At 34.1% G+C, this 64,464-nt stretch overlaps 2 protein-coding genes and 1 long non-coding RNA gene across 3 annotated transcripts; 2 read left to right on the top strand and 1 right to left on the bottom strand.

Annotated features, from left to right (window-relative positions):
• The first annotated feature begins 7,432 nt into the window (after nt 1–7,432).
• On the top strand, nt 7,433–9,287 carry LOC116002044. Its single transcript, XR_004094360.1, has 2 exons — nt 7,433–9,020; nt 9,139–9,287. It is a non-coding gene; the product is annotated as an uncharacterized LOC116002044 (long non-coding RNA).
• A 28,756-nt stretch (nt 9,288–38,043) lies between these two features.
• Nucleotides 38,044–41,982, top strand: LOC116002030 (hydroxymethylglutaryl-CoA synthase-like). Its single transcript, XM_031242037.1, has 12 exons — nt 38,044–38,416; nt 38,925–39,031; nt 39,229–39,361; nt 39,751–39,894; nt 40,005–40,163; nt 40,297–40,370; nt 40,462–40,537; nt 40,659–40,714; nt 40,807–40,894; nt 41,003–41,143; nt 41,241–41,390; nt 41,555–41,982. Exons 1-12 carry the CDS (start codon nt 38,345–38,347, stop codon nt 41,750–41,752), a joined length of 1,398 nt encoding a protein of 465 aa, XP_031097897.1. The 5' UTR covers nt 38,044–38,344; the 3' UTR covers nt 41,753–41,982.
• A 5,855-nt stretch (nt 41,983–47,837) lies between these two features.
• On the bottom strand, nt 47,838–53,377 carry LOC116002026 (phospholipase D beta 1-like). The gene is made up of 11 exons (XM_031242031.1): nt 53,050–53,377; nt 51,767–52,749; nt 51,484–51,600; nt 51,145–51,339; nt 50,749–50,997; nt 50,601–50,669; nt 50,349–50,496; nt 49,910–50,058; nt 49,649–49,822; nt 49,351–49,548; nt 47,838–48,501 (listed from the first exon to the last, which is right to left on the bottom strand). Exons 2-11 carry the CDS (start codon nt 52,715–52,717, stop codon nt 48,208–48,210), a joined length of 2,544 nt encoding a protein of 847 aa, XP_031097891.1. The 5' UTR covers nt 52,718–52,749; nt 53,050–53,377; the 3' UTR covers nt 47,838–48,207.
• Between the last annotated feature and the right edge of the window lie 11,087 nt (nt 53,378–64,464).

The following is a 64,464-nucleotide window of genomic DNA, read 5'->3' as shown; positions in this document are numbered from 1 at the left end:
TTAAAAAAAAAAAAAAAAAAAAAAACTAGCTAGGCAGAAGATGATATGAATGGTTAATTAGAATAAAATCATTGGTATAATATTGGTATGTATTTTTTTTCACCCATCAAAAGTCAAAATCCACAGAAGATATTTAATATGAATGGTGGTGGCTCTCCTCCAACTCTCCAAGTCGAGTTGATCTTATTAATTGTGAAACTAGTAAAAGAAGGTGACACTTTGTACGTTATTCTACAGCCCTCCAACCCCCCCCCCCCCCCCCTCCCCCTCATACCCTATCCCCAAAGAAAGTAAATTCAATACACTTATACACAAAAATTAGTGTTTTGCATCTCTGTATTTATAGAAAATAACAATTTCAGTCTATCAGTTATTGATATAATCATTTACAATTTTTTTTATAAAATGGTTATGGACTTATAGTTCCTCTGTTCACAAGGTGTGAATTTTGATCGTTCTGGTTCTTTTACCTATTAATAGACACTTTAATTATTTAGAATTATAAATTACAGGTTTGTCTTTATATTAACTAATAGGTTCCGCACATATAATGTAAATGTGACAAACTTTTGTAGTCTTTGTCTATAAGGGACTAAAAGCGCTATCTAATAAAAAAAATTGGAGGATCAATAATGTTGATGTCAACAATTAAGAAATTGAAATCATTTATAAAAACATAATGTGTCAATTCAGGTTATGTCAATGATTTTTGTCTATTTTATTTGTTAATAAATGTATACATTTTACTTTAAATGTATCCTTACACTGTTATAACTTCGTTATTACATCACTATTACCATACACGCACATACCTCTATCATATCTTTTTCCTATTTTTTAACTATCATTTAATTTTATTAAATTTATCATATAAAAATTAATTTAATTGTAGATATATTTTAATTAAATATCTATGAATGTTAAATCATATGTGTATATAATACATATATTATTTGTGTATATATACCAATATAATGTCTTTATTATATGTAATAACGTGTACATTATATTTTTTTTATTTACTTACAAATTCTTTTCAATGTATTTGATTATTTATATTGTCCTTACCTCCTTGTAATTTTATTATTATTTTCGTATTAAGTATTTATTTAATTGTGAAATACGCAATTTGATTGATATATTTCTTATATGAATTGAAGGATCGTTACGTTTTGTCTTATATTGGGCATATTAGTAAACCTTTTTTTTTTTTGAGTACTATTGACTCTGTTACAATGTAGTATTACCTACTATTACCTACTAAAGCACAAAGAGTCAACAATTGACTCCACTGAGGCTCAAACCCACTCCCATCATCCATGTGGGAGTGTAAACTGGGACACCGGGTGCCACTAGACCACAAGGTCTTTGGCATTAGTAAACCTTATTATTTGTCTTTTTAGTACTACTGACTCTATTTCAATGCAGTATCTGTTCATAACTACTTTCTCGGCCTATTGAAGCACACAGAGTCAATACCGCCTCCACTGAAACTCAAACTCACCCCTTTTATATAGAGTGCAACCGGGTGTCACTAGACCACAAGATCTTGGCACCTTATTATTTGGTTTAAATTCAAAGTTATTATATTGTCGGTAAAATAACATAACTTATCACCAAACTACATATCAAGTTTGATGGCATCCATGTCTATAAATAATATTGATACATTCACTAATATTATAGCTATTGCTCATGCTCTTGTTAGTGCTCTGCTCTTTCTACGGCTACTACTATGTAGTCTCTATGTAGTCTATATTTCTATGTTTATTGAGTTGTACATTGCGCTTCAAATATTATACTATTGGACAAAATTATCTTACAACCGTTAAGCTTCTATAATATTACCCTAATTATATTTAATCATTTACCATATCTAAAATTTTTACTTTAACAATTATTAGGCATATCACAATTATTACCCAAACTATCAACTATATTTTTAATATAATATGAATTCTACATGTATGAATATTTTTTTAAATGTACTATTATTTTAAAAAATATTTCAATATCATTAAGATTTTAGCATTTAGTATTAATATTGTACATTTATTTTTGTGCATCACGCATAATATGGATACATTCACATACATACATAAACACATACAATGATACATTGTTTTTTATGTTCAATAATGAAGGCTGCTCACAGCAGCCATAAGCGCCCATCACCTAGCAAAGATATTTCTAAATTTATATTCTGATATTGCAATGCAGCCATATTTAATTCCCAAACAAAAAAACAGTCACAAAAGAAGAATTATTGAATTATATAAAATATGATATTTAGATTCCCGCAAATTGACTGTTTTTTTTTTAAGTAATGAGAAAAATTTTCAGCATCTACTTGAAGATGTGTACATGATAAACGTAACTCCTGTATTATAAATTTATAATCTACAAATCACACAATATAAGTAAATCGCACTAGAAAGACCCTATGCAAATTGACTATGTTTTAAATTATACAATAGGACGAATATTGTAATGGCATATTCATAATATCCCACTATTTGGATTTTTATAGTAACATATAATATTCATATATGTAGTAGGAGGGTAGTAAACTATTTAAGTCTAAGTTAAGTTTCAACTAATGAATTATATAAGTTTGAACTCCAAACTTAAGATCATTTATTGCTCTTACTTAAAGACTGATGGAAGAGATAAATCCTAGGATGTGTCTCAGCTGATCAACAGACCGGTCTTCAAATATTTGTACATTAGTACCTACAACAAGGTCAAATTCAAACCTTGCACCTTGAATTTGTGTCATTGATTAATGCTATTAAATTCTAATCTTTTATATAAACACCTAGGTGTTGGGCTGATTTTGAGTTGTTTGGATTTGAACTATCAAAATTTAGTTGATTTTTCCCATCCTCTCTTCCACGAAATCTTTTCTTCTTGGAAAAATTTTGCCCAAACTCCCGATAAAATATCAAAGTACTCGATCATTGTTCTAGTTCGCCGGACTTTATATTTGAGTGCTCAAACACTAAAATCGTAATCCATTATTAATAAAAGAAAAATCGCAATTCGCAATTTTGTCGCGAAAACGATAAATTCCGTCGCAAATCACGTTTTGCTACGAAATTATACATTTTCGCGACAGAATCCATTCCGTAGTGTCAAGGCTTGTCGTATTTCATTTCATGATGGAAATAATCCGCGGCGAGCGGTGGCGACAGAAAATGGTGACGGAATTTTCCGTTGCAACGTAGGCATGGAAATCATTCTGTTGCGGTTTTTGGCGACGGAAATGCTTCTTTCTGTCGCCACAGCATGAAAAAATATTCCGTCACGAAACTCATATTCTGTTGCACATTTCTATCGTGAACTTGTGAAATATAAAGATGGAAATAATTATTGCCGCAATTCTGTCGCTAACCTTTGCATTGTAAATTTTGTATTCCGTCGTAAAAAAAGAGACGGAACAAATTGTCGTTGGAATTCCATTGCTAACCTTTTTGTTGCGAATTCCATCATAAGAAAACGACAGTTTATCATCCATCACAAAATTTCATCGTAAAATAATAATTGAACTAATTATTGTCGTGATTCCATCGCGGTTTAGGCGACATAAATCTTTCCGTCACCAATTTCGTCGTCATAATGATAACGAATATTATGTCTCTAAAATCACATTTCGTCGTGATTCTACTAAATAATTATTTTTAAATATTTTGATAATTATTAACATGTTTTTAAAATTCTTCTTCTCCCATGCATGTTTTTAAAATTCTAATGTTAGTATGCAATCACATTTATAAACAAAAACAATATTAAAACTAAAATAAATTATAATTTGTACTATAAAAGTAATACTACTTCATAGTTCAAAAAAATTGAATGTTGTACTTCATACAAAATTCATGCCTAAATGATAAGTGCTTATTTGTCTACATTTCCCCCCTTTCACTAAGTTATTTTGTTTATTTATCATTCCAAATTTCATGAGAATTAGTGCTTATTTGTGTTATTTTGCAAGGAGTATGAGTTGGAAAGCATTAGAAGCAAAGATGAGCATTTTCATGCATTTTGGTGGGCATTGGAGTCAAATGGAGGCCAAATATGAAGCTATGTAGATGGGTGCAACACTTCCAAGGGAGCCTAAGATTGGTATTTTCAATGGTCTTTGTCATTTAGACAAACCAAAACAAAAGAGAAGCAAAAGATCAATGTGTTGAAATTTCTGCACGTTGACATCTTAGTAATTGGACCATATCTCAGCCTAGAAATGTCCAAATTAAGTGATCTTTAAACCATTGGAAAGAAGACTTCAAGGGCTACAACTTTGCTAGAGATACAAATTTCGTAATTCTGAACGGAAAATGGTGAAAAACAGCCTAGAAGTCAAAGCAGCTGCACAGAGTTCGAAAATGCAATTTCTGGAGTGTTGGCAAACGGCCTGGGAAACGGCCGTGTACATGGGCGTTTGATTTATGCCGATTTACAGTGTGAAAATGCAGTTTTTGAAGAGGAGGCAAACGGCCACTGACACGGCCGTTTCCTAGGCCGTTTGGGACCTGCTCTGCTCACTATTTAAGCTCGTTTTGAGCATTTTGAACACGGTTTTGACCCATGGTTGAACCCTAAACACTCCCATTCACTCCCTTTCATATTTTTAGGTTATATTAGACTTAGATCTATGTATTTTAACACTTTTGGAGCTTGTAATCTTGGATTTGAAGCTTGGATTTCAAGATTCTTCCTCCCATTTCAATAGAGAAGTTTTCTTTCCTTTATCTCTTTTCTTTTGCAAGATTTATGTTTATTACTTGTGTTTTTGTGTTCTTTATGCTATTTAATCATGAGTAGTTAGTTTATGGGCTTGAGTTAGGGTTGTATTATCTATTTGGATGCTTAAGTTGTGATTATTGTGAAAAAGGGGAAGAACCCCAACCTAGGGTTCTTGAGTTTGAATTGGGTTTGTTTCTATCTTTCAATGATTAGTGGCCAATGATTGTTGTTTGTCTTTGGAAAGTCTTTCATCTCAATGGGAATTGGATGGGAGACTTGAGCCAACCCAATCTCAAACCCATTTTCTCTTCTATGGAAATAGGGGTAGATTTGGGGCTTAAATAGCTTTTGTTCTTCAAGAACTTAGGTTGATACACCATGGGAATGGGGCAACCTTTGTTCTAATCCTTGTGGAAACTTGGATTTATTAGTGCTAGCCTCTAGAACCTAGGTAAAATGTTCTTCCCCCAAACTTAAGTGTTAAAGCATCTAGATAGTAATTCCCCTAGCTTGAGTCCTATTTCTTTATTTTGCACTTATCTATTGTTTATATGTGTTTATTCTACCTTGTTATCATTTCTTTAGCTTCTTGTTGATTTCCTTGTGCTAGTGCCTAGTTTTGTGATTGCATATTGCGTGCCATAACCCCCAATCCTCAGCGGAACGACATTTCACACCCGTACACTCACCATCACTCATTTTTGCTACACATCACTAAACAAACATATAATAATCCATTAAAAAAATAAATATCAAGTTTAGTTCGGTTGCGATGAGAGTTATGATGAAGAGCCAGCTCTTTCACTGTCAATAGCATCTAATCTTTGATGAATAAGCATAGAAGTCTTCAAACTCTAGAGTTAATTCCCAAAATGGTCTTCTAACTATGGCATTTTCTTAATCTAGTGCATTGACTTTTAATTGCACCCAAAGTGGTCCCCGGACTATTCAATTTTAAGCCAATTTGGTCTCTGTTAGCTTTGACCTGAACATTGCGTTAAATAGAAGGGCAAAAAGGACAATTTATATTGTTTGTGGTTAAGACCTTTGACTCTCATTTTTCAACGCCTTCTGTCTCTCGTTTTCCTCTCTCGACGGCAGCTTCAAGAGACCGGCGACCATGGAGCTGCGACGGCGAATTTCTCGTTCCGGTGGTTTCAGGCAGCAGCAGCGTTTCCCTCCTCTCGTGAACGGCGACTGGTGTGCAGTGGTATTCCTCCTCTGTTTCCGATGAGCAGGACAGTAGCTACGGTAAAGCTCTCCTCCGTCGACCTTGGTCCCGTCTTCCGACAAACTTGGTGACAGGCTGACAGCAGCAACCTTCTCCCCGGCAGTGAGACTCGGCGGCGAATGCTCGAACTTCCACGCTAGAATTGGGTGACTATTTAGATCACCGCTTACTATCTAGAGAGAGAGAGGGAGGAATTGCGGGAGAACCCGGGTTCAATTCTCACAAGAGACGATTCCCCTTGGGCCAGCTCTCGTGCCTCCTGGAGCGAACGTGGGTGGACCCCGGACCGTTAAACGGACGGAGAGAAAGACCCCGTAAATTTACCAAAAAAAGAGAGAGAGAGAGAGAGATAAAGAGAGAAATGGAGAGTTTACTGGAGGAGAAGAGAGGGGGAGAAACGGTGCTGCAAATGTCGCCGCCAGCGACGCCCGGAGGTGGTGTAGAAGAGGTGTACGACGAGGATTGCGCCACCGAAGATCAGCTCGTCACCCTATGGAGTACCTCTGTTGCTAGGTACTACTCACTTTCAACTTCTATTTTATCTTTTTCCCCCAATTTTTGCTAAATTAATCCGTACTCCGTAGTAGTTACTGTGCTTGCTCTGAACTGTTTTGTGTGCGTATATACATATATATTATTTTAAATTGTGATATGATCCTGAAAGTTAGCTTGAAATTTGGGGCATTTAATTTAAGTACAGACATAGCATTAAGCTAAAATTTCAGTTGGAGATGAGGAGATCTTTGCAAATATGCGTACAAAAAAAATGGAAAGAAGTTTGTACTTCGCTGCGTGCAAGTTTGTTTTATGTTGGAGATCTTTGAAAATGAAAATGAATTACACAATGGCTAGTAGTAATAGTCTCTGGCGATGGTGCAGATTCCGGTGATTTCACCGGCGAGCGAGTTCAGAGCTTTTCAACAACACTAAAGAAGCTTTAAAATGGAGACCAACACTCGAATTACCCATTTTACCCCTCATTTTAACACCCATTTAACGCCAAATCTAACAGATGACTTTTTTGGCTTAAAATTGAATAGTCTGGGGACCACTTTGGGTGCAATTAAAAGTCAAGGCACTAAATTAAGAAAAGGTTATAGTCGGAGGACCATTTTGGGAATTAACTCTTCAAAAAATTGAATGTTGTACTTGATACCAAATTCATGCCTAAACAAACATATAATAATCCATTAAAAAAATAAGAGTTAATACCAGCCAAGGTCCTCCGAGTTTAGTGGTTTCGCGACCTATAGTCCTAAACTTTCAAATCGACCCTCCGTGATCATCCAAGTTTCAAAATTGACCTACCGTAGTCCTTCCGTTAAAAATTTTTGTCTCAACCGTGAAATGTAAGGGCATAATAGTCTTTTCATTTATTATCTTCGGCGAAGCTACAATAAGGTCAACTCTCTCGGCTATTTAGTTCCCTTCCCCAACAAAGTCTTGTCCGGCGACTTGCAGAAGCTTGTCGGCATCACTGCAGGGCTATGCATTTTGATCAAGCACAAGGAGGAGAAGGGTGGGAATTGTTATGAGGCCATTTTCAGCTTCTAATTTGGGGATTAAGGCCGCATCACCGTTCAGGGGCCCTACCTCACCTACAATGAGTATTATCTCACCATTACCGGCGATTCCGACATTTTTGAAGGGGTTACCGGGCATGTGAAGCTCCCACAGCTCGTCTATCCATTTAATATGAGAGTTTTGAGTGTGGATGCGGATTCGACTGCGTGAATTCACTCAAATCTGAAACTACCCCTTGATGCCAGGCTCAATCTCAAATTCGCTCAAATTTGAAACTACCCCCCCGCTGCCAAGCTCAATCTCTATTCGCTCAAATCTGAAACATACTCTGGCAACTAGTTAAACGCCGGGGTGACGCCGAGGTTCCGCCAATACACGCCGATGTACGACCCGCAGTAGTGTAGCATTAGCCTCAGCGACTCCCCTGCCTTGGGATAATACAAGCAGTAGGAGTTGCCACCGCGTAGGGTGGAGGGGCACTCCGGCAAGTGGCAACACAGGACGCCGGCTTCTGCTCCATGATCACCTTCTTGCTGCTGAAGTGGGTGCTCGTCAAAATCCTCGTCGCCCTCATCATAATCCATCTTTGAAATAGATTCTTTACTATTTAGCTTTTATCTTCCTGTTTAACTATCTGTAAATAATATCAAGCTTATACGCCAGTAATCTCTTTCTTTATTTGCTTATTTCTAAAATTTCTGCTTGTGGTTAAAGATTGGGGGTTGTGAATTGGGTTAGGATTGTGTGATAATGGATGCCTTCTGATGGGTTTTGCATAAAGCTTGAATCTTTGTTGTGGGGGGAGCTTTTCGTCTTACAAGAATACCTTGTGTGTGCCTGTGGGGGTTTAATCCTAGAATTGGCCTAAATTTTGAATAATCTGTTGAGCAATAGAAAAATTAGCCAAGTTGGTTGATTTTTGCTTGTTGTCTTTTAGTTGAAGCAAGGGATTCAAACAATGGATCAGAGTGTTTTCTAGCATAAATTAGGTCTATAAAGCTCAAAGATTTGGGTGTTGTGAGCAATATTCTGTGAAGATGGTGGAATCAATTGCTGCTACTTCTCTTTTGAGGCACCTTTCAGTTTATGGAGGGTTTAAATGCAAGGATGGTCCAAACAGAAGGAGGAAATTCGATATATGCTGCCTGCCATCTTCAGAGTTTCTTGGTCGAAAACTTGTCTGCGACATCCGAAGAATGAGGGAAAATCACCTTTTTGCCGGCGACATCAGAATCACCTTTTTGCCGGCGACATCAGAAGAAAGAGCAGGCGATATCAGAAGTTCTTTGCCGGCGACGTGAGGTGATAATAGTCTTTTAATTTCTGGAGTAAAATGAATTGTTTTTGATAGATAATATATGAAAAGACTATTATGCCCTTACATTTCACGGTTGAGACAGAAATTTTTAACGGAAGGACTACGGTAGGTCAATTTTGAAACTCGGAGGATCACGGAGGGTCGATTTGAAAGTTTAGGACTATAGGTCGCGAAACCACTAAACTCGGAGGACATTGGCTGGTATTAACTCAAAAAATAAATGTCAAGTTTAGTTCGGTTGCGATGAGAGTTATGATGAAGAGCCAGCTCTTTCACTGTCAATAGCATCTAATCTGAATCTAATATTTCATCTTTGCAGAATTAACATGGTCGGATGGATGCAATGTTGATGTGAATAAATCAACTTACCAATAACCTCCCCACACCTAATTGTATATTTCTGAGCATTGTATGGTGCGTTTATGTATACCAATGGTACGTTTTTTGTGATGCGTACCTAATGGTGCATTTTTAGGTGTATTTGTGCTTTTTGTTGGTTGTGTGTTTCCTAACACTATCGGTGCATATTTGCATAACTATTGGTGCGGTCGCACTGGCCGCATGTTAAGGCGCGGGCACATCTTAACTAAAGTCTATATATAATAGGTTATTAGGTTCAAATGCGATCATGTTCTCCCTTGCAGTTGTGCGGACATATCAGATGGATGGAAATCAATCAAGAGAAGAAAATAAGCGATGGCAATTTTGTAATTTTGTCAACCATGTATGTTTTAGTGGTGCATAAAATGCCGGTGTGTGGTGCACTTATGAATGCACTGTGGTACATTACATGATGCTATGTGATGCACCACCAAGTGACTGAAAATCAATCAAAAGGAAAAAATGCAGTGGCATTTAAGTAATTTTGTGCACCATGTATATTTCGTTGGTGCACTTAATGCTGATGTGTGATGCATTTATGAGTGTTATGTGGTGCATTTATGAGTGTTCTGTGGTACACCACCAAAAAGAAAAAAAACGTTGTGTGCTCAATAGACCCGTCGCGTAATACCATTGGACAAACAGGTCTATTGAACCCGTCGACGGGTAATTTGATGCCCTCATTGAAGGCTAAGTGCACTATAGATCAAGAGCACCATGTATCATTTAAAAGTGCACCACAAAGCACTTATAAATGTACAACACACTAGCATTCATAAGTGCACAATACACTAGCATGTAATGCACCGCCGAAATATATATGTTGCAAGAAATTACAGAATTGCCACCGCGTATTTCTCATCTTCATTGATTTCCATCCTTTTGATCTCAGCTCATCTTACGACTCTAACATGTCCGCATGACCGCACGGGAGAGGAGAGCTGCACCAGAGCATAGACCTATTAAATACACACACACACACACACACACACACACACACACCTTAAACTAGAAAGTGACACACCTTAAGTAACATACGCACCTTAAGTTATAATTTTATGCACCTTAAGTTCTAAAATACGCACTTTAAGAGTTAAGTTGATACACCTTAAACTAGAAAGTGACACACCTTAAACTTTAAACATACGCATCTTAAGCTATAAACTTACGCACCTTAAGTTTTAAACATACGTACCTTAACAGCGTGTTTGGTTTGTGGAATAGGTCGGGAAATGGAAATGGAATACTATTTCCAGGAATATACCTATTCCATTGTTTGGTTCGTCATTCTATTCGTAGGAATAGCATTCTCGGGAATGAGCTAATCCCTTTGCAGGAGGAATAGCCGTTCCTAGGGAATCCCCTAGTATTAACTATTTCCAAGTATTTGGGAATAACTTTTATACTATAATACCGGAAATGCCCTTTTGTATTATATTATAATTCTTAATATATATATATATATATATATATATATATATATATATATATATATATATATATATATTAAAAATGTATGTAATAATAATAATAATATATTTTTATTAATCTAAGTTATGAGTTGATTTTCAAAAAATAATAATAATACATTTTTATATAGAGGTATTTATGTCTTTTAAACACATTTCATTTCTATTCCTTAAACTAACCAAACATTGAAATTACATTCCTAAAGTCTATTCCTTTGGCGAATCAAACAATAGAATACAATTCTTATTCTATTCCTTACCTATTTCATTACCTATGAAATACTATTTCTATTCCCTTAAAATTCATTCCGTGAACCAAACATTCTATAAGAGTTAAACCGAAGCACCTTAAACTTTAAACATACACTTCTTAAGCTATAAAATTATGCACCTTAAATTTAGATTTACACACCTTAAGTTGTAACCTTACGCACCTAATGTTATAAATTTATGCACCTTAAGCTATAAACTTACGTACATTAAGCCGTGACCTTACGTAAAATGACCATAATGCCACTACATTTTTTAAATTGTTCTTCATTTTAGACGATTGATTTTGACAAAATCAAAAGTTGTGATTAATCCGCACATTTTACGCGGGAGAAGATTCGCACCTGATCCATTTTCTATATATACTAGTTTTATACGCGCATTGCGCGAATTGGTTAATGCCCAATGTTTATATTTAAATAAATATTTAAAAGTATATCAATGTAAGATTATATAGGAGAAGTTTATACATGAGTAATTGAATGTCGAATTTTTTTATTTAAATATCTAACTCAAAGTATATGAATCCAAGAGAATATAGAAAATTCATTATAATTATTACTAAAATAAATGTTTGCAACCTTGTAAAATCGATAGTCTAAATAAATACTACTTTTAATTTGAATTTTTCTAAGTGTTCTTAATTCTCTTTTGAGTAACATTGTCGTTGTTTTCTACCAATTTTCTAAGTGTTCTTAATTCTCTTTTGAGTAACAACGTCATACAATGAAATTATGATATAGGAGCTATGGACTTTCCTTTAGGTGTTCTGCTTGGGGTTCATTTGGTTCAACCATTATTGTTGAATGAGTTATTGTGGATAAAGAAATCCCTAGTTTAAGAAAAAAGGTTAAATAAATTAATAAAAATTTGAAAATTTGAAATATTATGTATACCAAAGATATTAAAATGTAGCTTCTTGCTTCAATTTGCTGGGTAATGTGTTATTTGAGTACTTTCATTGTCAACAAATCCCTCAAGTAGTTAATATGATTGGTTTCAAACTATTCTTTTTTATTTTTTTTCATGGTATTAAAGAAATACATATGTATCATTTTTTGGTGTAGCTACTAATTTATTTAATTCAATAAGAGTAAAATAAAGTGGTTCCACTTCAATTTGTTGGATTATTTGAGTACTATCTTTGTCAACCAATCCCCAAGTAGTTAATATAATTAGCTTCAAATTATTTTAATTTTTATCATATTATTAATAAAATACTTGGTAAATAAATATATAACATTATTTTGTACTATAACTTTGATATTTAATTACAAGATATTGTAAAAATAAGATAATGGACAATGTAATGGATATCAATTGATAAATTTGAATGTAAAGAATCTTTGCATGAGAGAAAATAAAGACAATATAACTAATGAAATTATTTCTCTTATTTAATTTAATTTTTTGATAATGAATAATTTTTTCAAATAAAGGTATTGTAGACATATAATTCTAAATTAAAGAAATACATATATATCATTTTTTGTTGTAGCTACTAATTTATTTATAATTTAATAAGAGTAAATAGAGTGAGAAACTTAATTATGTCAAATTTGATTGAGATGGGGTTCGAACCTAACATCTTTCTTATAGAAATTAATGGGTAAGTTAAAAGTTAACAGAATATTAAAGGACAAGAGAATATTTAACGGAAAACTTAACGGATAATCATAAAAGTAATGTTAAATTAGGTAATCTCTATTAATAATATTAATCTGAATTATCTTAACTATCTATTTGATTAAAGAATTCATCTGGATCATCCATTTGATTAAATAATTTGACAGACATTTTTTCTACCCATTTTAAGCCTAACTCTCTTTGGCTCTTATTAGTATAGTAGATATTGTCAAATAACAATAGCAAACTCAAGTAGAGTAGTGCAGTAATCGTGAGGCGTGAGCTAGCTTGTTGGTAGATAAATAAATAAATTTAAAATAATATTTCTTTAGTTGCAAGCAGAAGTCAGCGCATTCCAAATTCGAATCAAGAATGGTTTGCTTTGAAGATTCTTTTTTCTTGTTTCGTGGAAATTCAGGTTTTTCCGCACATCCAATTCAAGTGTTCGATTATCAATGCTTGAACGGACATTCTTTTTCTATGGTCCATCCTTTACAAATTTTTGTTCTTTTTTTTTTTTCTTTTTAATATTATTAATGGTTACGTATTCATCGCAAACTTTTCTTTTAATTTATGAAGGACTGATTATAACTAGCTTAACAGCACAGATTTATGTTTTTCTTTCTTCTCCATAAGAGCCAATTATGACTACCGAGTTTTAAAATTGACCTCTTCTTTCAAATATTGTCTACTGAATCACTAAGCTAAAGATAAATTACTTACTATATAGTGTAATTATGTATATGCAGTATTTAGTTTAATTAATGAGTAGCTATGTGCCTCATCAAATAAATGTATCTATTAATACTTGACTACAGAATATAACAACCATACCTTTGTCTGCTACTTTTTTCTTGAAAATATTTGATAACGTCGTCATACAAATTGTATAAATTGACTTTAAAATAACGATTCTTAAAATTATGATCAGTTTTTTTTTTTTTGAGTTCTACTGACTCGGTTACATTGTAGGCTCGAATCCACTCCCTTCCACATGGGAGCTGAGTGTACACCGGGTGCCGCTTGACCACAAGGTCTTTGGCATTATGATCAGTTAAAATTACCTCATATATGGAACCATTTTGTAAACAATATAATGAAATGATGAAAAGTGTTATTTTCTATTAATTTTGTTTACAATATATCATTATTTTAGTGTTAGACGAATGCATTATGCATTTGTTTTCACGTAACACACTACTTCGATTCTTGTCTATAACCTTTCATCGATTTATTTTGTTTATATTTAGCGAGTAGGTAGGTGTCTCATCAAATAAATGCATCTATTAACTAATAGGAGTACACAAATTATCAACCATGAATTTGTCTCTCTTTTCCATCCAAGACTTTTTGTCTCTCTTTTCCATCTCTTTAAGACTTTGTCTCTCTTTCCTCACATATTTCAATTTAAATTTAAATGCTATTTGGTTTATAGTAATCAGATTATAGGTAAATGTGCACTCAAGCTGCGATTCTAAAAGGATAATTATGTAAAATTACAAGTGCATCCATTGATATGTAAAGACACATTACAAACTAAGGATAATTATGTAAAATTACAAGTGCATCCATTGATATGTAAAGACACATTACAAACTTATAGTTTTTCATCATCTTACTTTAAACTTTACCAAAAGAAAAAATCATCTTACTTTAAAATTTATAATATATATATATATACACACACACACAATACATAAAACTCATCAATATTAGCGATATGATAATTTAAAATATAGGGGGTTGGGGGTTGGGGGTGGGGAGTTGTCATTTAATTTGCTAAAATTTGGGTCTTTATTACTAATATGATATTGTACTTTGATCTTAAACTTTAAACCGATCCAATAATGCTACATGTACTGTCATTTTATATTTCGTTTTTAAAACTACTCTTCTTACATAGCATTCTCTGATTCATTAAAAAATAAATAAAAATTATAATGTTTATTATTTTTCTTTCATCTCCAAAAATGATACAAGTGAATAATTTTATGGAAAAATTACACTTTTCGTCTTTAAGTTATAGGATAATTATAGAATTTGTCCATAAGTGTTGGTCTTGCTTACTTTTCGTCCCTAAGCTATCATTGGTGTTGCATTTTTCGTTCATTTACTAACAAAACATTAGGAACGAAAAGTGAGTACAAGAATTTAACTTAGGGACGAAAAATGAGTATGAGAAGTTAGCTTAGGGATGAAAGTGCAACGCCAATAAATAGCGTAAGAGCGAAAAGTAAGCAAGACCAATACACAATGACGAATTCTACAATTATTTTATAATTTAAGAACAAAAAATGCAATTTTTCAGAATTATTATTTTCCAAATCAATATTCTTCATCATGTGATGCACGATTTTTTCATAGCTTCTAATCCTTCTATACAGAGGAGAAAAGTTGCATTACAGTGGACCACCTTGGGAACAACCTTCGGTTTTCACATTTGCGCTGTGTAGGTAGCTATCAAAAGATGCAAATAAAAATTCATTTTTTTTTATAATAATTGAAAGATGAATTCAATGCTTTTTTTTTTCTTAATGTACCCATTGATTCAAATCGAAAGTGCACCCCACATATACTTTACAACAAAACAACCACTTAAAATGTCATTTTATGTTATATATTCACATAACACTCCTCACGTTGCAATACTAGATTTACCTGGACCACTACCATTTGAATAGCCTATTGGTTCGAGGCTTGAGCCCTGCCACTGATACCATTATATGATTTGAGTGAGAAAGTTCTTATAAGCTAAAAAAAGTTTTAAATATGGAAAATTGTAACTTATGCCCCTCTATAATATGCCAATTATCAATGTCTCCCTTAAATTATTAGTGGTGTAAATATTGCCCCTTAATTTTTAAAAACGGTACATATATTGCCCCTCTCGTGGTGTAAATATTGCCCCTCCTTCGTTACGGGAGGGGCAATATATGTACCATTTTAAAAAATTGAGGGGCAACATTTACACCACTAATAATTCAGGGGTGACATTGATAATTGACATATTATGGAGGGACAAAAATTACAATTTTCCCTTTTAAATATATTCCGTATTTTATAAATTAAAGATGATTAAATTTAAAGGTAGTTTAATAGAAATGAAAAATTAAGTATTTCTAAAAATTAAATCGACGTCAAAAAATATAGATAAAAAAAATTGCCGTAAGTAAATGTAGGCAACAAAACAAACAAAATCCGTCAATAGAAGATTTTATACAAGGGTGGCGTATCACACAGGAATTGAAGATGATGTTTGTACTAAAGAATTTTCAATTTTGGTTAGCCAAAAGTAAATGCCAAAAATTGAATATAATAAAATTTGAGAGAGCAATATTGTATGTATTTTAATTTTTAATTTTTTAAATTTCTTCTTGATTTGACATGTTTTGAATAATTTTTAGATTATAAATATGGAACAAAATTTTTGCTTTTTTAATCCAGTATTTTGGGATGGACTGTAAGGTTGGAGATTCATTTTTGTAAATGTTGGCCATCTTTTTTTTTCTTTATTAATTTACAAAAATAACACCATCTATCCTTCATTAATCAAAATCTTAATATCTTAGTTTATCATTTTATGTTTGTTTACACTTATAAGCTAATTTAATAATTAATTATAAGCTAATTTAATAATTAATTTTAACAAACACTTTAATTTTAATTAGTTAGTTTATTGGCTATTATGAAAGTTCATGTATTAGTCTAATTACAGCATACAAGTCTGCTCAGGTTGTACTCATTCCTCCAATACTTTTTTACTTTAGAAAATGGATCACCAATTTTGCAATTACTTTACTATTTTTTCTACCTCCTTGCAATACTTTCTCACTTTCAAAAGTAATTTCACTTTCACATCACATTATAATATAATAATAAATAAATAAAAATAAAAATAAAAAGACAAAACTGCCAAGACTTGAAAGCTTTCAAGCCAAGTGAATTTAAAAATATTTAAAAATTATATCATTTGCAAGTATCACAATTTCTTGGATAAATTCAACCTCATAAGTGTAGTGAAAGTCAGTCTATAATCTTGACTTAAGTTGAATATCAATTAGTCTCACACTTGTAGAAATATAAAATGCTATACACTTTGTGCTCAGATGGCATAATGCTAAACACCTTGTGCTCAGATGACATAATGCTATACACCTTGTGCTTAGATGACATGTAGTGATTCTCTTATATGGGAGGTCATGAGAGTCTCAATGGAGACGATATTATTCTTTGTGCTTCAATAAGTTGAGAAAGTATGTATGAACAAATACTACAATTTAATAGGGTTAATTGTATTTTTTAAAAAATATGCAACCAAAAAACAACTACTTTTTCTTCTTTCTTTTCTTTTTTTTTTTTTTTCTTCAAGCTAGTTATAATACATACGTGCATTGTGAGTACAGTGTCCAATATAAAAATTAAAATAAGTAAATAATAAATATAATTTTTAAATATTAAATTTAATTAGTATAAAATAAAATTGATTATTTTTCATATAATCAACATAAATAAATAGTAATAAAGATGGGCATCGTTGTAAATAGTTATGATTAAAAATAAAAATCATGTCCTAATAATTTTCATATTAAAATTAAATAAATTAAATCTTTTTTATGCAATTTTGATGACTATTGATGAGTTGGTAAAACGTAAGTTATTTTTTGTTTAGGCTTACTAATATTATCAAAGAGTAATTGAAGGCTTTGCAATGAAATCATAGTTCACAAATTCATAAATTTTTCTTGTGGATATGACTATGACCCCAATTACCATTATATGTGAACTCTTCTTCTAATAAACTCTCATTGATATTTTGAAATACTAATTTTTTTTACTTATAAGATAAATTAGATAATAAAATTGTTCATTTAAATTGTTAAAGTAAAGAGAAAATTTTGTCCCAAACATAGTATATCAAATATCAACTTGAAGACATAGTATTCAAATTGAAGAAATATAATTTTGTAATAGAAAATTAAACTTTGTGCTACAACGAATAAGGTTTGATTTAAGCAAATAGAAGACAATGTATTCTTAGGCCATAATTCTAGTATGATGTTTATATTAGGGTGCCAATTCAAAAAATAATATCTTTTACCTTTTTAATGGCTGAAAAAAAAAAAAAAAAACAAACTATTGACCCAATGTTCATACATACTTTCTCAACTTACTAAAACTCAACAAGTCAATATCACTACCACTGAAGCTCGAATTCATGACTTCCTATTTGAGAAAGTCACTTCATGTCGCTTGACCTTAAGGTTTTTGACAAATATTATTATACTTAATTCTTACCCCCAAAGGAAAAAAGAATGACAAAATGAATAGGAAAAAAACCAAAAAAAAAAAAAAGAAAAAAGAAAAGAAAATAAAGAAGAAATGATACAAGTTCATTTTGTGTATATTATTAGGACTCTAGATATTGTGTTAGGTTAGGATTCTTTATCCTAGTCTATCTTTAATTCCATCCCAATATATATACTTGTAACCTGTACAGATTATGGTTAAGATTTGTGAATACCAGTACAACAGTTCTCATCTGGTATCAGTTAGCTAGGGTTTCTCTTCCCTTTGCCCTCATGGCTGAACATGACGGATCTGTTAATTCCTCCGAACGGACTGTCTCCAATGTTGCTACTGGTTCTACGGTTTCCCCCGCCGTCACATCTCTTTCTTCCGCTCATCACTATATTAGCGTGAAGCTTACGCATCATAATTATTTGTTTTGGCGTACCCAAGTCCTCCCGTTTCTTCGTAGCAACGATTTAATGGGATATGTTGATGGATCATTCCCGTGTCCACAACCGGCTATTGTCACCGGCACTGGTGCCTCCGCGACGTCTCGGCCGAACGCTGACTATCATGCGTGGGTGTGGCGTGATCAAGGCGTGCTCTCCATGCTCGTCTCTTCCTTATCTGACGAGGTTATGCCCTTGGCAGTCGGGAAGACGACGTCGCGCGCTGTCTGGGAGGCGATTGCGCAGTCGCTTGCCTCGGCGTCGCACGCTCGGACGTTACACCTCCTCGGCCAGCTTCAGCAACTCCGGTAGGGCGATTTGTCGACGGCAGACTACATTGGCCGTGCGCAGATGGTGATTGAAGGGCTCGCCTTTGCCGGCCGACCGATGTCGCTCGTGGAACAAAACCTCTATGTGTTTCGCGGGATTCGACCGGAGTTTTGGGTGCTTACCGGATCCCTCGCTGTTCGTGGCGCTCCGGTGACTTTACAGGATCTTGCTGATTTTCTGGGTGCCCAGGAGTTCATCGCCGGTGATCAGTTCGGCGGTGTTGATCTTCCGCTGACGACGATGATGGCGCAGTGGGGCTGGCAGCGTGGACGCGGCAGCAGGTCGCGCGGTGGCGCAGGGCGTTCTGGTTCTTGGAATTCCTGTGGCCGCGGTAGTGGCTCGTCGCATGGCGGTCGGCAACGTGGCCGAGGCAGGGGGAGGTCTTCGCAATGGCAGCCTACGTGTCAGATTTGCGGCACTTTTGGACACTCTGCCCTTGCTTGCTATAGGTTACCACCCGGGTTTTCGCCTCAGGCTCAGGCGAACGTTGTCTATCAAGGCAATTCGGCTGCTGACATCCCGGGGGCTCACACTTGGTTTCCTGACACAGGTGCCACACATCATGCCACACCTGATATTGCAGCTCTCTCTACCTCCGAGGATTACTTAGGCACTGACACTCTTCGTGTTGGGGACGGTACGCAATTATCTATTAGTCGTATTGGACATGCATCTTTACCTACCCCGTCTAGGACTCTTGATTTGTCTAATATTTTGCATGTTCCTAATCTTTCCACCTCTTTGCTCTCGATTCAGCACTTTGCGACTGACAATAATGTTTTTTTTGAATTCCATCCGTCATTCTTTGCTGTAAAGGATATCGTCACCAAGGAGATCCTTCTTCGGGGCAATAGTTCGGGTGGGCTTTACCAGCTTCCGATTCCCAGTTCGTCTCCATCTGCTTTGTTGAGTGCTCGTGCTTCGGCTTCCACCTGGCACGATCGCCTGGGTCATCCACATCAGCGTGCTCTAGATCGTATTTTACAGTATTGCTTAGTTAGTGGTTCTAGTTCGGTGTCTCATACTTCTAGTTTATGTTCTGCGTGTCAGATGGGCAAATCCTCACGATTCCCTCTGTCACGAGTTGAGTCTTCTAGTTCGGCAGTCCTTGATTTAGTCTATACTGACATTTGGGGTCCTGCCCCTTTGTTTTCGTCTACTGGTTTTCGTTATTTTGTCATTTTTGTGGATGACTATTCTCGTTTTACCTGGTATTTCCCAATGCGATTGAAATCTGATTTATATGATATCTTTGATCGTTTTCATTGTCTAGTTGAGCGTTCCTTTGGTCGTAAAATAAAGTCTATTCAGTCTGATTTAGGGGCTGAGTATAAGAAACTTCACTCTGTTTTTGTGCAACTGGGTATTCACCATAGACAATCTTATGCCTATACCCATGAGCAGAATGGCCATGTTGAAAGAAAACACAAGCATATTGTTGAGACCGGGCTTGCATTAATGGCTCGGGCCTCTGTTCCTTTCCGGTTTTGGGATTATGCTTTTGAGACTGCTGTTTTCTTAATCAATAAGATGCCTTCTCCTGTCTTGCATAATTCTGCTCTGTTGGTCCCAAGGGGATGGGGTACAAGTCTAGAGGGGGGGTGAATAGACTTGTATAAGATTTTGCAAATCTTTTCGACCTCTCGTGTGTATTGAACTTAGGATGTTTAGGTTCGATACCTCACGAGGTGAAGACAAAGTTTTATGCGCAGCGGAAATGTTATCCCCTTTTAGTTAGCACGAGTTTAAGTTAGTTCGAGAAGTGCGTTTATATGCAGTGCAATCGAGAGGTTAGCGAGAGATAAAAACAGTAAGTAAATGCAAGAGAGATTTTTAAGTGGTTCGGCCAACCCGCCTACGTCCACTCTTCTTCCAGAAACTCCCTGGAAGGATTGCACTAAAAACTTCCCTTTTTAGTACAATATCGAGCGCTTGAGCTTTGATCACGAAGCCCGCCTCAAGCCTCAGGTTTTTCGCCCCGCTTCTTGTTACTCCACCTCTCGAGCACTTGACCTTTGATCACCAAGCCCGCGTCAAGCCTCAGGATCTTCACAAGACAGCTCCCAGGTTACTCCGCCTCTCCAAGGTCTTTCTCCCCGCTTCCAGCTACTCCACCTCTCGAGCACTTGACCTTTGATCACCAAGCCCGCGTCAAGCCTCAGGTTTCTTTCACTCGGACAGCTGCCAGGTTACTCCACCTCTCTTGCTTAATCCAAAGCAAGGTGTTTTTGGTTGTCACAGTTGAATGTAACAGACTCCAATCTGACCACAAGCTATCGTTGAATCAACTTTGATGTAGAGCNAAGGTTGATGTCTCGATTGTTTGATGTCTCGAACTCAAATATCGAGAGGTGGTCTATCTCTCGAACTCTGTTTATGTCTCGAACTGGATAACTGTATCGAGAGGTCCTACCTCTCGAACTCTGCTTATGTCTCGAGACTTAGTTGATGTCTCGCAGACCCTTATTCCTCCAGTGTTGTCCCATGCCTTCTTCTGATCTATCTATATGATTACAACACACGAGACTTCTAAGATGTTCAAACAAATTTACCTCAAGCTTAAATATTTTCCGAGTTGAGCTCAAAGTTACTCGGTTGTATTTTCGCTCTTGGTTTACTTGTCGAACTTACAGCGTTTTGCCTATGCGTCGAGACTCGGGGATTTCTACTTAACAGTTGGTATCATCAAAACCTATTACATGATGTTCCTAACATGCTCCTCATCTCATGCTGCATAACTCTCCTCCATCTTACTCTTTTCTTCGTGTGTTTGGTTGCCTTTGCTTTCCTCATCTACGGCCCTACAATCGTCATAAACTGTCTTACAGATCCTCTCCTTGTGTCTTCTTAGGTTATCCTGAGTCTTTCAGGGGGTATAGGTGCATGGACTTGCGTACTAACAAGATTTTTGTGTGCAGACATGTTCGGTTCGATGAGTCTGTTTATCCCTTTGTTTCTAAGCCTGTTGTGTAGCCTTCTCCAGGTCCTGTGTCTCATCCTTGGGTGGAATCCATGCTGCATACTTCTGACTCTCCTAGTACTGAGCAGCCTGCGTCTGAAGCTCCGGTAGTGGCTGAACGGCGTCCCCGAGGCCGTCCCCGTGGGCGGTCCACACGGCCCACTGAGCGCACCCATGCCATGGATACTCGGAGTAAATCTCGGCCTCCTGCAGCGCTGTCAGTCCAGGTTTGTCCAACTGATCCTACATGTTATTCACAGGCTGTCAAGCATTCTGAATGGAGGGATGCCATGGATCAGGAGTTTAATGCTCTCTTGCACAATCAGACGTGGTCTCTAGTTTCGTTTAAGCCCAGTATGAATGTCATTGGCTGCAAGTGGGTTTTTCGGACCAAACAGAAGGCTGATGGCTCCATTGAGAGGTACAAGGCCAGGTTGGTTGCGAAAGGGTTTAATCAGGTGCCCGGGCAAGATTTCTTTGACACTTTTAGCCCGGTGGTTAAGCCCACGACTGTCAGGTTACTTTTGTCTCTAGCTCTCTCTTCGAACTGGTTTATCAGGTAGCTTGATGTTCATAATGCTTTTCTGAATGGGAATTTAAGTGAAACTATCTTTATGCGTCAGCCTCCGGGTTATACTGACAAACTGTTTCCTGATCATGTGTGCTTATTGAAGCGATCTCTTTATGGTTTGAAGCAGGCTCCCAGGGCCTGGTTCACTTGGCTGCATACTTTCCTGCTGTCTGTTGGTTTTCAGGCCTCCAAGACTGATGTTTCTTTATTCTATTTTTCGCAAGGCTCTGCTTCTGTTTACTTGCTAGTTTATGTGGATGATATTCTTGTAATGGGGAATGATGAAGCTGTAGTTAAAACTTTACTCTCTAAGTTGTCTACAGCATTCAAAATTCGTGATCTTGGTGAGCCTGGTTTTTTCCTTGGAATTGAGACTATTAATTGTGGTGATGGCATTTTATTATCTCAGCATAAATATATGACAGATATTCTGAAACGTGCTGGTATGTCAGAGTGCAAGCCTCTTGCCACTCCACTCTCGATTTCCAAGTCTGCTTCTACCTCAGTACAGGAGCCCTATGATGATCCCACTCAGTACAGGAGCCTTGCTGGGGCTCTGCAGTATTTAACAGTTACACGGCCTGATCTTTCTTTTGCAGTTAATCTTCTTTGTCAGCATATGCATGCTCCTACTGTTGCACACTGGGAGCAGCTGAAACGTGTACTCCGGTATGTCAAGGGCACTCTGACCATGGGTTTACGCTTACGCCGCTCTGCTTCAAATGAGTTGCATGCTTTCTCAGACTCTGACTGGGCTGGCTGTCCTGAGGACAAGAAATCTACGAGTGGGTATGCTATCTTTCTTGGCACGAATCTTATATCCTGGGTATGCAAGAAACAACGAACTGTTGCCAAATCTTCTACAGAGGCTGAATACAAAGCTCTTGCTGATGTGTGTGCAGAAGTCATATGGATAACCTCCCTGCTTCGCGAGATTGGTGCTCCAAGTATTCCGGTTCCCAAACTCTGGTGTGATAATCTTGGAGCCACCTACATGTGTGCAAATCCAATCTTCCATGCTCGTACTAAACATGTGGAGATTGACTATCACTTTGTGAGAGATCATGTTGCAGCTAAAGTTATTCAAGTCAATTTTATTTCAACAAAGGATCAGCTGGCAGACATCTTTACGAAGCCCCTACCGGGTCCTAGATTTTCTTTTTTGAGAGACAAGCTACAGGTCACAACTGCACCCTGTGCTTGAAGGGGAGTATTAGGACTCTAGATATTGTGTTAGGTTAGGATTCTTTATCCTAGTCTATCTTTAATTCCATCCCTATATATATATTTGTAACCTGTACAGATTATGGTTAAGATTTGTGAATACCAGTACAATAGTTCTCATCTATATTACTTAATTGTTAACAATAATATAAAAATAAAATGACTATTATTATTATCATTATTAAAAGGTTGAAAAATATTTTGTAATCAGTCAAATCAAAATAATAATAAGAAGTTTATTGCCAAAATGGTCCCTCGACTATTGTGAAATTACCAATTTTGTTCTGAACAATTTTTTGTGACCAATTAAGTCCCCCGACTTTGAAAAATTTAATTAATTTGGTCATCCGTTTATTTTTCTGTTAAATCGGGACTAAATTGGTAATTTTGCTATAGTCAAGGGACCAAATTGGTAATTAATTTTTACTGAAATAGTCCCTTGACTATAACAAAATTACCAATTTGGTCCCGATTTAACGGATGTCGGCAAAATAAACGGAGGACCAAATTGGTTAAATTTTTCAAAGTCGTGGAACTTAATTGGGCACGAAAAATTATCGATGACCAAATTGGTAATTTCACAATAGTCGAGGGACCATTTCAGTAATAAACTCTAATAATAAGTTAAATGAATATTTTGTTATCAAATTTGTACATAAAGAAAAGAAATTTAAAAAAGAAAAATGGTTATTGAAATGCATATAAGTTATAATGCACATGAATATATAAATATATTTTATATTCTCATTTAAACTTTAACAGCATTGACACTTACATAATTTAGTAGATAAAATGAAAACATCTAATAAAAAATTGATATCTCAGTCTTGTCGAATTAATTTCTCAACCCCATGAAATCGCCTCAAAGTTCATGAGAAGATAAATCAAACTTATCTAACTTCAAAATTCAATATCAAATTATACATTTCTATGCGCATAAAATCCAACTCAACACTATAAAGAATTCAAATTCTCACGTGAGTACTAAATACAGTTTCTCAACTATTGGATTAATGTCAGGGCCCCTTTTCATTCTTGGTGTGCTGACTGCTGAGTTAATTAAGTTATAGGGAGGACAGCATTGTTGACTATACGACTGCCGTCACCTTTGTCGAAGTTTTGTTGGCGAAGCAGTCTAATCTGGCTGTCTTTTGTCTTGGAGTTAAATTCTAAGTGCTGCAAACTAAGGACAAACAATTTAATTATTTATTTCATTAAAATTTTATTGATTATAAAATTTTAAAATATTTTTTTAGTACTATTGACTTTATTACAAGATAATTTATGTTTTATACTTTTTCTATCTTTTGCAACCTAAAAAATTAATACTCCCTCTGTCCCATTTTACCTGTCTTATTTACTATTCATTGGTCAAACCAACTCTTTCTTCATTGCTTATTTTCTTTAGTAATTTTTTATTATTTTTAAATTTAATTTTTTGAGTTTAATAGTACCTTTAATGTAGTTTCTAAATATATAAATTTTATATATTAATGATAAACTTAATATTATGAAAAATTGGCTTAAAAATAACTCCAGTCAAGCCTCATTAAACGAATCAGACAACCAAAATGGGATAACTTTCTCTCAAAGAGAAACACAGAAGTACTATCTGATCAAAAGATTCTTGGTCAAATATCTTTTACTTTCATTACTTTTTAAAACATGAAAAAAAAAAAAAAAAAAAAAAAGAAGGTACTCCATAATTGTATTTTAATTATTAAATCTAAATTTGTAACTCGGTTATTTGTATTGATTGTCACATGTTTTTATTCCCTACTAGTTCAGATTTGAATAGTTTTAAGTTTTTAATTCGGTCAAATAAAATTCATTTACTTAAAAAATTTCGTCAATTGTTTATTGCAAATAATATATTATAGGCAAAAATTTGTGTGAGACCGTCTCGCCGTGAGACGAGTCGGGTCGGGTCGGATTAAGATAGAAAAGTAATACTTATACACATAAATATCATACTTATATGCTCAAATGTAATACTAATTAATAATAAAATTTTTGTTACTTATAAAGGTAAATGTAATACTTTTAAGGGAAAATGCAATACTTTTACATTTTGATTTTAAAATATTACATTTTTTCTCAAAAGTATTATATTTTCCCTTATAAGGGGCACTTGCCAACATTACTTATTATGGAAAATATAATACTTTTACATCAAAATTTAAAAGTATTACATTTTCTCTTATAAGTAACAAAAATTGTATTCCTAATTAGTATTACATTTGAGCATATAAGTATCGCATTTGCGCATATAAGTATGACATTTGTGTTTTGTTTTGATCCGACCCGACACGTCTCACGAATAAAGATCCGTGAGACGGCCTCACATAAGTGTCACCCTATATTATATAGTGTAACTCAATCAAGTTGGTTGATTCACTGTTGTCTAGGTGATTATAAGATTCCAAGTTCAACTCCTAATAAAAGTGTCGACTTTCTTTGTTTGAATTGGTGGTCTTTTGCTAGTTAGCATCACAAAACAAGATTTATCTAATAATGTATGTGTAAAGTAAGATAATATTCATAAAATATAGATAAGATGACACATATCTCTTTTATTTAATTTAACCAGAGATCTTAAATTTGTGGGTAAATAAAAAATTACATAATAAATAAACAAATATAAGCAAAATAAAATTTGGGGTGTGCGCATATATTGGATGGCGGCTAACCGGTAAGGCGGTCAATAATTCAATATTCAATCTCTGGAAATGATATGATGTAGCTTGAACACATTCTTGACCGGTAGATGTCCTTAGTCCACCTAACATGTGAGAAAGGTGACAAAATCCTCTTATTTTTTTCTCTTTGATTTTCATGTTGTTTATCTCTTTTGATGCATTCTGATACAAACAAATAAATTTTGACATTAATCTTTTAATTTAGTGGTCAAGAAAAGTATTTAAATGTTATTTGTAATTGTAAAAAAAATAGTATTTAATTTCCATCATAGATTCTGATTTTATTAGAAGAACAAGTATTTTTTTAAAAAAAATCTTGGTTGGCTCTTCTTTTTATTATGAATTAATTGGTACAAATACTGAAATTTTAACTAATAATAAGGCCCACGTTTACATTTAATCATAATGTGGACTTATGTTACTGATTCAAGCTAGTACAAGCTAGATAGGCTCTATAAGGCTAAATACAATTAAATTAAAAAAATAACTGGAATAATAAACTAGTACAAGTATTTATATCTTGTAAGAGCATCCTTATTAATGGAGTTTTTTTTTTTTTAAAGATTTTTGAGAAGTTTTTGTAAGTGTGATTAAGAAAGAGAAAATGGGTGGGGAGGAAAACAAAAATAAAACAAATTTGATTAAAAAAAACAAATAAACAAACTGTCAGGCGCATTTGTGCCTTCCACGCGGTACTTGTGCGTGTGAAATTAATCTGCTGTGGATCTCACTTCTGCAAAAAAAAATCCCCATTTCTTGCCAATGAACCCTTATCCCTCTCTCTCCTCCTTATCTCTCCTCATGTGGTAAATTTGGCCAAAAAACCGTGAAAAATTCAAAGATGTAGATGCTCTAAGTGGCTTGACGTGGTACTCTTCAGTTGACTATTGTGGTCAATAAAATGGTGTGATAGTCTACTTAGATAATTATGGCGATTTGTGTTTTCTTTCGCAAATGTAACTAGACTAAATTGGTTGTTATAAGCCCACTGAATTGATTGGCATATTTCTTGACTAATCGATCAATCATTTAGAAAACTAATAATGGAATAGAGTAAATTGCACTTTTAGTCCTATGACTATAGGACTCTTGTTAATTACAACACTTGACTTTAAAAACTAACAAATTGATCCTTTAAATATGCTTTTTTTAACAGATTTGGTCCTCCCGGTCAAATCACCGACCAAATTTGGCAGGAAAAACTTAACCAATATTTAATTATTAAATCATGGGGTAAATATGTCATTTCACGTGGTTTCTTCTTCTTCAGTGTTGCTATGGAGATGGGAGGCTATCGTTGCTTGAAATTGGTAACCACCGCCATAGCTTTCGACGTTCTCAAGGATTACCCAGGCCTCGTAGAATTGCCATCTTCCTCTGTTTCTGACCAAAGCTTCGTCGAACTATCGCCTCACGCCGGAGCTTCGCCACTGCTCCAGCTGCCACCCTTGCCCTCGTTGCTCTGCTCTGCCGGAAGGAACAGAGGTCGCCGGCTACGTACCTCTCGCCTATCGTGCTTCGATGGTCCGTTGGAGGAGAAGACGGAGGTCCATGCTGCTGCTTGCCGCCATGGACGGGAGGGAGACGAGAAGGAGAGAGGGACGAAGAGAGACGAAGAACAAGCTTGAAATTGCTCTGTACCGGCGGCGGCAAGATCACACAGCTCATCTTTCCGGTCAACGACGATAAGCGAGAAGATGTCTAGTGCACTGTTTCTGCGCTTGGTCCAAGGCATTCTTGGTTCGCCGCCATTGTAGTATTCCTGGTTATTACCACCGGCGGCGACGACGAACTCCTTGTCGCCGTTGTAGAAGCAGCGGTGGCGGCGAACTTCTTCATCATTATTGTTGTTGTCCTCACGCCAGTGACATAGGCAACAAGGTTATAGTTCTTGGGATGCTTCCCTTTTTTTTTTCTTTTTCTTTTTTCGGCTGTTGCTGCAAGAAAGGAGAAGAAGAACGTTTTTTTTTTTTCCGATCGTCACTGCAAGAAAGAAGAAGAAGAACGGCGAAGAAGGGAGGAGAATGAAGAAGTAGAGCTTGAAATGACCCATTTGCCCTCACATATAAATAATTACAAATGGGTTATGTTTTTCCGGTCAAATTTGACTGGTGATTTGGCCGGAATGATCAAATCTATTAAAAAAGCATAGTTAAAGGAACTAATTTGTTAGTTTTTAAAGTCAAGTGTTGTAATTAACAGGAGTCCTATAGTTATAGGACCAAAAGTGCAATTTTCTCTAATGGAATATGAGATATTGGACCTATTATTTAGGTTATTAGGGTAATGAGACTACTCTAAAAAGTCTATAAAGTCATTAGAGCATCCCCAAGAGTGTTATTGGGAAAGTGTTTTAAGAACAAAAAATTTAGGGTGGGTTTTTAACTGATGGAGGTGGGGTTTTATGCAAGTTTTTTTCTCCTGCAAAATAATTTTTTTTGGAACTCATTGAATGAAAAAATGAGAAAAAGTTGTTGCACAGCTTGCTTGCATGTGTGGGGAATTGCAGCGCCCAGTTTAGTGCGGTAGCATAAATAATGAACATATTTTTTTGTTCGACAACAAATTCTTTTTTTTTTCCTCTCATTTTCTCTCTCTCAGTTGGCCTGCAAAAAAAAAAAAAAATGAACACAAAAAACCGACTCTTTGATTACTCTTAGCCTCTTAGGTGCATGCTATGTCAATGGAGGGTAAAAAAGGACATAGAGTGTAAATATAGTAATATTTCTTCCCCCAAAAATTTAGTATTCCGTAATCTATTTTTTTAATGATGAGCGAAACTCACAATCTTTTCAACTGTTAATAAATCCCGCCTTGTGATCCTAACTGACAAAGGACCATAAGAAAGTAAACCAACCTAGGTTACCCATAGCTGATTCGAACTCGTGACCTTGTTGTCTGGGTCATTCCAATAAAAATAGGGGCCGAGTCCTGTACAATATCTTAGGGTGTGTTTGGTAACTTGTAAAATGACTTCCGGAAAATGTTTTCCGAGTTTTCGGTGTTTGGCAACGTTCGGAAAATGTGGTCAACGGAAAACATTTTCCGTTGACCAAGGAAAATCAATTCATTTTTCCGGAAAATGACTTACGGAAAAAATCTCCGTAAGTCATTTTCCAGAATCGCCAAAATGACTGTTTCGCATGTTTTTTGCCAAAATCAAGCCATATCACCATAACCGTGGACCTCCTAGGGAAACCTCCGGAAACTTGTTCTACGTTTTTTTTTTTAAAATTTTTTAAAAAAATTTTTTAAATTCTATTTTTTAATAAATAAAATTATTTTAATATTATTATAACTTTTTAGTAATAATAACTCTTTCTTTTTTGTTTATTTTGTTTATTATTTTTACTTGTTTTTAAATTTGATTTTTTGTGTTTAATAGTACTTTTAGTGTAGTTTTTAAATATATAAATTTTGTATATTAATGTTAAACTTAATATTATGAAAATTGAATTAAAAATAACTCCAGTCAAATCTCGTTAACCGAACCAGACACATAAAATGGGACTGAGGGAGTACATGTTAGTAATATAATCGGATTTTTTCGAAAAATTTTTGTGAAAATATTTAAATTACACAAGTTTTGCTTGTTTAATGGTTCAATTGCACATTTTTTAAATTGAATGACCCAATTGCACAAAAGTAAGAAGTTCAGTAGTCTATTTGATAATTTTTCCATTAAAATTTTATGTAAGTAACAATCAGAGTGACCTGAGGTTTCCTTTATTGCCAATGACGACTGACGAGCCATTGAGTAATTGACCAAGCACCGATCGAAGAACGGTCCTTCACTTCCTATTTTCTCAAATCGCATTTTTCATAACTGACAGAAGTTCACTTCAATTCACAATTTGTGAGAATTCTTTTGTAGTTCTTCACATATGTATATATATTAACCTTTTCATTATTTTTTTCTTTACAATTGGACCCCACTTTTTGGGGCACCGTGAAGCTACCTGGACAGACATGTCTAGGGCCACTCTGGCTTGTTGTTACAAGCGTGGATATCTTGTTATCTTGATTGGGTTACCCAAGTTTTAATAATATTTATTTTCATAGGGTGTGGTGTGTTTGGTAACTCGAAAAATAATTTCCGAAAATCATTTTCCGAGCTTTTGGTGTTTGGCAACGTCCGGAAAATGTGGTCAACGGAAAATATTTTCCGTTGACCATGGAAAATGAGTCCTTTTTTCCGGAAAATGACTTTCGGACAAAAAATCCGGAAGTCATTTTCCGGAAACGGAAAATGGCTTCGTGCGACCTTTTTTTGTAAAAAAAAAAAAATTATTTTTAATAAATATTATTAGTTTATATATTTTTATATTTTAAATAAAATAATAAAAATATAATTATACATTTCTACTCATTTTCTGGAAAATGAACCAACACAGACAGTTTTCCAGAGTACATCCAAACACCGAAAATGAACTCATTTTCCAGAAAATGACTCATTTTCTAGAAAACATTTTCCAGAAGTCATTTTCCTGCTTTCCAAACACACCCACGAGTATAATTATATGATTAGAATCATATTTGTGTGAGACTATTTCACGGATCCTTATTCGTTAGACTATTCGTGAGACATGTTGAGTTAGATCGAGTCAATATGAAAATGTAATACTTATACTGAAAGGTAAAAACTTGTGCGAGATCGTCTCACGATATTTGATTAATGAAGTTAAAGATCCGGCTCATTAATCAAATGTAAAAGTATTACATTTTTTTTCAAAAATATTACACTTCCCCATATAAGTAATAAACATTTTATTCTTTATTAGTATTATATTTTCCAATACAAGTATTATATTTGATCTTGACCCGACCCATATTATGAACAATGATTCGTGAGACGGTCTCACACACAAATTTTTGCCATATAATTATATTTGCCCGTTTGGGATGTTGTAGTTGAAATATTATATTCATATTAATTAAATTAGAAGAGAGAGAAAAAAAATCAAACCAAATATTTAGTAAAAGAATTTTAAAATATTTATGATAAAAACCTTAAATATTTAGCATCCAACTTCTGTACGTGTATTGTAGGGACTAAAATTGACAATTCTTCCCGTGCAAAATTTGTTTTGCAGAACAATATTTAAAGAGAATTCAAAATATGAAAGAAAAAAGTTCACTTTTTATTTAAAGATTATAGATAAAAGGATCAAATAGGTCCATTTACTAATTTTTCAATGTAGGAAGCGTTATTTTTGTATCAAAATTTTACACAATGAGACTAATTGATCAACAAAATAACCAAATCTCAGTTGAATCCTATTCAAGAAATATCTCTCATGAGGACATTGCATATACATGAGTTCAAACTAGCTCATGACATTCTCTTTAATTTTCATTGAGAACAAACTAATTAAATTCTTTCTTTTTTTCAACTTCTATAATATTATTAGACCAAATCCTATCCTTCTGTTATTGAGAAAATATAAAATGCAGATTGACATCAATTCATCTTGTAGCGCATACAATTCAAAAAATTACGGAGAAAGCTAAGATTTAGATTTATACTGAGTTCTATGGCGATAAATTCAAAGTCCTACCCGTTCACTTTTGAATTATACCCATGTAAGAATCAGACACGACTTGTAGCGTGTACAATTCAACAAGTTTAGGAGAAAGATTTAGATTTAGATTGAGTTCTATGGTGATAAATCTAAAGTCTCACCCGTTCACTTTTGAATTACACCCAATGTAAGAATCAGACACGACTTGTAGCGTGTACAATTCAACAAGTTATGGAGAAAGATTTAGATTTCTACTGAGTTCTATGGCGATAAATTCAAAGTCTCATCCGTTCACTTTTGAATTACACCCAATGTAAGAATCAGACACGACTATCAATATAGGATTTTTCAAATTGCATATAATAGTGGAAAAAAGTAAAGTAAAAATGGACTAACTCGGGTAGATTTGAAAGACAAAAATAGGAATAGAAGTCTTTGTAGTTGCTTGTTTAGCTATTTAAATGACATGAGAATTGTAGTGGAATATTCTCATTTCTCTATGTTTAGCTACTTTCAAAGCAAGGAATCAATCTTCTTTTACTCTTTTATAAATAAATACAAAGAAAGACATATGTAATTTTTTGGTTTGTGTATATATTTAAGGGAAATTCATTAAGTTTTAAACTAAAATTGGAAAATTAAAAATGGCCAAATATAGTTAAAATATTTTTTTTTTAACTTTTGTAAGTTGATGGTCAAATTATTAGGTATAATATGTCAATAAGAGTAGGTGGTAATAATACATGAATTTTATTTATAGTATTGATGTTTTTCTGTAAATTACTACATTGGAATGTTTCCTAAAAAGGGTTCGAATACAACAATATTTATAACTCATTATTTAAAATACTTTACAATAAAAAAACTAAAATAAATTTTTTTTATTATATGTAAAAATGGAACTGCACAATTTTGCCGATATATTAAATATATTTTTATAATTTCCTTGTATAATATAGAGCTCGGATTGCATAAATTAAATTTTGACGATAGCTCAATAATAGCACTTTTAATTGGGTCCACCATATTATGAGGGTATAATGAACTCAACTCTTAAAATTACTCATTCAAGTAACCAAAAACATTGTTCCTGGCCTACGTGTATAAACGTAATGACAAAATATAGAGGTGTCAATAAGTTACGAATTAAGTTCACATTATCGTCATTATCGATAAATTAAATACATTTATTATGTGTGAAAACGGAAATGCATAATTTCGAAATACATTTATTATGTGTGAAAACGGAAATGCATAATTTCGTCAATATATTAATATGTGTGAAAACGGAAATGCATAATTTCGTCAATATATTAAATATATTTTTATAATTTCCTTGAATGTAGAGCTCGGATTGCACAAATTAGATTTTAAGGTCAATAATATTACTTTTAATTTTGTCCACCATATTATGAGGGTATAGTGAACTCAACTACTCCTTATAATTGTTGACACTTTCATTTTTAATCCCCATGTTGACAATAAGATTACTCATTCAAGTAACCAAAAACATTGTTCCTGAACTTCGTGTATAAACGTAATGACAAAATATAGAGGTGTCAATAAGTTACGAATTAAGTTCACATTATCCTCATTGTCGATAAATCAAATACATTTATTATGTGTGAAAACGGAAATGCATAATTTCGTCAATATATTAAATATATTTTTATAATTTCCTTGAATGTAGAGCTCGGATTGCACAAATTAGATTTTGACGATAGGTCAATAATATCACTTTTAATTTTGTCCACCTTATTATGAGGGTATAGTGAACTCAACTATACTCCTTATAATTGTTGACACTTTCTTTTTTAGTCCCCATGTTGACAATAAGATTACTCATTCAAGTAACCAAAAACATTGTTCTTGAACTTCGTGTATAAACTTAATGACAAAATATAGAGGTGTCAATAAGTTACGAATTAAGTTCACATTATCCTCATTGTCGATAAATTAAATACATTTATTATGTGTGAAAACGGAAATGTCGATAAATTAAATACATTTATTATGTGTGAAAACGGAAATGCCGATAAATTAAATACATTTATTATGTGTGAAAACGGAAATGCATAATTTCGTCAATATATTAAATATATTTTTATAATTTCCTTTAATGTAGAGCTCGAATTGCACAAATTAGATTCTGACGATAGGTCAATAATATCACTTTTAATTTTGTCCACCATATTATAAGGGCATAGTAAACTCAATTACTCCTTATAATTGTTGATATTTTCATTTTTAGTCCCCATGTTGACATTAAAATTACTCATTCAAGTAACCAAATATATTGTTCCTGGCCTTCGTGTATAAACATAATGACAAAATATAGATGTGTCAATACGATACGAATTAAGTTCACATTATCCTCATTTTCGATAAATTAAATACATTTATTGTGTGTAAAAACGGAAATGCATAATTTTGTTAATATATTAACTATATTTTTATAATTTCCTTTAATGTAGAGCTCAGATTGCACAAATTAGATTTTGACGATAGGTCAATAATAGCACTTTTAATTTTGTCCACCATATTATGAGGGTATAGTGAACTCAACTACTCCTTATAATTGTTGACACTTTCATTTTTAGTCTCCATGTTGAGTGTTGACAATAAGATTACTCATTCATGTAACCGAAAACATTATTCCTGGCCTTCATGTATAAACGTAATCACAAAATATAGAGGTGTCAATAAGTTACGAATAAAGTTCGCATCATCCTCATTATCGATAAATTAAATACATTTATTATGTGTGAAAACGGAAATGCATAATTTCGTCAATATATTAAATATATTTTTATAATTTCCTTTAATGTAGAGCTCGAATTGCACAAATTAGATTCTGACGATAGGTCAATAATATCACTTTTAATTTTGTCCACCATATTATAAGGGCATAGTAAACTCAATTACTCCTTATAATTGTTGATATTTTCATTTTTAGTCCCCATGTTGACATTAAAATTACTCATTCAAGTAACCAAATATATTGTTCCTGGCCTTCGTGTATAAACATAATGACAAAATATAGATGTGTCAATACGATACGAATTAAGTTCACATTATCCTCATTTTCGATAAATTAAATACATTTATTGTGTGTAAAAACGGAAATGCATAATTTTGTTAATATATTAACTATATTTTTATAATTTCCTTTAATGTAGAGCTCAGATTGCACAAATTAGATTTTGACGATAGGTCAATAATAGCACTTTTAATTTTGTCCACCATATTATGAGGGTATAGTGAACTCAACTACTCCTTATAATTGTTGACACTTTCATTTTTAGTCTCCATGTTGAGTGTTGACAATAAGATTACTCATTCATGTAACCGAAAACATTATTCCTGGCCTTCATGTATAAACGTAATCACAAAATATAGAGGTGTCAATAAGTTACGAATAAAGTTCGCATCATCCTCATTATCGATAAATTAAATACATTTATTATGTGTGAAAACGGAAATGCATAATTTCGTCAATATATTAAATATATTTTTATAATTTCCTTTAATGTAGAGCTCCGATTGCACAAATTAGATTTTGACGATATGTCAATAATAACACTCTTAATTTTGTTCACCATATTATGAGGGTATAGTGAACTCAACTACTCCTTATAATTGTTGACACTTTCATTTTTAGTCTCCATGTTGACAATAAGATTACTCATTCATGTAACCGAAAACATTATTCCTGGCCTTCGTGTATATACGTAATCACAAAATATAGAGATGTCAATAAGTTACGAATTATGTTCACATCATCCTCATTATCGATAAATTAAATACATTTATTATGTGTGAAAACAAAAATGCATAATTTTGTCAATATATTAAATATATTTTTATAATTTCCTTGAATGTAGAGCTCGGATTGCACAAATTAGATTTTGACGATAGGTCAATAATAGCACTTTAATTTTGTCCACCATATTATGAGGGTATATGGAACTCAACTACTCCTTATAATTGTTGACACTTTCATTTTTAATCCCCATGTTGACATTAAGATTACTCATTCACGTAATCAAAAACATTGTTCCTAGATTACTCATTCAAGTAACCAAAAACATTGTTCCTGGCCTTATTGTAATAACGTAATGACAAAATATAAATGTGTCAATAACTTACGAATAAAGTTCACACTACCCTCATTATCGATGAATTAAATACATTTATTAACTTCTATTTAAAGAGAAAAATGCAAAATTTTCAAGTAATACTATGTCCTTTTTAGGCCATTTTAAAATTTATCTTATGCAAAAGAAAACCTCTAAGGGTATGTTAGGTTCGCAAATGGGAATCAGAATTGGTTGATAATGTTAATGAGTTTTGGTGAAAGTATTTTGCATGTTTGGTAGTAGGTGGAATGAGAATGATTATTAATAGTTGGGGAAGGGGAGGAGGAAGGAAATGAAACCCTTATTTTATTAGGGAATGCGTTTTGCAATTAAGTGGTTAATCAAAACCCATAGTAGTGTTATAAAAATCTGTCAACCAAACAATAACAATGACTTTTATACTTATTCTTGATAGTTAAACATGTCAACCAAACACACCCTAAGTTATACAATTCAAACTCATTCTAAAATGGTATTGTATATATAATGGTGCAAATCAATTTTTTTCCAACCTCCAAGACAAAGGCTATTTACAAGTGTTCCCACATCTATTTTCCAACTCAAATTGATCAATTTTAAGATCAATTTTTCATTCATCTATTATCTATTTTGACCGTACTTCTTCGTTTCACTACGAAAAACTAATCTATATTATATATAAAAGTAAAAATCCTCCAATTTCATTTTTCCTCTAAACTTTTGTAGTCAATTAAATATTAATTAAATTAATAAAGCATATTTGGTAGGAAAATGTAAAATGGAAATTAACTAATATATATTAATTGGTAATATTGTTTCTATTTTCACGTATCAATATTATTAATAAAATTAAAATCATCCCTTCAACTTTCCCGCATAAACTAATATTATAAATTAATTGGTAAAAAGTTAATAAAGTTTAATTGGTAACAAAATTTTATTTACTAAATTATGAGAATAACTAAACCATTATAATTGTGAGAATAATGAAAACAAATTCTGCGTAATAAATAAGAAAATTCCTTTAAAATTTTGCGTAATTTTATAAGGAAAAATAATTTATTAATTATTATTTACACCAATAATAATACTAATTCGAATACTATCTATACTTCTGTATCTATACTGCTATTAATAAAAATAAAATCATCATTTGTGAAATTTCTGGCCAAACAATAGTAAAGATAAAATGGAAAAGAAAAACTTATATGACTAATTGATTGAAAATATAAAAAGATTCTAATGAAAAAGAAAATGAAAATTAGGCAAATTGGAAAAGGAAAAGAATATTAATAATTGACTGAAAATTATTTAAAAACTTTAAAAAAATTAATTACACTTTCCTTTTGAAAACTTTAAATTATTTAAACTTTAAAAAAATTAATTAAACATGAGTTGTTAAATTTTTTTATAATATTACAATTGGTTCATTCAAATATGGAGGAAGAAAACACTAAATGCGATATGGTAAAAAATAAATATACTTAAGATATAAAAGTATAATTGCACATATATTAGTGTAATTGACTAAATATAATTGTCTAATAATTATTATGATAATTAAGCTAAACATTGGTCGTTGAATTTATTTTTGTAATAGTTATAATTAAATTATTTCTCATTCTCCATATTTATTTTAGTAATAATATAATTACATAAGTCATATTAAATATCGATCTTTTAAAAATAATTGTAAACAAACAAGTCATATATTATTTAATTAATTGAGTAATACTTTTGCACTAATCGTATAATCAAATAAATGTACATGTTCGATATTATAATTTTTTTTATAATTTCATATATATTTTTTATTATCTAAACATATAATAAAAAAAATTATCCGTGCATAGCACGGGTAATTGGACAATTATTTACTCTAATTCAAGCAAGTAAAACATCAAAAAACATAATCGATTTAACCAATTTCTTCAATTGCGTTATATAATATTCGATGTTATAATTTATATAATTGTATATCGATCCAAATATTCTTAAAATATTATAACAAATTAATTCCGTGCAACGCACGAGCGAAAATACTAGTATTCAAGAATAAAAAAATGTAATTTTTTTGTTTAAAAAAAAATAAAAATACGGAGTGTTACTTAATTTTCGAAGTAATACCAGTACCTGAGCCCACATAATTATTGATGTTTTAAAATATTTTCCTTTTAAATTTAAAATAATATCTTAAAGTGGTGATTCTCGACAATAAATAAATACTCCGTAAATTGTTAATAAAATAAATAAATTAATTAATAAACAAATTGGGCGTCACGAAGTCTGCATTTGAGGGCTGGAAAGAGGGGAATGGATGGCGAACTCATTTCTTGGCGCTATATATATACATAGCGGGGACTGGGGAGAGCCATCAACAACTCGCAGTTTCCGAATTCTCAAACTCACTGAGTCGACTCACTCTTCTTCTTCTGCTCTCTCTCTCCGAATTTCCAGGACTCCATTCTCTTAAGCTTCTTCCTTTTTCTCTCTCCTTCCTCGACGTCCTGCCGGCGAGTGTACCGAGGGAGAGGGAAACGTGCGGCCGCTGTTCTCAGCATCTTCTGTCGTTGTTTCGATCCGTTCGCCGTTCGGTTGTTGCTTTATCGGGACCTGAAATGGCGTCTCAGCAGAAGAATGTCGGAATCCTCGCTCTCGAGATTTACTTCCCTCCCACCTGCCTCCAGCAGGTATACGATTGCTCATACGTATCCGTCTCTGTTTATATGAACATGCGTATGTGTGTGTGAAGTTCTTTTGTTTTATTAACTGACTAGGCAGGAGGGGTGGGGATAGATGGCGTTTCCAATCTATCATGGTTGAAATGCTGCTTAGATAGTTAGATTCTATGCCTTTTGAATTCATGATTACACTCAGGACTTCAGGAGTTCTTTAAAATACTGAATATTGAAATTCTTGATTGTGAGGGATGTTTTCAAAGAGTTAATAATGGCACGGAATGCCTTAATAACAGGAAATGATAATAAATTTCTGATTTTCTGTATATATTTTCCAAAATATATATATAAACAAATTTCTCCAATAAAACTATTGTTTATTAATATTAAATTCTCTCCAAGATTGAAACTCTTCAACAATTACTCCGTACTAATTTAGATTTAGACTTTTCTGTTTTAGAACTGATTCTATATTGGTCTATATTTATTAATTACTATGTATTACTATTTTTCAATGTAGGAAGCATTGGAGGCTCATGATGGAGCCAGCAAAGGGAAATACACAATTGGTCTTGGTCAAGATTGCATGGCCTTCTGCAGTGAGGTGGAGGATGTCATATCAATGAGGTATTAGCTCTATTTCTGAACAAATTGGGTTCTGTTAGATGGTCAAGCGGTGGTAGGAAATTTGCTTGGTTAGGCTATGTTTAATTAGTTCAATAGCTTTATGACTTTGTGCTGTCTAAAATGGGAGAATAACTTCACTTTTGCATATTATTGTCTTTATGTGATGTGGTCCAACCTATTCATTTGCTGATCTGCAGTTTGACCGCTGTTACTTCACTTCTTGAGAAGTATGAGGTTGATCCAAAGCAAATTGGTAGACTGGAAGTTGGAAGCGAGACCGTTATAGACAAAAGCAAATCAATCAAGACATTCCTGATGCAAATATTTGAGGTACTGATCCTTGTCTCTGTAAAATGCCACTGCATTGACTAATATTAGACCCCAGAGTGATGTTGTATGGGTTCTTTCCGCAGAAAATTAGTACTAAATAAACTGAAGTGGTAAAAACTTTAAGAACAAGGAAAAGAGCTAGAGCCTAATTTAGTGCCTAAACTAGAATAGCCGCATAGTAGCAGGCCATCTGGCACGTTAAAGTCATTTTGCAATTAGCCATCTTGCATGCTCTGCCATGCTCTTGACTGAAATTTCTTGTTTTACTCTCCTTACTGTTTCAAAATATTTAGAAGAATCTATTTTAGTGTTTATCTTTCCTAATTGTTCACTATAATATGTCAACCCCAAATAACTTATCCTGCTTCCTTGATATGTGGAACGAACAGAAATGTGGAAACACCGACATTGAAGGTGTTGACTCAACCAATGCATGCTATGGAGGAACAGCCGCATTGCTTAACTGTGTGAACTGGGTTGAAAGTAGTTCATGGGATGGACGCTATGGCCTTGTTGTATGCACTGATAGTGCGGTATGATTATTACTTTGATATGTAATTGATCATCCTGTATATTGAAAACTTGTAATAGAAATAGAAACACTAGAAACGGCATTGGCTTACTGTGAAGAATCTTTTGACAGGTGTATGCTGAGGGGCCTGCTAGGCCAACTGGAGGAGCAGCAGCTATTGCTATGCTAGTAGGGCCTGATGCTCCTATTGTTTTTGAGAGCAAGTTGAGGGCTAGTCATATGGCTCATGTCTATGATTTTTACAAGCCTATCCTTGACAGTGAATATCCGGTAATACTTACTTTATCTTTTCTTTCTTGTGGAGATTGAGTGTGGGGGGGCATTGTGGGTTGTGGCATCCATCTAAATTCAATCTATCAATGTGGAAGTTCACTGCTAAAGGTCGCCTTTTTCTTGCTCGCAGGTTGTTGATGGTAAGCTTTCACAAACTTGTTATCTCATGGCCCTTGATTCCTGCTACAAGAACTTATGCCAAAAGTAAGATGCCATTCCAATGAAGTGCATTATCATCCATGAATATGGTAATTAACTCTGTTCTGATTGCTGTTTTCTCTTTTGTATTTTATAGATATGAAACATTGGAGGGCAAACCATTTTCAGTTGATGAGGCTAGTTATTTCGTATTCCATTCTCCTTACAACAAGGTAATTCATTATACAAGTCATTGAGTCATTAACTAGTTTGGATTTTACCTTTTCTACCCGCTTTCTTTGCAACTGAAGTGAGAAATTACAACTATATGACATACAATGTTATACCCTACAGCTTGTGCAGAAGAGCTTTGCTCGACTGATATTCAATGATGTTGTGAGGAATGCCAGGTGAGATGAATGGATAATAGTAATATGGCATATGTAATGCTTTAAAGGATACAATTTTTGCTCATATTTATTTATATTTTAAAAATTTGCAGCTACATTGATGAAGCAGCCAAGGAAAAGTTGTCACCATTTTCATCCTTAACTGGTGATGAAAGTTACTCAAACCGTGATCTTGAAAAGGTTACACATTTAAATCATGAATAATCATTCACTCTTTACTCCTATAGTTTGCTTCTTATTGACAATGAGGTCAGAACTAACTAGATCGTGAATGATATTCATCAACAGGCATCACAGCAAGTTGCAAAACCATTCTATGATGCAAAGGTGCAGCCAACAACATTAGTACCCAAACAAATTGGAAACATGTACACAGCATCTCTCTATGCAGCTTTCATCTCGCTTCTCCACAACAAGCATGACACTTTGGTAGATAAAAAAATACTTCACCTTGTAGTCCTTTTATCTTTTCATTCTTCACTGGCATGTTTGTTTTGCTCGGTTCTGACTGACTTTGTTTTTACAGCCTGGGCAACGGGTGATACTGTTCTCATATGGCAGTGGATTGACAGCCACAATGTTTTCCCTCCGCCTTCGGGAGGCTCAGCATCCTTTCAGCTTGTCAAACATTGCATCCATCTTGAACGTTGCAGGCAAGTTGAAGGCAAGGCACGAGGTACACCCCGAGTTCTCCACTTCCCCATAGTTTGTTTTGGACTTCATATTCTAATGCCTATTCTTTAATGGAAATATACACCTAAGTCCTTGCAAATCTTTGTTGCATCCATAGTTTTCATCTGCTCATCAGTCAATTCTGATCAAACGTTTTTTCTGGCGCAGTTTACTCCTGAAAAATTCGTCGAGTTAATGAAAGTAATGGAGCACAGGTACGGCGCAAAGGACTTTGTGACAAGCAAGGATTGCAGCCTCCTAGCTCCGGGAACCTATTATCTCACTGAGGTCGATTCCAAGTACCGGAGATTCTACGCACAGAAAGCGAAGGATGCAGGCACTGCCGCCTTGGCCAACGGCCACTGAGGTGTTGGTAGATGCAGGGTGTAAGGCCATGAAGTTGGCTGGCTTGTGATCTCTTAGTTTGTCAGCAAATAGGAGAAACAATCATTGTGGTGTGAGTTTATTTGGCAGATAAGTTGCTCAGATCAGTTTTATTTCGACAACATTCATGTACTATGTTTGAAAAGTTCATTGTACTTGTTATAATTGAATGATACAAGATTCAATACCAAAAATATATCTGTTTGATATCACATGTCTGCTAAATACTCCCTATGAACTATGCAATTTGGCTCGATTTTTCTTTGGGTAAGCTATTGAGTTGTAGTTTTGTAAATACAACAATGATATTCGAATAGCTTCATTTCGGATTAATAAAAAAAATTCAATATGTATACTAAATAATAAAGTTTTTTTTTTGTAAGAGTATAAAAAATGGAGTGGATAAAAATGCATATGGAAGATAGAATCAAATTAGGGTGAAATTGTGTGAAGGTGAGCAAGGTGATTAGGTGGGTGAAGCATAAAGTTAGTAAAAAAGTGTAAAATAAGTATAAGATTAATTGTCAATTACTATGTTCTTTGATGACATCCCAGTTACTATTCTAAATAGATGGTATTTGTACTTCAGTGGTGGGGACTTAGATTCTTTGGGCAGTATTTCAAAAAAAAAGTATAAGATTAATTAAAATGGGGAGTTAATAGTATACCAATTGGTCCTATTTAAAATTGCGTTCTCTGGCCTATTAGCTAATAGTATACCAATTGGTTCTATTTAAAATTGCGGTCTCTGGCCTATTAGCATTTACTTAATTAGGCCATCTGTTTAAAATTTTACTAAATTAAATCCCTAGAATAATCAAACGTTACTTAAATAGGTCCTCCGTTACCATTTTTGTCTGTGAACCGTCGGACAATAATTTGGGTATGGATTTCACCTTTGTTATTTGATCCTTGTTGAAAATTCTAGTCGTCAAAGTAATCCTTTATGGGACTTCCTCTAATTTGGCAAATCAAATAGGGACAATAATTTGAGTATTAATTTCACCTTTGTTATTTGATCATCGTTGAAAATTTTAGTCCTCAAAATAATCTTTTATGGGAAGGGTGAAGCTGTCCATGAACTTGGTTCAAGTTCAGAAGCGCACGGAGACGAGGAGGTGGGAGAGGATGTGGACTAGTACTGTTAAAGCAGGCTGGCCCGCCTTTTTAGGCCCGCCCCACCGCGGGCCTAATTTCTAGCGGGCTTTTGCGGGCCGGCTCGTTAGGCCCGCGGGCTAGGAATCATGCAACCCTAATCCGCCCCACGCGGGTTGGCGGGTCCCGCGGGCCGGCCCGCAGATTTTTTATTTTTTATTTTTTTATTTCAATGTTCAAAAAAAAATAACTAAAGTTTAGAAATACTAACATTTTGAATTTACAATCCAAATTTTAAAAATTAAACCTAACAAAAATTAATATTAATTCAAAATTAAAAAAGAATAAGTAAAGTCTACAAATTATATTGTTAAAAAATTACATTACTTTTAATTTTATATATATATATATATATATATATATATATACATACATAAAAGTTACACAGCAAGGCAGTATCATGTACATTATATATCATATATGATATATAATGTTACACAACAAGGCAGCGTACTGCCTTGCTGTGTAACATATATAATTTTTTTTTTTTAATTTTATACGGCGGGCCCGCGGGTTGGCTCGCGGCCCGAGTGGGTTAGCTCGCGCGGACTGCGGGCCAAGCCCGTTAGGCCCGCATTTTCGCGGGCCTAAATTTCTATAACCCTAACCCTCCCCATTGAGGGGTGGGTGCGGGCCAGCCCGCGGGCTTCGACCCATTTTGACAGTACTAATGTGGACGTAGCTCACCACGCATTGAAAAGTGCACACGTCATATAGATGGAGCAGAAAAAAGAGGTTGGAAGTATAGATTAGAGAATGACAAGAGCAAAGATTATCATAAGTTCATAACGGTAAGCATTGCCACCCAACCTAGCTCCGATATCACTCATGCCAACGACCTTATCACCGTTGTTATGATGTGCAATGTTTTCGTACAGAAGCCGCCTCTTCTCTTCATGCGATCGTTGTCATAAAAACACTTAGAGTAGTCGGCTTCTATGCTTGAGCCTTCGGTCGTAATTGAATACTCTTTCTGGCAGTTCTAACGCAAGGAGTGACAACAACACAAGCTACCATGAGAAGGTAATTGACCTCATGAATGTAAACTTGTCCATGGCACGAAGAGAAAGAAAAGACAAGTTTACCCCTAGATTTGACAGTTCACAAATGAAAATGGTAATGTAGGACCTATTTTAATTTTGGGATAAAGGTCAAATAGACCCTAAAACTATGCCTCATTGTGCGATTAGGCCCTTCAACTTAAGAAAGCTTCAATTAGGCCCTCAAACTTGTTATATTGGGGCAAATAAACGCTTGAACTTATTTATGACATGTAATAGCAGGTCAAATATATTTCCGGTGAACCTCAAACCACATTCCGGTGACCAAATCAACAACCGGTGCCAGTCGCGTCACTGACGCCGGCCGTGGAGATGGGCGACTGGCGCCAGTGACGCAACCGGCGCCGGTTGTTGATTTGGTCACCGAAATGTGGTTGAGGTTCGCTGGAAATATATTTGATCTGCTATTACAGGTCTTAAATAAGTTCAAGGGTTTATTTGCCCCAAAATAACAAATTTGAGGGCTTAATTGGAACTTTTTGAAGTTGAAGGGACTAATTGCACAATAAGGTATAGTTTGAGTGTCTATTTGACCCTTATCCCTTTAATTTTTAAGTAACGCTTAAGTATCCAAGTGATTTCATTTAGTAAAAGAGTTCATTACACTTTTGGTCATATGTGACTATAGGAGTCTTGTTAATTTCAGTACTTGACTTTAAAAACTAACAATTTAGTCCCGTAACTATGCAATTTTTAACACATTTAGTCCACCGGCCAAAATGTCGCCGGAAAAATGTAAACCTTTTTAAATTATTTATTCATGGGGGCAAAATGGTCAATTGACGTCACCTTCTTCTTCCTTTGCACTGCTCGCCGTCTGATTCTTTCTCAACAATGGTCGACAGTAGCTAATCCACTGGTGCGGCATAGGTCGGAGACGGAAAGAACAGGGGAGGGCCACAGGAAATCTAGTCCGATAAGAGGTTCATCGTCTAAAACTGAAACTTGTGTGAGGAAGATGACCGGAAAACCAGTCCGGTATCTAAAACTGAAAAACCACCGTCTACCACCATGAACGGGTTGACTGCGAATAAATTCCCTTTGACTGGCTGGAAAAACCAGAGATGGGGAGAAAGTTGACCGGTGAAAAAACCCAGAGCTGGTCGCCGGAAAACCTAGAGCTGACTATGAATTCAAATGGGACACGGGTAGTGAAAGTCAAACAAATTAATTTTGACTAGTGAAAACAATTGCATTAATGGCAGCATGGAGAGAAACTTGCATTTCAGGCGTAGTAGTAGCCTAGTAGGTTTGGTTATGTTAAGGAAAAGAAGGAATTGGAAGGTTTTGCTTTGCAGTAGTAGGTTTGGTTATGTTCATCAATGGCGGCGGCGGTGGCAAGCATTCAACAAAGATCGTGTAGACGAAGAGAAATTTCAAACATAAAATGACCTATTTGCCCCTATGAATAAATAATTTAGAAAGGTTAAAGTTTTTCCGGTGACATTTGGCCATGCGGACTAAATGTGTTAAAAATTACATAGTTACGGGACTAAATTGTTAGTTTTTAAAGTTAAGTACTGAAATTAACAAGATCCCTATAGTCACAGGACCAAAAGTGTAATTAACTCTTTAGTAAAATTTTAAGTAGATGACCTAATTAAATAAATCTAATAGTCAAGGTACCCCAGCTCTAAATTAATTTAGTAAAATTTAAGTAATGTTTAATTACTCAAGGAATTTAATTTAGTAAAATTTTAAACAAAAGACCTAATTAAGTAAATGTCAATAGTCAAGGGAGTTCAATTGGTATTAACTCTTAAAAAGAGATATATTTCGGTACTTGTGGGCTGAATATTGATGTATGTAGGCCAAGAAAGTGAGTTACTTGGAAAGTATTTAATTCCCCATGGATTCTATAATGCAACTGGGCAACCCCACAAGACCTATTGTAGGAACTGACACTGACGATTAGATTTGGGTTCCAAATCTCACAAGACCTATGTAGTAACTGACACCGATAATTGAATTTAAGTCTCAAAACTTTTTAAATCAAATAAATGAATGCTACTTTCAAACTAGAATAATATTTATCATAGCAATCTAGAAGGGTAGAATCTAACATACCACAAAAAGTAAAACTTTGATATGTAATGAAACCTACAAGTTTCTTTCTTTTTTCTTTGGAAACCTTACTTTCAAAGATTTAAAAAACCCACCGAGGGGTTTCTTGCATTAAATACAACATCCAATGATTAGTTTCTGATGGTTTTATCGAGGCCGGCTCCACCATAAATCGGGTATAATGATATCGAGCAAGATAGGAGAATAATAGTATTACTAATTACTAATTAGGGTGTGAGGCCCAATAAAATTCGTACAAAGCCCGTAAGTACTGGCACAAAGGCCTAAGATGACGGTCCAAAAATAAAGAGGCTAATAAACAATATATATAAAATCAAGGGGGCCAAACAGATAATATATAAAATATGGGGGCTAAAGAATAATAACTAATAAAAAGAGGACTAGTAAATAATAAATAACACATTGACAGGGAATTGACCATTGTCCCTCTGTTGGAACGAATAAAGCTCAGACCACTTGACCAAAAAAGTCCTTGTGCCCTTGAATGATGTTTTAAGCCGACCAAAGACCTGGCTTTTATACTGCTGGGAGACTATTCTTGACCACCTACGTGTATGGTCATCCCCATACGCACACCTCCTCCACCCATGTGTCCCCGTCTATACCCCCTTACCCCATGGCACCCCATACCCATCGTCACAGACGTATGCCCCTCCCCCATGCATGCACCGTACCCCTCACACACACCCACACCCCGTCACGCACACCCACACCCCATCACGCCAGTCACAACCCCCCCGGGAGGAACCCTCTCGACACCCATCGCGACCCAGCAGGTCTAGACGCCGGCGGCCTCACCCGATCCAGCCGCCAACCGCCTTACCCTATCCAACCGTCACACCCGTACCCTATCCAACTGTCACACCCCTAGCTACCTTATCCAACCGTTACACCCCTACCCTATCCAACCGTCACACCCCCTGCCTTATCCAACCGTCACCACACCAACCCACAAATAATATTAGGTGGGCCAAGCCAAACCTCCAATATTCCATCAACTTCTTATAAAAAAAGTTGATGGGATATGTATTTTTAGATCCACTAAAGTACAAGTTCATATAGCACAAGATACAAGTGTACAAAGCAAAGAAATGATATCTTTTGCCAAATGACAAAACAAGGTAGAAGAAAGGAAAATATTTTATCAAAAGACAAGAAAATAACTGCCTGGAAAATTCATACCATATTCAAACCGTACCCATCCTCTCTCTTAGGCTTGGGGAAAGTTCAAGGTCTCCAAGGAGTCAAGGACCATGACCGTATTCGCAATCTTCTTGGCTCAACTTCTTGTCACATGATAATTGGAGATATGTAGCTCTTCAATAATAAGTAAATTATTTGCTAACACTTTGTGGTCTAGTGACACCCGGTTGTATTTTTATATGGAAGGGGGTGGATTCGAGTGTGGAGGCGATATTGACTATTTGTGCTTCAGTAGGTTGAGAAAATAGTTATGAACAAAAGTTAGATTATTTAGTAAAATCATAACAAAGACATGTGTTCAAATATGATTTAGATTATTACCGCTAAAATATCTAATGTCACATCTACCTCGTTAGTTACTTAAATATGAAAAGATCCATTGCCTTATTTCTCTATCTAATGTCTCTTCTTTTACTCGTTTAAACTCCAATTTTCTTTCTTTACCTTCAATTCCCATTTTGAAGTCTGCCACACTCAAGATCATGCAAACTTGATACACAATCGTATCCATACTATTATTACATATAGTTAAAACTTAAAAACATAAATAGCTCACATCAATATTGCATAAAATTTTCCCTTTAAAATAAGGAAAACATTCTAAATCTTTTTAAAAAGTAAAAAAGCATAAACAAAAACAAAAACACTATTCAAACTAAACAATGATCCTGCTTAACTAGACATTGAACTGGGATCATGGAGTTCATGATTTACAATATTTTTAAAATGAAACCTAAATAATGGAAATCATAATCAACTCTTTAGAAATGTATTCGAGTTTATGCCTATCTATCATATTAGAATCAAGCCACCTCACCTAATGTTTACACTATACACAACAACAAAAAATGAAGGAAAAGATGGATGTGAGTAGCAATGCAAGTAACCACAACAACAATAACAACAAATGTGGAGAACAGACAATGCAATTGATCAAATGGTAAGATTTTCTTGGACGCCAGCGAATGTCCCTATGATCTTCCCTCCCATGTCGGGGAAGTTTACACAGCTAGGCAAAGACTTCACCTTTCCTGTTCTGTCAACTTCAACCGGGTACTTCAGGAGGTGGCCTTTCATCTCGCTCACTTCCTCAGCTGCATATTGTTGCCAGTTGCGCTCGCTAAGACCCCTCACCCGTCTCACGCATTCCACACTCTCCGGTTGCTCGAAACAGGCATCGGGAGTTGCAAGGTGCTCGGCCCAAAGCGCCATCCTATATCCATATATCTGCAACCAATGCGCCACAAAAGTGCTGTCATATATACTTGTGGACTAGTAAACATATAGCAAGAATGCTGCACATGTGCAGTTGTTTGGCTAATAATAGGCACCCGACCCTCCCTAACCCTAATAGGACGGGTTCGAGTAGTTAATAATTGGGCTTAGGAGGGATTTGGGTAGGCAAAATAATATCCGTTATTGGTTTGGGGTAGTAGTGAAAACCTAGTACTCACTAGTAGTACCCCATCCCGGGTAGTATGTATATATTTTTAAGGAAAATTCTTTGTTCCCTTCCAAAATTTCCACTCCTAAACCCCTCCTTGTGAATAATGATACATTTTATATTATGGTCTGCTAGTTTATATTGTATTATTTTGAGTTGAATAGCTGTTAGGTAGTCAATACTAAACTCCATAGGATTAGGAGAGTTTATAGTTTGCTTCTGTATAGGACTCTGTAATCCTGTGTAACTGATTCAATTGAGTTGAGCCATTCTCATTCTCCTGACATGGCTTATAACCATTGAGTATTTGAGTGCCATGAATCAGTTGGCCCCACTAACTTGTATCAAAGACTAAACCATACAATGAAAAAGTGTCATGTTAAGAGGAGAGGTTAGGAGGAAAAAATTTTGAAGGGGTGGATAGCATTACTCATATTTTAAATATTTAAGCGGGTTTTGGAATGGGATGGGAATATGGGATACTCTACCGTTAGTATACAGGTTTGAATGTGTACCAGTTATATTCATTTGATTTGGAATGTATTTGGATAGTTTTAAATGTATTCGAGTTCGAGTTTGGCTAAACGGGTAGATATCTACCCGTTGCCATCCCTAGTTGTGTGGTTAATTACCTGGCCATGTGGTCGGGTGTGTTTGTTTGCCCATGTATAGTTAGGCTGATATGCACCCATTGCGATTTCAGTGTCTCTGGTGCCTTCCAACGAACGTTGGTTGATATTGGCAGACCCCATTATCACAAACTCGTCGTCCACAATCATCCCTTTCGAGTGGACATAAATCATGAATCGCCTGCTTTTCTGGGATAGTGCCTGAAAAAGTATCATATAGAGCATAACCAAACAAGAATCGACACACTTGGCTAGTTGAAAAACGCAAGAAACACAAGCATAATCATGGGACTAGGCATACCTGAGGAGTGTTTGCTGTAGAACTCTTGCTATTTGAATTGGTTGCATTATCGGGCGCCTCTCTGGTGCCAAGACAAAAGAAGTTCAAGTAGTCTTGGGGTTCATATGTCTTATCCAGCCCGACCTCTACTAAAGCTTTGTATATTATTTCATACATCATCTGCATCGTGTTATACTGCATGCGACAAAATACCATTTCTAAGGATACAACATAAATTACATCACACATAAACTAAACCTGGTACTTGAAGTAAAAGCCTACCTGCCAAAAGAGAATCCTCTGAGTTGGTGTACTGGTAGGAACACCCTCAGGCCACATTGGGACAACAATATATGCTGCAAATCTTTCATTGCACCTGATTTTGTTAGCGATTTTGAGAGCAATTTCCATCGGTATTAAATTGTTTGCACCTGTCAACGCAAAATGAAATCATGTAAATAATTGTTGGAAAATGGAAAGAGACGAGAGTTGCTTGCATAGACTGAGAGAAAAGGGAAAATTGGGGAGAATGGATTTTTAACCGCAATCCTACAACCTAGAGTCACAATCTTATATCGATAAACTACAAGTCCTTTAGCATGGAAAGATGGATAAAGACAATTCAAAGCAACTATATAACTGTTGCGGTGAAATTTCAATTACATTAAAAGGACAGTTGATAAAATTGGCAGTTAATCTTATTTTAAAATGATGCTCTCACCTAAATCTTTGTAGTTGTTCCAGTTGAATGATGACCCGAGGAAGTACTGGTTCTCAATGTAAATGAAATGTTGAGCAGAACGAATCGCCTTTACATACGCAGTATGTATACTCATGTCGATCAGCACATTCTTCCCACACACTAGGTTCTGTACCACCGGATGTCAGCATGTATTGATTAGGTCTTATCATTCGCATAAAATTATTAGGACAGATCATTCGAGACGACATAGAAATATAAAAGATTGCTTACCTTGGCTGTGGCTTCTTTTGGATCTTTAGGAAAACCTTTAACAGAATTAGAGTCAATGGACCGGAAAACCTAGATATCAGAAAAAATTTTAGTTAGTGGGAGAAAAAATACAAGAAAGAAGCATAGGTAAATTTCATTTCATAGATACCTGGACATGCCAACTCTCGGGATCATCTTCCTCTAGGAAAGGGGCATCTGCTATTCCTAAAATCTCAGGAATTCTGTCAAGTTTGAGTAAAGAATCATCATGTGAAGCTTTCATCTTTTGTAATCCATGGCGTTTTGAAGCTTTTAACCAACGCTCCTCGAAGTTTGTTAGGACATCATATGCAGCAGGGCCCTCAATCCGACTGTGCAAATCATGCCAAGGTTCTCTTGGGCAACCGGTAGTAGGTCCCTATTCAAGTTAAACGTGACAGAAGAACACAATCACTAACAGATCTTTTGTTTTTGAAAACATGAAAGAGTTCTAGATTATGATAGTCATAAACAGGCATCATAAGTATGATAGTCAAGCAACACAAAGAATTCGTCAAAGGATTACCGTGAAATTTGGGTTATGATAGTCATCTTTGTGCACAGTTTGTAATGTTCTGAAAATAGGGTGATTTGGAGTATCGTATCGTCCCCTGCATAAATCAAGGCCCCCAACAAAAGCTATGATCTTTCTCCTGTAGTTACCCGCATCTGCATCAACTATAACAGTTTTCTGATGGTGTGTGTAGATTGTTCCAGTTTCCTGTAATGATTAAAATCTGGAACTCTTAAACCAAGTCTGCAGCTTCCTCAAACGTCAAACAATGCTTTCTCAAAGAGATTATAGAAACTGGACCTAAAGCCCGATAGGTAAGGATGTACAAAGAGAATGGAACAAAGATCGCACCTTCTTTTTGATCCAGCTGTGTCCCTTTCCAGCTGAGCGTGGACAAAGCAGCACTTGCACCGAAGAATGCTTGAAAAAGCGACGAGTCTCCTCATCACTCGTTTGCATGATTCCATCCTATATATCATAAGAATGAGAAATATTGGTAATAGTTTCAAATTAGAGCAACAAGAGAGTAAAATCTTAGCCAAACTTTCCTATACTCGAAAGAATTTGTTCTATTGTTTTCACAGAAAGAAAAACTACAAATTTCTATGCTCAGTGCTGAACAAACAGAACTTACAGTTTTATACCCAAGAATGCTATTAGAAGTGGGATCATCCCATACAAGTAGCAGCACCCTCACGCCTTCTTGAGACTTCGTTTTGAGAAGGTCCCCCAAAGTGCTTTCTTTTGCCTCGCTACCATCTCGAACAAGTCTAACTAAATGGTAGACAGACCATCCAGTAATGTAGATTAACTTACGAGCTTGACTTATTGCACTGAATATATCATGCCAGCACTGCCCGTGATGATACTGCACGCCATTGTCAAGCCATATATTCGGGAGGCAACCATCAGGTACATGAGCATCTTGATACAGCGTTACCCTGCCTCCTCGTCTAAGGGGAAAATAAGTTCCGGGAACTCCACGATACTCGGGATCAAATCCTACACCACCATAGTAAAGGGGAACCTTCTCCATTGGAGTGAATTGAATTGATAAAGTGAGTACAGCCCCAGCCTTACACGGTTTCCCATTCGAGTTAAGAATTGGGAATGAGCCCTCGACCTTCACACCAGAACATAATTGTTCCACGGGGATCCCCACAGCGCCCATAATCTGAGAACCAACGACATCGTTGTCTTTGACAACAAAATGAACTTCCGATGCATAATGTGCCACCGGGACATAAAAATGCTGCATCCAAACCGGATCCTCACTGTTGCCAATCACATACGTTCTAGCAATCACAGCATTAGATACCGAAACTGTGACATAAGGGTCACTAGTTATCTTCTCATCAACTTTACTGCTAAGCTTTGAAGGCAATTTCCCAAACAAGGCATCTAATTTCTTATGAAACATATCCATGTTGGGCAAATTCTTGGCCTCCTTCACCCAAATATCCAAATTCCCATGTAACAGCAATACCCTTAAAGAACCAGTAGAGGTCTTAAATGGCACAACTTGGACACCTTGTCCATGCTCTGAACCCTCAGACATTGACTCAGAATAACTTAAATGAGCCATGAGACTACAACAGAAACCTCCTCCCAATTCACCTTCAAATTCATTTCAGACAAGAAAGTCAACAGATTTATTGCAGCAAAAAGCAGAATATATCAAACAGTTATATAGCATAATCTATAAAATCCTCAAAGATCATTTCGAATTCCATGTAAATAACATACTTTTAACTTTTTAAGAATTATTGAGTTCAGGATCACTTAATGGCTCTTTTTGCATCATCAGAAAAAAGGGTGTTCTTTTTTCTCTGCAATTAAATACAACTCAACTACCAACTTACAAAGTTTGATGCAACGGAAACACCAGTTTGACCAATAGTAAATATGGGATTTTACCTTAAATAATGGCCAGAGCCACAGAAAATAGCCTCTCTGCAGAAATGCAAGCTTGATAAACAGATACTCAAAGAAACCCAGATGCTAATCAGGAGCAAAGATGAGTTCTTGGGGTTTATAGCAAGAAGAAAAGAGAGAGGACAATGGATTCTTGGTTCCCATCTGAATGTAGTGAAGAAAATTTGACTGGGTAAACAGCTTTGACAAATTTTGGAATTAAAAAATTAGTAGATGGAAGAAGAAACGATTATTGTGATTATTTTATGCGTTTAATATAAAAGAAAAAATATTTTCTTTGCCCAACCAACTTCAATTGAAGGAATAGCCAATGTTAAGAATATTGAATCTTGAAACAAGTAGGACACATCGTCCCCAAATGACAGCCGAGTTAAGGAATACCCGGTCTTGGAATGTTCCTTGAGACAACGGATCATTTCCATTTTCCATCCTGCCTATTTTGGCCGGCAGATTTGACGAACTGTGGAGTGTGGACACAAAATAATTAAGAAAATAATTAAACCTATATTTACATTGTCCTGTTAGTATTTGAGTGGTTTAATGTTCATTGAGTTAGGATTTTACTAATTATGTAACAATTATATCTACTATCTACTATACTAATAAGAGCCAAAGAGAGTTAGGCCTAAAATTGGTAGAAAAAATGAGGGTCAAATTATTTAATCAATTGGATGGTTCAGATGAATTATTTAATCAAATAGATGGTTAAGATGATTCAGATTAATATTATTAATAGAGATTACCTAATTTAACCTTACTTTTATGATTATCCGTTAAGTTTTCCATTAAATATTATATTCTTAACATTCCGTTAACTTTTAACTTACCCATTAATTTCTATAAGAAAGGTCTTAGGTTCGAACCTCATCTCAATCAAATTTGACATAATTAAATTTCTCACTCTTTTTTACTCTTATTAAATTAAATAAATTAGTAGCTACAACAAAAAATGATACATATGTAGTTCTTTAATTTAGAATTATCTGTCTACAATACTTTTATTTGAAAAAATTATTCATTATCAAAAAATTAAATTAAATAAGAGAAATAATTTCATTAGTTATATTGTCTTTATTTTCTCTCATGCAAAGATTCTTTACATTCAAATTTATCAATTGATATTCATTACATTGTCCATTATCTTATTTTTACAATATCTTGTAATTAAATATCAAAGTTATAGTACAAAATAATGTTATATATTTAGTTACCAAGTATTTTATTAATACTATGAAAAAAAATTTAAATAATTTGAAGCTAATTATATTAACTACTTGGGGATTGGTTGACAAAGACAGTGCTCAAATAATAACCCAACAAATTGAAGCGGAATCACTATATTTTACTCTTATTGAATTAAATAAATTAGTAGTTACACAAAAAAATGATACATATGTATTTCTTTAATACCATGAAAAAAAAGAATAGTTTGAAACCAATCATATTAACTACTTGGGGGATTTGTTGACAACGAAAGTACTCAAATAACCCATTACCCAGCAAATTGAAGCGAGAAACTACCTTTTAATATCTTTTGAATACATAATATTTTAAATTTTCAAATTTTTATTAATTTATTTAATCTTTTTTCTTAAAGTAAGAATTTATTTATTTACAATAACTCATTCAACAATAATAGTTGAACCAAATGAACCCCAAGCAGAACACCTAAAGGAAATTCCATAGCTCCTATATCATAATCTCATTGCATGACGTTGTCATATATGCTACCAACAATAACCGAATTGCAAATAACACACTACCAACAAAAAGGAAGAGAACAAATAGTAAAGATGAAGAAAATGACAATGTTACTCAAAAGAGAATTAAGAACACTTAGAAAAATTCAAATTAAAAGTAGTATTTATTTAGACTATCATTTTTAGACCAAATATTTAGACTATCGATTTTACAACGTTGCAAACATTTATTTTAGTAATAATTATAATGAATTTTCTATATTATCTTGGATTCATATACTTTGAGTTAGATATTTAAATAAAAAGAATTTGACATTCAATTACCCATGTATAAACTTCTCCTATATAATCTTGCATTGATATACTTTCAAATATTTATTTAAATATAAACATTGGACATTAACCCATTCGCGCAATGCGTGTATAAAACTAGTATTTTAGATAAGGCTAAAGAGGCTTATGTTGTAGTTGCCAAACTCAAGTTCAAGCATGAGCTTAGAAAAAACCAGCTGATAGCTATACACTAAAGTTATCGTGGATAATAGTATTAACCGTAATTGAGCTACAACGTGGTAGTTAAAAGAGTGTTTGGTAAATAGCTGTTAGTTGATTGAGTTAGTGAGTTTGATTAGTTGATAGTATTAGTTGGTTGTAGGAAAATATTTAGTAAATTAGTAGTTAGATGATAGCTAATTATATGCAAAATGACTTTCTCAAAAAACTTATCGAAAAAGCTACTTTGAGCTGCTTTTTGAATTTTAACATTTTGGAGCAATAAGCTGTTAAAAAAAATTGATTAGTCAAATACTTTGAATATTTAACCAAGTCAAACAACTTATAATTATCAAATAAGGCAAAATTGGGTGATAAGTTAACTATGTTACCAAACAGGGCCAAAGTGTTTGGATATGAGGATTCAAACAAGTATGTCTTTGAGTTTTGTGTCAGAAATATGGACAATATCCTCATGGTTTGTCATCGTGTTAAGTATATATAAAGATGTTATATGCAGGCTTGGAATATGACTCGGTGGTTTTAATTTGGTATAAGAGATTTTGACGGGAGGATAAAATTAGAACTATTCGTGACTTGATTATGCAGAATTAGAGGTAAACTATATGCAACAATATTGTTGCATGAACTAAAATTAGAGGTAAACTATATGCAACAATATTGTTGCATGAACTAAATAACAACACATGTGAATGATGGACAATTTGAATGACAAGTTTTTGATCTACCACCAATTCGTTAAGGTACACCAATTATAATCGAAGATGCTATTGAAGTAACATGAAACGCTACTTGATCTTTAATTTCAATTCATTGAATTGGACAACATTAAGAATGTTGAAAAAACTAAAAGGCATATTAATGTATTATGGTCTGCAAACGTCTGCGGAGTTGACGAAGGGCCGGTCATGGAAGTTTCTTTGGAAGGGTTTCTTTTTTTTTCTTTTTTTTTTTTATTGAAGTCAAAACTCAAGTAGATATCATCTTTATTTATTTTACTATGCAATAGATATTATCTTTATTTATTTTATTGTCAAGTTAGAAAATAAATTTATTGAGCTAAACATTTCATAAGAAAAATAACATTTTTAATGTAAAAATTTCATTTGACATGACATGTTATAATTAATTATTTCTTACTTTGTTACATGACATGTGACGTACAACCAATAACATATTTTTCAACCAATAATTGAAATTTTGAGGAAATTTAATATACTCGTGATAAAATTTAAGTAAACATTGATTTAAATTGAATTGTCTTCCTTTTCAAGCACATTAAAGTAGAACCGTACAGTTCAATAATAATCCTTGAATCAAAATTAACAAATTAGTATTTCCTAAAACAATTAGCTAGCTTTCAGAGTTGCAAGATGCTCGGCCCAGAGCGACATCCTGTATCCATATGACCATATATATGCACCCAATGCCCGTAAGGGCAGCCTGAGTGGCAAGACCAAGACGCTCGCGGCCGTGAGGTCCTGAGTTCGAAACCGTCTGCCACCCGGGTTTGAACCGGTCAGCTATGGGTAACCTAGGCTGGTTAACCTCCTTGTGGTCCTTTGCCGGCTAGGATCACAGGGCGAGGGTTTACTCACATACTCGGAAGAGGAGTGGGGTTTGCCTCGATAAACCCAATATATATGCACCCAATGTGCAATGAGAGTGCTGTCATATGTGCTTGTGGACTATGAAACATATAGCAACAATGCTGCATGTTGTGCATGTGTCGTTGCCAAAATTAAAATATGTGTTCTATTTCAACTAAAAATTTAGATTGACAATAAAATTGTAAGTTTAGATTAACAGTAAGACTTCACATTTAACCGTGTGGTCTGGTCACTCTGATGTGTTTGTTTGCCCATACATAGTTAGTTAGGCTAATAAGCACCCATGAAAAATGTATGTAACTTACTAGGGAATTTTCCCAAGGAGTCTAATTTAACTTACTATGAAATAAAGAGATTTAATGAAGCAGCAATATAATGTTGTGTATATATGTAACACCTAAATACCACAATCAATAAATTCTCAAATATCACTCTTCAGTTCAATGTAAATGTCCAACTTCAAGAATTATTTAGTCCCTGATCACCTAGGTATCATAAAAAAAAAAAAAAAGTTCTATTTTTGATCTCACAATTAAATACGATTCAACTAACAACTTACTAATATCAATGAGACTCAAATGCACTTTATCAGTTAGTTTAACCAATATTTAATATGGGATTTTACATAAATGACAAGAATAACAATAAAGTGCTTCTCTGCAGGAAAGGAATGCATATTACAAGAAACCCAAATGGTATGTAATAAGGAGCAAAGATTAAATTTGGACGACATTAACAATCTCGAAATAACTAAACAACTTTTTTAGTCTCCAGAGTCCAGACTCCAAACGGCTGCCGTCTGCCGAACCGGCGATTTAAGGAATGTATCTTTGCGACAATGTTCTTTCTTCGTCTTGTCTACTGTCTATTTCGCCGGTCGTTATACCATGGACCATGGTCCACAATGCATTGTGGACCATGAGTTATGGCTGATACTACAGTTGTGTTGAACGGATACTCCAGTTGTGTTGAAAAGAAACTGCAGTTGCGCGGAACAGAGGTTATTTAATCCGTCTGTAAATGCAATTGTGTTGAACTGATACTGCTGTTGTGTTGAAGGGATACCGCAGTTATGTTGAATGGATACTGCAGTTCTGTTGAACGGATGAACGACCTCTGTTTCGCTGTTCCGCGTAACTGCAATTTCTTTTCAACACAACTGCAGTATATTTTCAACACAATTGCAGTATCAGTCATGATCACAATGCATTGTGGACCATGGTCCACCATATAATTTGCGTTATCTCGCAGCCACTCTTGAAGAGTTGGGAATAACTATTAAAATAAATATAATAGAAAATATTATGTATCTAATTTTCTACTGCTAATTTTTATTTTCACACAAAATTTTTTTATGTAAACACTCTAAAGTACATGTAATAAAATTCAAATATAATATCTTAGATACAAAAGTTTTATAATACCAAAAAGTAGTGTGCTTATTGATAATAATAATAATAATAATAATAATAATAATAATTATTATTATTATTATTATTATTATTATTATATACCAAGTAATATGTACATTTTCCAGAAAAATGAACCAAACCAAAAAAAAAAAGAAATTCTTAACTTTCAACCAATCAAAGAAATGTAATTTTTGACATTCAGCGAAACAAAAAAAAATTCAAAAAATGAGTCCTTTTTCTATAAACAATTTTATGAAAAACATTTTCTAAATTTTCAAACCCATTAAGTCAAGACCCTCAAGGCAAATTATTATGTGGAGCATAAAAAGTACATTTTTAATATACTAAAAGTAAATTATTTGTGTATTGGATGTACATTATACAAAATAATGTACTTTCAATATTCAAATAATGTATTTTCCCTAAATACAAGGTACATTTCTAATATACTAAAAATACATTATTTATGTCTTGAATGTACATTATTTGAAAGTATATAAAATAATATATTTTTAGTACTCAAATAATGTATTTTATGTATACTAATAATTTACTTTTTATTTATGATCCACACAACTTATTGGACTGGCATATAGTTGAAAAATCATAACTTCAGATTCAGATTAAATAATCGGTCCAATTGATTTTTCCTAGTGCGTAATGGTTATGCTTGCCCAGGTTTAGGTGTAAAAGACTACGGAGTATAAGTTAAGAGCATTGAAGGCCAGAGTCAATCTATCATCATATTGCTACGAGTAACTCTTCTGTGAGATTGTCTCACGGATATATTTTATTCGTGAAAATGGTTAAATTAAGATAGAAATGTTTGTAATACAAATCAGGAATAAACTGTTAGTTACTTATAACAAAAAATAGTTAATTCCATTTGTGGTCTTAGATTTATAGGTGTTAGATCATTTTTAGTCTAAAAAAAAACACCCCCTTTTGGTCATAATATTATTATGGCATGACAATTGTTTATCCTCCGTCAACAAAATCGTTTGAATGTCGTTAAATGCAGTGACATTTGGTCTATTCAATTCTAAGTATTAATTCCTTGTACTTTTTTATTGTGACATGACTATTTTTTATTTTCTGTCAATAAATATGTTTATGGCATTAAAAGTGATGTTATTAACCACTCAAGATTTACTTAATAATGTGTATAGGTATTGAATCAAATGAAAACAACCACCTAATAAGTAAAACCGTGAACTTATACTAACCGTTGATCCTAGAATAATCAATGGTTGGGAGAAGAGAATAATCAATGGTTGTACAATAAGGGACACTACAAACAGTACAAAGTGCACTAACCAACGCCTCAACTGCTCTCACAAGAAACTCTCTTTTAGATTGAGAGACTATCTAATATCTATCTTACCCTCTTTTAAATTATGCACTTTTTTTTTTTTTCTTTTATGAGTTTAACAAAAAGCTTACTCCGTACTTATTTTTTTTTTAACATAAAAAAAAACCCTACTATTGTACTCCGTAATTTCTCCAATAAATTAATTTGAAGAGATTGAATACCCACTCACTGGTCCCATAATTTTGGGACAGCAATAAATTAGTAATTTATTAGTACATAGTATTATGGTCCGTAGGGCTCACCTCTGACAGTGGAAAAGACCAAGTGACTGCCCTCATGTGAAATGTGATGAATGAGGCCCCAATAAACTGTTCAAACTGTAAAATGTGATAAAGGGCTCACTAATAATCTCTCACTGTAAAGTTGCAGACTGGTAGGCTGGATAACATATAGTAATGGGCCCTATATCCATTATGACAATTGGATGATCAACCACTCTGCTCCACAGCCTCTTCATCATTTATGTATATCTTCTTCAACTTCATTCTTTTTTTTTTTTTTTTTTTTTCGCGTATAATACTCAAGATTCTCATCTGAAACTAATTTAGATTCGATTAAGATTATATTCACTGAGATTGACTCTCACTCAGAACATTATCTAATCTAAAGGTCTTTACCAATGACCTTGTGGTCCAGTGGCATCAAATCCTTCCCTTTATACGGGAAGTGGTGGGTTCGAGTCTTAGTGGAGTCAATACTGTCCTTCAGTAGGTTGAGAAAGTAGTTATGAACAGATACTGCATTCTAATAGAGTTAGTAGTATTCAAAAAAAAAAAAAAACGAAAGGTCTTTAGTGAACTTGTACTTTCATAAGTAATACTTAATTTCTCTTTCAAAATGTTAATACATGTGTTATTTAATATTTCATCCTTTAATTCTCTGTCCAACAATAAAGATCATTATACTTATTTATTTGTATAACACATGTATCTTCACAACAAACTAATCCAAGTTCTGTGTGAATTGTGTTTATAGAGTTTTGATTATATTTGAGCAATGATTCGGTCTAAACCTATTTAAAATGATAAACACATAAGAGTGGCCGGTCTTTGATGTTGTAGTTGCATTAGTAGCTTGTAAATTCTCCTTTGAAAAATGAAATGGATGACAAAAATTTAACAATATTGTATTTAATGTTTCATCCTTGAATGTTCCCTCAAACAACAAAGATCATTTCAATCAAGTAGTTTGTAATTCAATGACATCTCTTTGGATCTCCCACCCATTTAGTCACAGGTTCAAACTTTAGTGGAGGCATTGACTCTATGTATGGAAAAATACTATATTGTAATAGAATCAGTAGTATTCAACATGCATACTATATTGTCCGTAAGGACAGCCCAAGTGGTACGAGTGCTCTACCTACAGCCGAGAGGTTGGAGGTTCTATCCTCAAACCCTTAAGTTTGAGCCAGTCAGCTATGGGTAACCTAGGCTGGTTTACCTCCTTGTGGTTCTTTACCGGCTAGGGTCACAGGGCGAGGAGAAAACCTCCTTAAAAGAACATGCATACAGTGTCATTCATGATGTAGTAAACCCTTAATTTTTCGTAAAAGATATTGTGTCATTCATGATGTAGTAAACCCTTTGATTTTTCGTAAAAGATAATTATTATAAGGATTTTTACCCACCAGTAATATGTTTTCATCGACAACTATTAAAGAATATTTTTTAAACTCCACAGAAGATTTTTGAAGCCCGAGACAAGATCTCACTGGCCAAGGGAGGAGTGCAAAATGCAAAGGAATTCCTTCATAACTCTGTGAACAACAACAAGTTTCAGGTTTCACAGATCTATGACCTTCTTCGAGAGAAATCTCAACCAGCTTTTGCATGGAGATTTGTATGGAGATCTTACATTCCCCGCAAATTTTCATTTATCACATGGCTTGCCGTTCATCAAAGGATACCAACAAAGGATAGACTTGCTTTTCTTGACATCAATACCGACTGTTCAATGTGTGTGGGTGATAAAGAAACGGCTCAACACCTCTTCTTTAAATGCCCCTTTTCATTACAAGTTTGGAATCAAGTCCGGATGCATTTTGGGTTTCACAAATGCACGAATGCAATCAAGAGCTCAATCAAGTGGATCAACAGATTGCACGGAGGAGCACGCTTGCGTTCGAAGGCAATTACCATTGCTCTTATTTGCACAATTTATCACTTATGGAGAAACCGAAATAGAGTTCACCACGATGAAGATCGGTTGCCCATAGATGGCCTAGTGAAAAACATCGCCAAAGACGTGTACCGAGTCATCTTCTACCTTTATCCCATTACATAATGTGGACATGTTTCATTGATTTGCTGTATTGGTTTTTTTGGTCCTCCCATGTATTTGGACCATTTTTTCAGTTTTATATATATGGAGAGGATCTCAATGGTTGGACATGCCAATTCACTTCCACGAAATGGCCTCCACCTATTCGAGCATAGGATTAATCCTCCTCCATCTTGTTTTTCTTAGTTGGCTTTGCCACTGTTTTGGTTGTAACAATGTACAGCATGTACTAGATGTTTTGATCTGGGTCGGGGCATGCCTCGTTCCCTCGAGAATATACATTTACATTTCCTCGAAAAAAATAACTCAACTACTATACGATATTGTGAGTTATCCCATCTTATAAAAGAATAAAATCTCAGCAAATCTCATAGTGCCAATTTCCATGTACTTTAACCCCACAAAAGTGACCTACTTGACCTACTTGCATTACAAAATTAGGTTCCTCCACACAATTTGTGAATGAATGATGCCCTCACATTGTTGACGATAACACTTGCATGTCTGCTAATAACTTATGTTTGACATGAGTTGATTCTCATTGGAGGAATTAGTTGTAACTCCTGTGTATGCAATGTACTTGGGTTAAGTAATACTTAAAATTTTATTTTCAGTATTTAAAAGTTTCAAATAATATATTTTTAACACTCGATATTTAGATTATGGAAAAATTAGACTGTTCATCTTTAAGTTATAGGATAATTGTAGAATTCGTCCCTAAGTGTTGGTCATGCTTAATTTTCGTTTCTAAGTTATTATTGGCATTACACTTTCCATTCTTTCATGCTCACTTTTCGTCCCTAAGTTATACTAAAATTGTAAATTTTGTCCCTAATGTTTTATTAGTAAAGGGACGAAAAGTACAACGTCAATGATAACTTAGGGACCAAAAGTGAGTATTACCAACACTTAAGGACAAATTCTACAATTACCTTATAACTTAGGGATGAAAAGTGCAATTTTTCATTAAATTAAATAATAATTTGAATATATTCGTTTTAGGTAAAATATTTAATTTTTCTTGAGATAGTTCAAAAAAAAAGAATGTTGGTATTGCAACTTGGAGGGTCGAGTTTAGCATCTTGCCATAAAACTTTGGCAACCTACTAGAAAGTAAGCATAGTGCAGTGCTGAGATCCAACAAAGAAAAAAAAAATGAAAGTATACTTTTGCTATTGATTTTAATCTTTTATATTTTTCATTATTTAGGCATTAATGTTTTTTTTAAATACTTAATCAAGCTAAAAATAATACATAATATGAACAAGCAAACTCTAAGAGAGTTTTGAAAATTGAAATATTGTTATTACAAAATATATTTAATATTTAATATACTCTATTTATTATAATTCATAATTTAGGTTTAAAGTGTGATATGAATACAATTTTAAGATTTGATATTATATTTAGGGAAAAGGTACAAATAATTTTGAAACAAATGCAACCTAAATTATCTGCAGTGTTCGCCGATGGCCGGAAAACTTGTCGTCGGTGGCCGGAATAGACAAATGACCTGCTAAAAATTTTAATGGTTATTTTTTCGATTTAGTGGCCTAATTGCTTTATTCTTCCGAGTTCATTGGCTTATTTGAAGCTTATTCGAGTTCGATAGCTTAATTGCTAATTCCCAAATAGTTTGATGGTTATTTGTACATTTTCCCTTATATTTAAACCGAATTTTTTTTTATAGATATATCATAATTTAAATATTTAATCCAATAATTAATCTTTTTAGTACTAATCCAATAATTAATCTTGTTATCCGAAAATTTAAATTCAGTTGAAAATATAAGTTTCTACTCCAATAATTGAGGAAGAATTAGAGTTGTGTTAATGTTTTTTTTTTCTTTTTTACTTGTGTTACATTGTTTTAGGCTATGTTTGGTAGAACTTATTTTAAACTATAAGCTTTATTTGGTAAACTAATAGCTTATTTTGAAACGTTATTAAAAAAAAAAAGAAGCTTATTTTGAAACATTGTCTTAAATAATATTTTAAAATAAGCTAGTAGCTACTTAGTATAGCTTTTAAGTTTTCAGTTAGCTTATAAGGTAGATATTTCAAAGAAGGCCATAGTCTTACTTGTGTGCAGATAATTTAGGTTGCATTTGCTTCAATCATTTTATTTTTTCTTTCTCAAGTTTTTCATTCTTCGTTCTTTGTTTTTTTCATTCTTCGTTCTTTGTTTTGTAGTTGAAAGTAAACATATTCTTTTGTGCCTGACAAGCTAAGAAAATTCAATGAAATATATATATATATATATATATATATATATATATATATATATATATATATATATATATATTGTCAATTTAGCAAATCTAAGATCTACATACTTTACAATATCCATAAATTGGTTATAACCTTCCTCAATGTTAAAATATAAGAGTGGAGTAGAAAGTTTCATACGGCTATAAAAGGATCAAGTCCATTTATTTATTTACAGATTGACTCAGTTCTGCACACTTTTTTTTTTTTTTTTTTTTTTTTTTTTTTTTTTTTTTTTT

This window comes from Ipomoea triloba, chromosome 13 (genome assembly GCF_003576645.1).
Source record: "Ipomoea triloba cultivar NCNSP0323 chromosome 13, ASM357664v1".
NCBI classification, from domain to species: Eukaryota; Viridiplantae; Streptophyta; class Magnoliopsida; order Solanales; family Convolvulaceae; genus Ipomoea; species Ipomoea triloba.
This window is presented reverse-complemented; position numbering and strand designations above follow the sequence as displayed.

Bases quoted from the DNA above. Each gene is read 5' to 3' on its own strand.
- LOC116002030 (XM_031242037.1), top strand. From the start codon at position 38,345: ATGGCGTCTCAGCAGAAGAATGTCGGAATCCTCGCTCTCGAGATTTAC. The intron at 39,895-40,004 runs GTATGATTATTA...ATCTTTTGACAG, and splicing joins TTGTATGCACTGATAGTGCG to GTGTATGCTGAGGGGCCTGC. The intron at 40,538-40,658 runs GTAATTCATTAT...TATACCCTACAG, and splicing joins TCCATTCTCCTTACAACAAG to CTTGTGCAGAAGAGCTTTGC.
- LOC116002026 (XM_031242031.1), bottom strand. From the start codon at position 52,717: ATGGCTCATTTAAGTTATTCTGAGTCAATGTCTGAGGGTTCAGAGCAT. The intron at 51,340-51,483 runs GTGCGATCTTTG...TAATCATTACAG, and splicing joins ACAGCTGGATCAAAAAGAAG to GAAACTGGAACAATCTACAC. The intron at 50,998-51,144 runs GTAATCCTTTGA...TAACTTGAATAG, and splicing joins ATCATAACCCAAATTTCACG to GGACCTACTACCGGTTGCCC.